Here is a 72,089-nt window from a genome sequence, read left to right on the forward strand (position 1 = left end):
CAGAAACATACACCTTGTAGAATCCCTGACAGAGGAAGAAAGATCGACATTCATCATCTTCTTTAAAGGATAGCAAATTAACTTTGCTTGGTCATATGCTGATATGCCCGGAGTAGATCCACACTTAATCATGCATCACTTGTCCATTTCTACAGGAGTTAAGCCAGTCAAGCAAAAGCTATGAAAGATGAATCCACAGGTGGCACTCATGGTCAAAACTGAACTGAAGAAACTATTAGATGTCAGATTCATCTGACCCATTGACTATGCGGAATGGATTTTCAACATCGTTCCAGTATCAAAACCAGATGGTAGTATCAGAATTTGCACTGACTTCAGAGATGTCAACAAAGCTTGTCCAAAAGACGACTTTCCTCTGCCCAGTATCGACATAATTGTAGATCTTACAATAGGTCATGCAATGCTCTCACTAATGGACGGTTTCTTAGGCTATAATCAAATCAAAATAGCTCCTGAAGATCAAGATAAAACAGTGTTCACCTGTCCTTGGGGAACGTACTATTGGAATGTTATGCCTTTTGGCTTAAAGAATGTAGGGGCCACTTATCAAAGAGCAATGACAACAATCTTCCATGACATGATGCACACATTTATGGAAGACTATGTGGATGATTTACTAGCTAAATCCTTCACTAGAGCTGAACATCTTGGCATCCTAACAAAGATTTTTGATCGATTGGAGAAATTCTAGGTCAGGCTCAACCCTAAGAAGTGTGTCTTCGGGGTTACATCAGGCAAGTTACTAGGCTACATTGTCTCAGCTAAGGGTATTGAAGTAGATCCAACAAAGGTACAAGCCATTATGGACATGCCACCACCAAAGAATATCAGTCAACTCAGATCTCTACAAGGATGACTTCAATCCATCAGGCGATTCATCGCTCAGCTAGCAGATAAAAGTCTACCATTTAACCATTTACTACACAAACATGTACCATTCAAATGGGAGGCCAAGTGTGCAGAATCTTTTTACCAAATCAAACAGTACCTGATGAATCCACCAGTTCTGGTACCACCAGTCGCAGGAAAGCCTCTTATCTTATATATCTCAACAACAGATATATCGTTGGGGGCACTATTAGCACAAGAAGATCAACAAGGGAAGGAACGTGCCATATATTATATCAGTAGGACATTGAATGGCTATTAACTCAACTATACATTCATTGAAAAGGCTTGCCTAACAGTGGTCTTCGCATCTCAGAAGTTCCGACATTATATGCTAGCACACACCATCAAGCTAGTCGCAAAAATTGATCCTCTCAAATATCTACTCAGTAAGGCAGCTCTTACAGGTTGATTGGCTAAATGGGTCATGATTCTCAGTGAATTTGACATCCAATACACAGAAAGACGAGCCATCAAGGGACAAGCAATTGCAGATCAGTTGGCTGAAGCACTGCTACTAGGCAAACACACCATGGAGATTGAATTTCCAGACAGGGACATTCTTGCTCTTTTTACTAAACAATGGACCCTTTACTTTGACGGATCCTATACACAACATGGTTCAGGTGCTGGCATTCTGTTCATCACTCCTGAAGGACACACTATACCAAGATCATATAGGCTTATGTTTCCATGCACAAATAATGTGGCTGAATATGAGGCGTTGGTTATAGGTATCAAAATGGCTGTAGAATGGAAAAACACAGAGTTAAAAGTCTATGGAGACTCACAACTAGTAGTCCATCAAATCAACAATAACTATCAGACAAAGGATGACAAGTTACTACCCTACAAGCGAATGGTGGATGACTTCAAACAGTATTTTGTGCACATCACCTTCGAACAAATACCAAGATTAAACAACAAAGCAACCAATATAATGGCTACCATCGCCTCACTACTACAAATTCCAGAACAACAAAATCGTTACGAGTTCCTGGTAGAGCAACTGTTCTCCCCCGCCTATGACCACTCTGAATCCCAGTTTATCTATGCCTTGACTGGTTCAGATTCTTCGTTATATGGACCAATATACGACTATCTCAAACACAATATTTTACCAATTGATCAATCCCGTAACCAAAAACGTAACTTTATCCAACAAGCCGCCCGTTACACCCTTACCGCTGATACTTTGTATCGTCGAGGTCTAGATGGTACTCTTCTTCGTTGCCTTGATCGTAATGATTCCGATTCTGCTTTACACGAGCTTCATGAAGGTATTTGTGGCACACATTCAAGTGGCAATACTCTTGCTAAAAAGCTTCTATGGATGGGATACTACTAGCCTACAATGGAGAAAGACTCATATCATTTCGCCAAGAAATGTCCTAAATGCCAGATCCATGGCAATCTGATACATGCACCAGCACAGGAACCTGCAGCCATTTACAACGTCTTGGCCCTTTTGTCAGTGGGGACTAGATTTAGTTGGCAAAATTCATCCTTCATCTTCAAATGGACACAAGTTCATTATAACTGCAACATAATACTTTACCAAATGGATAGAAGCAGTTCCCAAGACCACAGTGACAGGGAAACAAATTGCCTCTTTTATCCTCAATTATCTGATCTGCAGATATGGTATTCCAAGTTCAATCATCACAGATAATGGACGACCTTTCAAAAACCAAGATGTATAGGAACTATGTGAAAAATTCAAAATCCAACATCGGTTTTCTACACCATATTACCCACAGGGCAATGGTCAAGCAGAAGCATCTAACAAAACAATCTTGAAAATCCTAAAGAAAACAGTGAATGATGCAGGCAAAGATTGGCACGTACAACTCAATCCAGCACTTTGGGCATATCGGACCAGCATCCGCACACCTACAGGAGCAACACCATACTCATTGGTATATGGACTAGAGGCCATTTTACCCCTGGAGGTAGAAATCCCATCTCTCAGAGTCTCTTTAAAAGGTTTAATCTCGGATGAAGAATATCGAGTTAACCGGCTGCAAGAACTTGAACTATTAGATAAAAGATGCCAACATGCTTACACTCATCTCAAAGCATATCAACAACGCATGTGCAGAAGCTACAATAACAAGGTCATTCCCAGAAACTTCAAAGTTGGTGACCTAGTCCTCAAAGAAAATCCAAGAAAATCAGCAAGATAGAGAAAAGAAAGGGAAATTTGAACCTAATTGGTTGGGACCCTATGTCATCATATCAGTCTATGGATCAGGTGCCTATCAGTTTACAACTTCAGAAGGAGATGTGCTCGATGACCCAACTAACAACATTCATCTGAAGAAGTACTATACTTAAGTAGCCTAGTGCACGAAAAAGCCAAAAACAATAAAAAAAAATAAAATAAAAATAAAAAATCAAAAAAATCCAGAAAAAGAAAAAACAAAGTACAATAAAAACAAATGGTGAAAACCTGGTAAACAGGCGCTCTTGTGAAAGAACGGCTCCTCTATCTATCTCCATGCCATTTTATCCATACAAACACTATCGGCCATCGCCCAACACTTAGCATATATCCATTCAGAACATACTTAGCATAGTCACTATCCTAGGTTATCCATATATATCTATCCTCTTACCACATCCCACCATGGCTTGGAAATCACTGTACATGATCATATCAAGAGGCACACTCAGCTAGGGGCATTAACTTGTTCAAAAACTTGCAAACATTCAAGACATCACAACTATTGCAAAACTCAGAAGCATGACATCCAACAAACAAAACTACGGTTCATCGCAAAAACCAAAACAAAACAATTCACAAAAATACCAAGGATGGATGATTTTCTGAAGTACTAAATGTTGCATTCTTGCATAAAAATCTTGACTATTTTTGCATTTTGAAGTTTTTCAAATTTGTATTTTCTTTCTTATCTCACGAAATGCTTCAAAAGCTCGAGATCATGGGGAACTTCCAATATTTTCTTAGTCTTTTGTTTGGGAGGTGATCACTTGTACTGTGTGAATACTTGCCTCGAGACGTGATACATCAAATATCACTGAAGGCCTGATTCCACTTCATGCATACAAATGATTTAATCTTGTCTGTTTATGCAATACGCACTCAGGTCATCCTGGTTCAATTATACCTTGACGCTTGTGCTATCTTGCAAAATCAAACATCATGTAAATTTTTCTCAGGTCATCATGATTCAATTATACCATTATGCTTGTATAAATTTTCAACATATCTTGAACAAATCAATGCTCAATGATGAAGCCTACAAAGAAAGCAAATAACATATGGTTGTATCAGGATGGCAAAATGCAAAATGAGGATGCTCAAAAAATATTAGTGGCATATCATTTTACAATTAGTTGCATATCATTGTATACTTAATTGCACAACATATCATACATCTCATTTTCAAGATACATTTCATAGCATATCAGACATCTCATTATCACATCATACATCTCACAACATAGCAAAGCATACATCTTGCATCATGCATCGTACATTTAAACATTGCATCATCATAAAGTAACAAAAGAACCCACATAACATGCATCCATATAAACACATCACATGATCAAAGCAAATGGTGCCATATATATATATATATATATATATATATATATCTCAAAATGATCCAAATGTACAAAATGTGTCAAACACTGCGTCCAGTACAAAGAATACAATGCTAAAAAATACAACAGAGACCATGTCTCTCAAGTATGACTGTCCCCTGACGGAGATGGTCTCGCTCTAGATGTCCTTGCTCCTGGATCTCTAGGAGGGTCCTGTCTTGGTGGCCCCGTAACACCTCGGCTCTCAGATCATGACCCAGTATCTCGAGATCGACTAGATCTCGACTGTTCAAAGCTCTATACTTGGTGATCCCTGGGTACTGTAGCCTCATAATGCCGCTAATAGTACTCTGCCTCCTGAGCTCTCAACGCCAGCTCTCTCAGGGTGTGTCTCAGCAGACCACCTGCTGCTGCTCTCTGCATGCTAGATACCAGCTCCTCCGCTCGCCCTCTCCGCTCTATCTCGGTATCTCGCTCAGTGGTCAACTGCGCAATCTGTCGCTGATATGTCAAAACCTGTGCCTACAGCTACTGAACAATAATCTGTAGGGTCCAAATCTATGCATCCTCAATATGACTCGGGATCCGAACCCGTAGCGGTACCGGTGCTGGGGCAACCCCTCCCACTCTACCTGTCCTTGGTGCTGGAGGTGGAAGTACATCTGTCCTCCTCCTCTGCGCTGGTCGCCTAGCCTCCTCTGTACCACCCACTGCAGCGAACACCTCCCCCGCTCTCCCCTCTCCACCGGCTCTAATAGCCAATCCACCTCTCCCCCTGTCTATCATCCCCTGTCTCACCGCTCTCTCCACACCTCTATCTCCTCTCCCCCCTCTATCTCCTCTCCTCCCTCTGGCCCCTCTCCCTCTTCCTCCTCCTCCATCATCTCCATCATCTCCGTCATCTCCCCCATCTCCCTCCTCCTCATAATCATCAAAGGCTAGCCTCATCTCCTCAGGATCAGATATCCTAGCCACTGCCCGCGCAACAAACAATCTGGCAAACTCATCAGTCATGCCTGCATCTTGAATTTCTGGGGCATAATCTCATATCTGCCCTGCTAACCTCACAAACTCCTCCACCGCAACTCCACTATCAATGGTCGGCCCCCAATCAGCCTCATCCTGCCTCCGCCATGCATCTCCCTGCGGTATACCCTGTTGGCGCCCAAACTGCCTCAAAACTCGGGTCACCACAAACCTCTCTATAACAAACGGGGTCCTCCCGATCAGGTATCTAGTCATAAAAACAAAGGGCATCTCCAGCCCATCCTCAGCCCACACCTCACATCCTGTATACGGTTGCCATGTGATCGTATCAATGTCATCAAGTACCCTCCTCTAATGTTTTAGTTTGCCCAGCTTGCGCTGGACAACTAGACTCCTGTATCCGTAGGCATATGCCGCTCCTACGGGCCTGTCCCTGTCTGCTAGTGGCCTCGCTGCTAGAATATGCTCCCAGCACCATACCTGTAATAATGTCACGCCAGTTGACAAATTGCCATAACCGAGGTATACCACCTCAAGCAGGCCCCTGTATAAATGGGCTAGCATAGCTGACCCCCATGAAAACCTCCAGCCCTGTGTGACCATCTCCTCCAACACCAGTCCCTATCCCACAGAAAATCCCTTTGACCTGCGATCAGGACAAAGGAATCCACCAATGAACCTTGCTAGTACGGATGGTAGTGGTGCATAATCTAGGTCTAGAAACTCCTGCCACGGGATCTCATAGCCGTAGACTGTATCATCCTAGAAAATGCGGTGCATTGCCTTTGTCCCACCCTCCTCCGACTGCTCATACGGTAGTAGTGCACCTACTACAGGAATGCGCAGGATCCTGTAATAGTCCTCTAGTGTGACTGTCATCTCTCTAGTGGCAAAATGGAAGGTGTTCGTGTTGCTATGCCACCTCTCCGCAAGTGCTGTCAGTAGCCCCCGGTTCACAGTGAACCGAGGCATATCCAAGAGGGAAGTCAACCCACATCTCTCGATGATATCGAGATCGGCCTGTGACAACCGCAGTATTAATGTCCACGGTCTTAGAAATCTCTCCCGTGACTGAACCACACCCAATCGTTCTTGTCAAACAAGCAAAACATATCCAATATCAATTTCCACATCAAAACAACGATATCAAAATCAAACTCACATGAACAACATGAATCCATTTGCTCATCTACATCAAGTTCAAAATCCTATCATTTCATATCACCTTGTAAAACAACTCAAGTTCTCAAAAACCATATCAAAACTTGTAAAACAACTCAAGTCTCCAAAATCACATAAACTTGTAAAACAACTCAAGTTTCCCACCCATATCAGCTTGTAAAACAACTCAAGTTTCCAACCCATATCAGCTTGTAGCACAAATCAGGCTTCGCACATTGAACTTGAAACAGAACACGCAAATAAATCGTATTTTGATCAACACAACACATTGATATCTATACATAACTTGGAATATTGCAAATCAAAACAAGTTATATTGACACTCATAAAATCATGACAGCATGACACAAAAATTTTACAAATCCACTCATCATGCAAAATTTTTCCAGATGCGCTAAAACAGATACCCAATGCGCTAAAAACCCCCACGCGCTAGGCTGTTTTTCCTACGTGCTATTCTATCTACCCTATGCGCTAGACTGATTCTACGCGTTAATTTTTTCCCCCCATGTGCCACCTAACCTACTCTATGCGCTAAACTCCGTCTACGCGCTAATCTACACCTCCTAGGCGCTACCCGTTTGACCCTATATGCTAGGTTAACCCTACGCGCTAAACCCCCTTGCCCATGCGAGCCCCAGCAACCCCTATGCGCTAGGTCTACCTTACGCGCTAACCTGTTGACTTGAAGCACTACCCGACTATCGCTATGTGCTATTCTACGTCTATGCACTAACCTCTATTTCCTATGCGCTACCCTATTCATTTCGGATGCGACCTTATGAATTGACTAGATGCGCTACTTTAAACTTCGTATGCGCTAATCTATAACCTAGACGCGCTAAACCGCTAAAACTGAACTTTGAAAATAAAAAAATGACTAAAAACGACCAAATCAAAAGTCAAAAGAGGGTCAAAAATGTTGACTTACTAGTGGTCCATACGCTGCAGGTCTCTGGTACCTCCGAACGCGCTCGAAACGGTGTCTATGATACAGAATGAGCAAAGGTGAACAAAGTTTGAATCGGCAGTGACAAGTTGCAGTGGGTTAGTGTGAGAAGAGAACATGTAGAGATTAGATAAAAGTGAACCGACAAAGAAGAGAAAGAGTAAAAAAAAGAAGACTCAACCGATAAAGTTGCAGCAGAGAGTGAAGGTGAGCAAAGAACCGATAGAGAATAGAACATAGGTGAACCCATGAAGAGATTATATGCAGAGGTTACAAAACTCATTTGTAATCAGGTATTACTTTTTTATTATTTATAGACATTGTAATCATTGAGTTGGTGCTCATTGTAGGGGTTGGTGCCCTAAACTTTATAATACATACTTTATTGTAGGCTGAATTGGAGCAGCAGACTCCAACAACATTTCTCACTGAGGTTTTTCCCATGTTGGGTTTTCCTCATATATCCAGTGTTATGTGATGTGCCTTTTGTGTGTTCTTGTATTTTGGTCTTCTCCCTATCTCACTGGTATGTTCACCTTGTGTTAGATCTACTAACCGATATACACATTTAAGATCAAAAGGGTTAAGTTTGGAAACCACTGATTCACCCCCCCCTCTTAGTGGCATTTTGTATTCTACACATTTCTTCCATTCTATAAGTACAACGTGATACATTATATAGTCTTATTATAATCCATGACATAATCCTCAATTCCAACTACTACCTTCTTACAATTATAATTACATAAAATTCATCACGAGAATACCTCTTCCTATTATAAGATCCCAACTACTACATACAAGAATATTACATTACATGAATTACATCATATTCATTACATAAATCTTCTACAAGCTACATCCATAATCATCATGAAGAATAATCCACATCCATGCAGGAAGAATCCAAGAGAATATCCCAATGGATAAAAAGCACCAACCACCCGACCATGTGAAACCAAAGGAACCACCCCCTGTGCTAGGAGATGACATAAGGTCCCAACACACACTCTAAACCTAAGCTGGCACCTATAACCAGAGAGACTAATCACACAAGAACTCTCATGTAAGAACCAACACAAAACAACAAGAATAAACTCCCAGAGGCGTACAACTCAAAAAGACATAAATGCAACCAATAAGGGATAATCATTGTAGACGTATAAAAATGACCATATTCCTAAATGAATATTTTATGTTCATTTCTCTATTTAATTAAATCCAATTTAATTAATTTACCCACATTCCTCTATTTAATTAAGTAAATTACTCAATTTATTTAGATTAAATTCACTATACCCATTTAATGAATAAATCATTTTATTCAATTAAACCCCCCTATCCACTTTTAATTAAATTCAAATTTAATTAAATAGTTATCCTAAATTGAATAAATCTAATTTATTTAATTGCAACCAAATTGAATGAAATTCTTTATTTCAATTAAATCCTATTATCCCTCCATCCACTTGCAAAATCCCAAACCTCTTTCTAATCCCTTCTAGAATCTTCTAATTGCTTCTAATTAACCTAGCCCCTCCTCTAAACTTTGTCACATCCCTAAGCAAAGGGAAGTCACTTCTCAAAACCTCAAAGTCTTTGATAACCATTAAAGACTTTCAACCTTCAACCACTTAATTCCTCAAAGTCTTTGATAACCATTAAAGGCTTCCAACCTTCAACCATTTAATCCCCCAAAGTCTCCAATAACCATTAATGGTTAACTCAAACCCTCCTACATGGTTAAAGAATTTGTTTTGACTCAACCTTTACCCAACTCAAAGGTCTCATCAGGCCTTTAATGCTTTGACCATGATTATCTCTTAATCATTTGCACAAAGGTTTATCCTTGGATTAACTCTTAATCCATTAGGTAAGCCTAACTTAAGCTTAACCCTTATCTCTAAGATAACCGTGAGGTCTTCTCAGGCATTTAATGTCTCCAACCCCTTCTCTCAACCCAACCCTATGTTGACACTTGTCACCATTTCATTGGTGCCAATTACAAACATGGATCCCCAAATTTCAAACTCAACCCTTGATTAAACCATTCAATCTTGACCATCCATTGCCCTATTCTTGCTGTAAATAGAGCTCTCATTCCTCCATTTTACATCATCCTCCAAAGTTGTAGTATCACACTTATGCTCAAATACATTCAAGCTTTCTTATATCATATATGCTCATCATTTTAGCCTCTCTTTTAACTAGAAATTAGTCTAAATATGCATGTTTAGAATAATTTCTTTATCATTTTAGCTCAATCATAGACAGATATATTATGTTAGGATAGTATTTATACTAACTTTGTCATCTTATAATCTAGTTTATTGCATTTTAAGATCATGCATAGTTCAGAATCCATTTCATTCTAAAATCTATCAAGACATCCCTCGTTCTTGCATTTGCCATCCCTGAACCATTTTGCTCAGTGATCTGAGAGAAAAAATATTGGTTTGAGGGACATTGTGAGATAGAGAACCATGGGACCCACCTTGGGAAGCTGAGTAATACTTTGTAACTCTATAGATTGCACCAAGAAGTCCTGTGTGTGTGTGTGGACTAGTATTTGGCAATATTTTCACATATTGAGTTTTATCAGCCCACTTTTCCCGCATACAATCATAAATCATCAAGGGAACACATGTAGGGGTGGAGTGTCATCACATGCCATCCTGAAACATAGCAACATAAGGCACTAACCTGATGGACATGTGGAGCCATTTCAACCTATGAGAGATCAAGGGAGAATGACTTGCCATAATAATTGCCTTCTCATGCTTATCCTAAAACATCATCCCTAGGATCAAGTCATGAGGCTCACATCAATTTGTATCTTTATTAATGAGTATAACTAGCCAACCCATTAATTATTAGGTTATTACTTATTTACAAATCATGATAAACTCTCAATGTGCCCTGATGGTCTAGACTTCATGCATCCTTACAAGGAACCTTATGCAAGCCTATCTCTCGTGACCCTGATCATCACAAGGAAGACCACTCTCCCTAACATGGTCCAACAATAAATAACAAGAGGCTATAAAACATAATGAAATATGAAAATATAACATTCATATGTAGCCAAGAACATCCACACATACTTTTACAAGATACACAAGGCTACAAAAACATCAAGTATAACAATGAGCCTCTTGGCCAACAAAAGGGCAAAATAAAGTCATCAAATCTATTGTCAATCATGAAAATAAATCCACAACAAGGACAACTCACTTGCTGGTCGAAAACAACAACATATCCAACTCATCAACCATGGCATATCAACATGGAGAGGGTGCAAATACAACCACAATAATGTAGGAAGACAGATAATCATAAAACCATGTAAAAGCATCAAATCTGATCAAGAGCAGTTCTAGAAGTCATGAACAGACCTTAATCAAGCCTCTGGGACAAAAATCTAATCAGAAAAATTAATCAAAATGAGAAAAACTGTGAAAAAAACATAAATCAAACGGGGTCATGCATTCACACAATAGGTTAGCACATTTACACAATAGGTTAGTGCATATACACAATAGGTTAGCGCATATACACAATAGGTTCACACATTTACACTAACAACGCAAATACAAAAATTTCTATAGAAAACTCTTAGCAAAAATATAAAATCACATGGAAAAGTCACCCAGAAACAAGGAATAAGAGGGCACAAATGAAATAAAATATAACCAAGTATAAACCAGGATATATTAAAGTTTTCCTCACGACAAAACTCACAAAGAAAACCAAAAAACTCTACAGAACCTCCAAAACAATCCAGCAAAACACACACACAAGATAATCACACTCAGGAAGGGGATTTTTAAACACCCCAACAAACCAAATAGATTCATAGAGAGAAAATACGATCTGAGAAAAACATACAAAGTCGTGAAAGACATTCACAGGAAAACCAAAATATATTTTCCCAACAAATTGAATAAAGCTCATATAATATAAAGTTCTCTCTCCCAATATTATTTTGGAAACTATATTAAAACTATAGAATATGCAAATATTATTTCAACCCATCTTCCGCAAATAATGTGCAGACACAAAGCATACATGGAAGCTAATAAAATAAAAAATACAAAGGAACAAAGCTCCAACTTGCAACCCGTGTAATGGAATGTAGTTGTTGAAGATCTCCCCACAAAGCCAAGCCAAAATCCAACCAAGCTCCATCCAAAATCCCTGTGCAAAAAATAAAAGTTCAAGGGAAATACTCGTAGAGAAAATTTTCAGAGAATAGCCAACCCAAAAAACATCACGGAAATGAAAATAAAAACCAAACAATAACTAAAACCCTAGCCTCCATACCGACCAATCAAAATATTCAGTTTCAATATATTTTACCTCCCATTTAAAATTCAACCAATAAGAGTAAAGGGTAGGTAAGGTAAATATAAAATGTGTTTATACAACCATGTGGGAGGAATCATATTATTATTTTATTTTAAAGTGTTTATACACCCCACTTCAATAAAGGTCAAACTTTATAAATATAAATAAGCTATAGACATAAATAATCAAATGGGGAAATTAAATTAAATAAACCAAAGGCTCATAAATAAATAAAAGAACCAAATAAATATTAAATATCAAATAAACAATTAAACCATAGGCAATTAAATAAATAAATACTAATAAAGATTAAACCATAAATAATTTTTTTATTTCCATTAGTATGTTAGATGCTTAGTTTTTCTAGGGTATTTTGGTGGGAATTACACCTTCTCAAAACTTGGCTCATTTTGTGATACATTATTTGTTGGCAAGAGACATTGTACCGGTAGAAATAAGTGTTTGGGAGTTATCATTGATGGAAATGCAACTTAGAGATTTCATCGGGACTATATGGATTTGTTAGCAACAACAATGCAAGAAAATCATGGGGGCATCACTTAATGATACACCTTCTCATTGATGGCAACCTAGCTCAAAGATTTCATCTAGACTGTATGGATTTGTTGGCAACAACAATGTAGGAAAACCACATGGGAATTACACCTTCTCAAAAATTGGCTCATTTTGTGATACATTAATTGTTGGCAAGAGACACCATACCAGTAGAGATAAGTGTTTGGCAGTTGTCATTGATGGCAACCCAGCTCAGAGATTTCATTCAGACTGTATGGATTTGTTGGCAACAACAATGCAGGAAAAACACAGGGGCTTCAATTAATGAAACTAGGTTATAGCACGTGCGTTCATGGAATACTAAAGAATCCCACTATTTTCAAAAAATATTGCCCTAAACTCCTTTTTTGTCACCCCCTCCCAATACACAAGCTAAATCAAAAGCCCACCTATTTTCACCAATTTTTTTTTATATCCCGATTTAAAAATCCCCCTAGTTTCACTGATAGACAATATATTGTACCCTCATTATTGAGATATTAAACCCCCCAATATGAATGCACATGGTTTAATATTGCCTATCCAATGAATCTCCCATGAGGAAGATTGAGAGGGGGGGGATGAATCAATTTTCACCAAACTTAAACAACTCAACCTCAACTTAAGATTTGATCAAGAACAACAATAAAAAAGATAAACACCACATCAAAAACACACATAACACACAAATTTTTGACATGGAAAACTCAGTCAAGGGAAAAATCATGGTGGGAACCTACCCAAAATATGATGATACTCTAAAGTAGTATGTGTAAATATTACAATGGGGAATGCACATGCATTCAGGCACACTGCTAAGAGTTCATTGCTCAAAAACAACAAAGGAATACAACCCTGGGAAGGATCACTGCCTTACAAAGATTAGACAACAATCCAGATTACATGAACTAAAAGAATAACATCTCCAAATGCCTGATCACAGTTCTAATTAAGCACATTGTCTGCACTGCAACACTTCTTTTCTCTTCTTCACACTATCGAAAGATCAATTCTCTTGTTCGCACATACAACACTCTCAAAGAACACAGATACACATCTTACATGATTATTACTCTTATTTATACAAATCATCAACCTTAATTTCAAGGTCGACTCAACTCATAAGACCTAGTTGCAAAATTACATCACACGGTACATAAATCAATATGCGGACCAATACAATGTCAGAAAGGACATATCATGGACCAAATCAAAACTTCAAACATGCAACACCACCGAATATCTTGCCAAGATCATACATAACATGTAAGAATCATGGAGTTGACCAAAAGGTTGTATAACATGAAGAATACCACTAGACAAATAAAATATTCAATAACATGCACAATGATCAATGCAGACCAGCAACACATATAGAGCATGATCTAAAAATATCAACAAGCAACGTGAATTCCTCCACAATAACCGCAACAATTAGAATCGTCATCATCTCTCTCCTGGAGCTCAAGGACACCAACATAACTTATTGACAAACTGAATGATATGATTGTGAAGTTTCAAATCATGAACCACATAGACTGAGTACACACATGAACGTCCCAAACACTCTCCAAAATCTTCTCAACATAATGAGTCAATTCCAGAGCAATACAAATCAAAAATCATAACTGTAATACAGAACCAATAGAAAAACTAGTCATCACATCAAACCTTATAACTTGATAAAATCAACTTTCGAAGAATTGGAACTCATGCTGAAACAACTGAAGATACTAATCTCTGAATCCTTAAACCCACATCAACATATCTGCAATATACCAACCAAACCAACTCTTTGCAACACCGAAGCACAAGAACACATGAATATATTGACACCAATAACAACAACACATTACAACAAATCTAATATCCAATAATCTCCCCCTTTGGCATTGATGACAACATATGAATGTGAAAAACAATAAATGCAAAGAAAGAAATCAACTCTAGCAATCTCCCCCTAAGATCATATATACACATCTCTCTACCTTAGATAGATAAAATAGTTTTTCACATTCTTCTCTCCCCTTTTGACATCAATGCAAAAGGATCATAAGAAAAACATTATTCTCTCCCTCTTATTAAATAATCTCAAATTTGAATACCTGAACCACAACACTGGCTACTCCCTTTGAGCATCAACACCCACTCATCAATCCAGATATCAGGATAAGACTATGAAGTCCACCAGATTGATGCACCTCAATGCATCTAGTTCACCTCAAGAGGGGAAATCACTGCTAACTTCTCTCTCAGATATACAAATGTATCTGTAGTCAAAGGCTTAGTGAAAATATCTACGATATGTTCCTTTGTAGATACATACTCCAATCTGACTTCTTTCTCATTCACCTTCTCTCTCAAGAAATGAAACTTGATTGATATAAGTTTTTCTTAGAATGAAACACCGGATTCTTAAAAATACTGATAGCACTTGAGTTGTCACAATATATAACAATAGGCTCATTATAAACAACTCGAATATCCTTTAGCATCTGCTTCATCCAAAGTACTTGAGTACAATTGCTAGTAGCAACAATGTATTCAGCTTCTGCAATAGATAAAGAAATAGAATTCTACTTCTTGCTTGTACAAGAAACCAACTTCTTTCCCAAAAAGAATGCACCACCTGTAGTGATCTTTCGGTCATCAACATCACCCACCCATTCAGCATCTATATAAGCACTTAGAATAAAATTATCATTCTCCAAATACCACAAACCATAATCAACTATTCCCTTCAAATATTTGAATATCCTTTTCACACCAGTAACATGACTTTCCTTAGGACCAGCCTGGAATCTTGAAACAAGACATACAACATTCATAATGTTTGGTCTAGTTTGAGTCAAATATAGCAGTCCACCAATCATAGATCTATACAACATCTGATTAGCCTTTGGAGATTCATCATCTTTTGTCATCTTGCATCTAGTTACCAGAGGAGTTCCAACGGGTTTGGAATTACCTAACCCAAACTTCTTCACCAATTCCTTCATATATTTTGATTGAGATATAAAAATGATTTTATCAGTCTGTGTAATTTGCAATCCCAAAAATAATTTCATCTCACCTATCATAGACATTTCAAAATCTTTTTGCATATCATCAGTAAACTTCTTACTCAAATCCTCATCTCTTCCAAAAATAATGTCATCAACAAAAATTTGAACAATCAAAATGTTATAGTTATAAATATTTAAGTATAAATTACTATTAGCAGTACCTTTATAGAATCCTAACTTCATCAAATACCTATCCAATCTAGCATACCAAGCTCTAGGGGCTTGTTTAAGTCCATACAATGCTTTCTTCAATCTGCACACCATGTCTCCTTCATCTGTCAATGAAAATCCATTTGGTTGTTCAATGTAGACTTCTTCTTCCAATTCACCTTCCCAAAAGGCTGACTTCACATCCATCTGATTGCAGTGTCATAAAATCATGACCCTCACAATTTTTTACCATATTAGGGTCCTCACACATGCAAACTGAATCCCTAAGCCTGATCAGAGACCAGAGACTTGCTTGACGCTTGAGAACCGCAACTTGCTTTCCCTCTGCATTGCCAAGATTGCATCCTGTCCTGCAAAAAAGGGTAGGACAAGGGCATGGCAGCCCCATCCTCTGCCCCATTTTGGGGCAGGACCCTTTTCAAATGTGCTTTGGAGGTTGCACATTGAGTGGAAGAAAACTCCCCCAGTGTCGGCCTGCGACGAAAAATCAACAATTAAACCTAATTGACAAGTATTTAAGTGGCATTTGCCCTCTCATTTGCATAAGTTGAAAAAGTTGGATAAGTGGGATGACTGCAAAGTTTACATGAGATCAAGCATTCCTTTCCAGTATTGAGCATTCTCAAATCTCCCTTCAAGGCTAGGTGTTGCATTCAAGTCAAGGATTCAACCATTGAAGAGGAGATTCATTCCAACATTCAATTCCACATAAGAAAATCTATCTACATTCTATTTACAACCTCCCTTGAGGTGACTTACATTTTAGTCTTTCATTTACATTTACTTGTAAGTACTCTCTTTCATCATTTGGTTAATTCCAAAATTGGGGTTTGACCTAAAGGCAAACCCCCAATCCAAAGACCTTTCCCTCTCTTTTGTGTGTGTAGGTTGTAGATGCACAACTGTACTTTCGGATTCGGGATCCATTTGTAGAGTCCAAAAAACCCTTTTCATTTCATAGATTTTTAGGAGGACCGTGTACATTCTCGCCACGGTTCGAACAACTTTTTTCCAAATTCGTAGGGCAACTTCGTTTTGATAGATTATTCCCAGATCTATGTGCACAACTTCATCTTATGCTTCTATCTTGAGTTATAATCAGATCTTTGTCACTTTATACACTTGATCATAGGTACACAATTCAATCAATTATAATCTCAATCTCGGAAGAGGGGATTCACTTACCATCACTCATAATTCAATCTTTTTCTCTAGAGGTTGAATCTAGTGTATTTTCCTCCCTCTTCAAATATAATGTGGAAAATTTGTTTGAAGGGAAATCCAAAGTGAAACTTTCATCGCTCCTCGGAGGGAAGAAAAGATTTCCTCTCGATATCTCCATCATTCACCTTTTTCAAACATCACATTTTGGTGAACCCGATGTCTTACATGCTTTATTTTGAAAATCATTGCATATTTTTCATTTACAAGTTTAATTTTTCTGCAAACTTAGTGGTTAATTCATTCAAAACCCTAGTTTTTAAAATTGAAATTGAACTTGCGTTTTGTAAAAAATGCTTGTTATTGTCTTAGATCTGAAAATTGCTTTGCTTGTCAAATTCAATTTCTTCATTGCTTTGTTCAATTTGCAAATCAAATTCACAAAATTAAGAGGTTAATTGTCAAAACCCTAATTTTTAAAAATCATTTTGAAATTGTGCAAAAATTGAAATTCCATTTAATTTTCAGATTTGTGACTATTTTAAGACTTGTCTTTTGTCCTACAATTCAAAATTTCAATTTCCCTCCTTTTTCAAAATTCAAAATTTCAAAAATTAAGCGGTTAGGTCATAAAACCCTAAATTTCAAATTTCATTGGATTTTGGGAAAATTTCAATCAATTTCATTCGCATTCAGATTTCTAAACTTTCTCCAAGGTGTCCCTCCCCCTTAGGTGTGACCCTTTTCAAAATTGTAGTCGAATCCCTCTTTTTCTTCAAAACCCTAATAGGGTCCTATTTCCACACTGGAGCCTTATTTTTGCCTATCTCAAAATCGTAAAATTTGCCAATTCTTTGGGGTTAGCTTTAAAATCATCGTAATATTCATCCCTGTAAATTTCAAAAAAAGTTGGTTGGACTGTGTGCATTCCCGCCATGGTCCTCAACTTTTTTCTCGAAATTTTGGGAGACTGTTATGACTGTATTTAATAGCCTAAATCTAGAAGATTGGTTGCTTTTGTCGATTTTGGATCCCTCTAACATCGACAATACCTTCAAATTTCAAATTTTCAAATTTCAATTTTTTTTAAAAAACTAAGAGGTTAATTATAATCTGCCCTAATTTTAAAAACTTTGATTTTAAAATTAAGTGGTATTCCCTTGGCCCTAATTTTAAAATTCCAATTTCCTTTCATTTTTTAAAATTGTGTCATCCTCTTCTTCAAACAAAGTTCAAATTGTTTAATCAGTATTTTCTTAAATTTTGCATTAATCAATTTTTTAAGCTTTGTTCCAAATTTAAAATTTTAATTTCCCCTCTAGTGCATGAGTTTCACCACTATTAGTCCTATGTACACTATCCCTGCTAGACGAAGCATTAGAATTAAGGTCTCCCAAGGTTTAGTTATTGAGGAGATGGAGCATAATTTGGGTGACTTCTTTAATGAGGATAATGCTAATGCTTCCCATCCTAATCAGGTCCCTATCTATCCAATTGATGAATTCCATGATGAAGAAGAAGCTTTGACTAGAGTTTCCATAGATCAAATTTTAAAATTGGACAATCAATTTGATAACTTTCAACAATGGATGTCCCAAGAGTACCCTAATAGTGAAGCTCTTCCTCTAATTGAAGTCCTTAAACATATGATTCAAAGTGATAAGAATGGAATTGATATATTGCGTGGCATTTCTCATATTGTTGATTCTAATGTCATGCCTATCATGAGTTGTGCTGAGAGCTTAGGTTATTCATAACCTTCAAATCAAATCAATTCTTCTATTCCTTTGACCACTTCAATGGATAGTGTTCCTACTTTCACTTCAAACATGATGGCTACATCAACTCAAAATGTCATTCCTACAACCATTGGTCATGGGGGAAATCCCTCTTCTTTATTTAATCCTCCATCTTTACCTATGTATTCCATAAGTATTCTTATTATCCCTCAACCAATCAAAGTGACACAAGGGGACAACTCATTCAATAATCATCTTCCTCCTTTGAGTGTCCTATTTCCTACACAATCATCACATATGCCTACTTATCATTATGTTCCACCACCTTATTCTCAATCTATGCCTTCCTTCAATAACATTATGCCACCTTCTCAATCAACCATGTCTAACATCAATTTTTTTACCAAAACAACAATCAATAATCTAGCTCAAACCTTACAACAACAAATTGCTTCTGTGAGTCAATCCAAGTTTAGTGTGTCCACCTTTGATGTTGCGAGCCCACTTTCTCTTGATATTGTTAAAGTTGTGCCACCTAAGAATGTTGAAGTCCCTCAACTGGAACTCTATAATGGAAAAGGTGATCCTCTTATGCATGTCAAAATATTTCAAACTTTGGATACTGATTTTGCTTATGATCAAAGATTGCTTGCAAAATTGTTTACAAGAACATAAGAGATAAGGCTTTATAATTGTATTGCTCTTTTCCTTCTTATTCCATCACTTCTTTTCAAGAACTAGCAAATGATTTCATCCAACAATTTCAAAATAACATTGGTCCTAAAATCACTTTGATAGATTTAATGCATTGTAAACAAGGTGTTAAAGAAAAAGTGACTGATTTCATTGATAGATATAAGCATTTGTGTGCTCAAATTTCTTTTCATGTACCTAATAATGATATTCAATGAATTTTCATTTCTAATTTTCAAAAAGATATCAGGAAAAAGCTTCTTTTGTTTGAGTTTACTTCCTTTCCGTAGTTGTGCGCAACACTCCACAATTATCAACTAGCTGTGAGTCAAATGGAGCAATCTACTCCTATGAATCCGAGTGATAAAGGGGAGAGTGTTCAACAACTGTTTGCAAAGTTCAAACCAACAAAAAGCTTCATCAAGTTCAATGATACAATCAACAACAACAATGTGAATGCTACAACAAGTGTTCCTTCTATTTCTAAATTTTTCAAAAGAGAAAGACAATTTATTCCTTTGAATGAATCTTTACATAGTATTATGTCTCAGTTGTTGCACATAAATGTTATCAAGCTTCCTCCTATAAAACAAGTTGATCCTTCTATACTTGCATCCCCTTATTTTGATAACAATTCCTTTTGTCAATTTCATCATGAGCCTGGTCATGATACTAGGAAATGTTCTGCATTGAAAAATAAGATTCAAGATTTGATTGATAACAATACTATATCTGTGGCAGGTGTGAATGATAAGGGAGATAAATTAGTTTCTCCTCCTAATTAAAATCTTAAAATTTTTACTGATCCTTTGCCTTCTCATACCTCTAACATGATTGAGACTGAGTATACTTCTTTTTCTTTTGAGGAATTCACTTCTATGGCTTTGAACTTAGTAAATATGGTAGAAAAACAAGATACACCTAAGGATCCTAGTGTTACATTGACCCCAGTGAGACCATTAGAGAACTCGATGGCCCTTTATACATAGTTGCAAAGGTTAAGGATATCCCTTGCCGTGGTGCTCTTGTTGATCCCTCTTGTGTGGTTAACATCATCACTGAGGAGTATCTTTTCACTTTATGATTGCATAAACCAATATATGATGCCTCTAATGTAGTGGTGAAGTTATTTATGGATTCTCTTGTCATACCATTGGCTCTATCACCCTTCCTATTGAAGTTCATAATAAATCCATGGATGCTGACTTTGTTATCATACCCTCTTCCGAGCAATTCCGTGTGAATTTGGGCTATCGTTGGCTATGTTCCATGAAGGCTATTGCTTCTCCAATGCATAAGTGTTTGAAATTTCCTCACAATGGAGAAATCATAACTGTGAACCACAACTTATTTTTTCCATCCGAAAGAAGCCTTGGTGTTCCTATTGATTTCTTTTGGCCTAAGCAATTTAAATCTCTTCCATCAAGGAGCGATGCTCTTTTTCAATCTTATTAAAAATGGAAGAAATATATGATCTTATCCTTAAGTCAACCTAGATCGCCAACACTTGACATTCCTATCATACTTGAAGATGACGTTCTTCCCCTCACAGATAGAACTAATCTCCCTCATAAGGAAGATCTTCAATCTATTCCTATGGATGTGACTATGCCCTCTCCTAAGAAGAAGAACACTATTCCTCCCAAGGTTAGACCTGTACCTCCTCCTCATGATGGACCTGGTATTCTTCCTACACCTAACATTCCTCCTTTGTATGGCACAGTTCCACCTCCTTCCTTTTATCGAGAGAAGAGGCCCAGTTCTCCTCTTGTTCAACCTAAAAGATCTCAACCTAAACCTTCAAATATCAAGGAGAGAAAAATTCCTACTTTTTCAAGTGTTCCTCCTCCTTCTCAGCCTTCCACTAAGACTCAACGAAATTGTTGTGTGAGAGAATGACGACGAAGATGCCATGTTCGAGCTAGTGAAGTTGTCCCTCAAAATACTTAATGTCCTGACTCCAACATTTGACATGATTCCCTTTTCTCTTAAGCAAGATGTTCAACCTACATCTCCAAATTATAAGTTGCATAAAATATGTGATGGTTTTACTCCTATTCATGTTCTTGCTCCCCCTTCTCTAAAATTTGAAGAAGAAATCGGTGAAAATGTTATTCATGATGGTAATACAACTTCTAATGCTTCTGATAGTGAGTATGAATATGTTGATGTGGACAAGCATTTATCAACTGAATTTTCACAAACCCTAATCGTAGCTCCTAGAATCGAGTAAAGTGACTTACCACATGAGCATAGTCCTTGTTTTGATCTTGTGATAGCTCCATCTGCCGTGTTTGATGCCGCTCCTCTGGCATGTTTCTCTCCTTCACAAAATAGTGATCAACAAGATTGAGAGGCGGATGTCATGCTAGATTCACAATATTAGCACTGTAGATCTTCTCTCTCTCTCTCTCTCTCTCTCTTTCTCTTTTGTGACCATTCTTCTATGTGTATCCCTGTTCTTCTATTGTTCCCTTAGTGTCTATTTGGGGATGATGCAAAGCATTGAGATCTCTTTTGGTCTCTTTCAAGTTGACTCAAAAGACATCCTCTCTTCCCTTTTTCTAAGGTAGTGTCCTTTCTTTGGGGAATGACAATTATTATATGCACATATACATATATAATATACATGAGTTATCATACAACATACTAACCCCGAGGAAAGCGAAACTACCTCATACTTTGTGTTCATTATCATTGGGTTTATTGCTCACTTTGGGGGATAAGTCCTTGTTATAACACACTCCCTCTCTTCTCTCTCTCTCTTGGGTGTATCCTATCTTAAAGCAATCGCTCCTGATAAGGCGTGCATGATCGCTTTAACGTGGGGGCATACACTTCGCTCATACTTTCCTTTTTGATACTTAAAATTATTTAGTGAACTTGGCTTTGCTTCAAAATTTTGGTATCTTTTTCATGACTCATAGTGAGGGGAACCTTTCTACTTGTAGTCATGGTTTTCCCTTCTTGATCTTCCCTTTTACTTCATTAATCGATTTCATAATATCCTTAGTACACTGGGGGCTTGGTGCATCTTGCCTCCTCGACATGGTAGAAGTCTTTCAATCTTGTTTCCTTGTACTTTACTGACAGTATTGGTGTACACTTATACTCCCGCTAAAGTGGGGGCTAAATTTAGTGTCATAGAATCGCGACCCTCACAATTTTAGACCACATTAGGGTCCTCACACATGTGAATTGAATCCCTAAGCCTGATCAAAGACTGAAGACTTTCTCGACACCTGAGAACCGCATCTTTCTTGCCCTTTGTACTGCATAGACTACATCCCGTCCTGTAAAAAAGGGCATGACAGGGGCATGGTGCCCTTGTCCCCTACCCCATTTTGAGGCAGGACCCTTTTCAAATATGCTTTGGAGGTTGCACATTGAGCGGGAAAAAATACCCTAGTGTTGGCCTGTGACGGAAAATCAGTCAATTAAACCTAATTGACAAGTATTTAAGTGGCATTTGCCCTCTCATTTGCATAAGTTGAAAAAGTTGGATAAGTAGGATGAGCGGGAAGTTTACATGAGATCAAGAATTCAAGCGAATTCAAGCATTCAAGAATTCATTTCTAGTATTGATCATTCTCAAGTCTCCCTTCAAGGCTAGGTGTTTCATTCAAGTCAAGGATTCAACCATTAAAGAGGAGAATCATTCCAACATTCAATTCCACACAAGCAAATATATCTACATTCTATTTACAACCCCCTTTGAGGTGACTTACATTTCATTCTTTCATTTACATTTACTTGCAAGTACTCTCTTTCATCATTTGGTTAATTCCAAAACTGGGGTTTGACCAGAAGGCAAACCCCCAATCCCAACACCTTTCCCTCTCTTTTATGTGTGTAGGTTGCAGGTGCACATCTGTACTTTCATATTCGGGCTCCATTTGCAGAGGCAGAAAAAACCTTTTCGTTTTGCAGATTTTTCAGAGGACCATGTACATTCCCACCACGGTCCAAACAAATTTTTCCCAAATTCGCAAGGCGACTTCGTTTCGACAAATTATTGCCAGATCTAGGTGCATAACTTCATCTTATGCTTCTATCTTGAGTTATAATCAAATCTTTGTCAGTTTTTACACTTGATCATAGGTACACAATTCAATCAATTCTAATCTCAATCTCAGAAGAGGGGATTCACTTACCATCAGTCAGAATTCAATCTTTTTCTCTAGAGGTTGAATCTAGTGTATTTTCCTCTGTCTTCCAATGTAATGTGGAAAATGTGTTTGAAGGGAAATCCGAAGTGAAAATTTCATCTCTCCTCGAAGGGAAGAAAATATTTCCTCTAGGTATCTCCACCATTCACCTTTTTTCAACATCACATTGATATACCTTGAAATTCTTATAAGCAACATATGCAAGAAATAAGCTAACAACTTCAATTCTAGCTACCGAAGCAAAAGTTTCCTCAAAATCAATACCTTCCACTTGTGAATATCCTTTACATACTAGTCTTGCTTTGTTTCTAACAACTTCTCCATCTTCATTCAGTTATTCTTGAATACCCATTTAGTACCAATTATATTCTTTTCTTTAGGTCTTGGATCAAGTTCCCATTTATTGTTCTTCTCAATATGATTTAACTCTTCTTCCATAGATTTTACCCAATTTTCATCTTCACAAGCTTCAACAACATCTTTAGGCTCAATCTTGTAAACCAAACATGTCTCTTTAGTAGCAATTCTTCTCCTAGTCATCACACCTTTACTTTTATCACCAATAATCTGATTCTATGAATGATTTAATCTTACATACTTGGGGGTCTTTTGATTGTTCTGATTTTCAGTCTCTTGAACTTCTTCACTGCCAATAACACCTGGATTTACTAACTCTTCCGGATCACTCTATTTTATGCTCCGAGTCTACACTTGCTTTGAACTAACATCCTAATCATCATATTCCTATCCACATGCTTTGATTTGTTTCTCATGATGCTCATCAATCTTCACATTTTCACTTTCCACTATTTTCTGTCTTTTGTTGTAACACTGTCAGGCCTTGGTCTTAGTAGAATATCCCAAAAAGATTCCTTCATCACTTCTTGCATCAAATTTTCCTATATCCTCATCTCTTTTGATATAACATTTATTTCCAAAGATTCTAAAATATTTAATTGTAGGAACATGACCAAACTATAACTCATAAGGGGTCTTATCAGAATCACCTTTTATATGCACGAGGTTGAATGTGTACACAACAATGCTAACAAATTCTCTCCAATAGATATATGGAACATTTCCTTCAATCATAATAGTCCTAGTAGCATCCAAAATAGTTTCGTTCTTCCTTTCAACAACTCCATTTTGCCGAGGGGTTCGCGGAGCAGATAACTGTCTCCTAATTCCATTATCTTCATAAAAGGAATTAAACTCACCGGAAGTGAATTCTCCTCCTCTATCAAATCTTAGACACTTTAGCTTTAATTTCGTCTCTGTCTCCACTATAGCTTTGAATATTTTGAATTTCTCTAGTGCTTCAGATTTCTCCCTTAGAAAAGTGACCCACATCATTCTAGAATAGTCATGAATTAGCAACATAAAGTATCTGTCACCCTGCAAGCTTCTCACCCTAGAAGGACTACATAAATCAGTATGCACAAGATCTAATATCCCATTAGATATATACTATTTTCTCTTGAATGAAATTCTTGTTTGCTTTCCCAATTGATATTATTTACACACCGGATTAGTAGGCTTCACTATCTTGGGTAGATCTCTAACAACTTGGATAGAAATTATCTTAACCATGCATTCAAAATTAACATGACACATACTCTTATGCCACAACCAAATTTCATCAATTTGAGCAATCTAACAAATTTTCTCAGCAACATTCATATGAAAGATATTACCTTTAGTTTTAGTTCTTGATGCAATTTCTATACTGGAGCTATTCAAGATTTCACATTTCCCATTCTTGAATTGTAAATCATATCCCCTATCAACCATCTGTCCAACACTCAAAACATTATGCTTCAAACCCTCAACATATAAAACATCATCAGTATTATGCTTACCATCAAGATAAATAAAACCTCTACCATGGATTACACAAGCTTTGTTGTCTCCAAATATTACTATACTAGCATCATACTTCTCCATATTCACAAATTTACCTTTATCACATGTCATGTGATGTGAAAAACCACTGTCAATCACCCATGCATCTTTCTCTTCAATCTTAGTAGCCAAATATTTCTCTTCAATAATGCAGCTTGTAGAATCAATAGGTACCGAATCATCTTCCTTGATATAATTGAATACAAATTCATCTTCTGAATTCCCTTTCATAGACTCATCATCTGTCACACCTTCATTAGTAACATAATAACACTTCTTCTAATATCTATACTTGTGATTAGGCTTGTAAGGCTTATCATACTTTGACACTCTTTCCACTCTGTCCAAACACCTAGAAGCAAAATGTCCTATCTTATTGCATGAAAAACATTTCAAAGGTAACTGCCCTTCATACTTATTGGCTCTCTTAGGCAATGTTTTGGAAATAAGTGCTTTAAGCTCTTCCAATTCTCTAGTTGAACTCTCTCCCGGATCATACTTCTGCTTCTTGGATATAGTAGCTTTAAATACAATCTTAGTTTTGGCATGTGATTCTCCAAGTTCACTTAATTCAAAAGAAACAAGCTTACCAACCAACATGTCTCTTGTCACACTTGTCATAGTCCCGATCTCATCAATAGAAACAACTTTTTGTATGTAAGGAGGCAAGGATATCAACACTTTAGTTACAATCTCATCTTCTTCAATGATTCCACCAACACATCTGATGTTTAGTACAAGATCATTCACTTTAGTCATAAAGGATGAAATATTCTCATCTTCTCCCATTCTTAGCAACTCATACTTTCCTTTCAAGCTCTACAATTTAGCAACTTTCACTTGTTTGTCTCCTTCATACAAGGTTTATAACTTCTCCCAAATCTCATGAGAAGTCCGCAATACCATCACATTAGTCATCTTTGAATTAGTCAGGGCACTCAACAATGCTTCTTTGGCTCTTATGTTATGTTCAACATCCTTGATCTCATTTGTAGTAACATGACCATTCTGAGGAACATTATAGACATTCTTTGTGATCTTCCAATAATCTTCCCCAAGAGATTTCAAGTGACACCCCATCTGGTTCTTCCATATGGTGTAATTAGTTCCATCAAATCTCAAAATCTCCTTCTTGAAAACAAGAGTTGCCATCCTAGATCTCCTCAAGCGGTCAAGCTTCTTGCAGAGGATCTATCTCTGATACCAATTTTTGGCAAAAACAATGTAGGAAAATTGAGGGGGGGGGGGGGGGGTGAATCGATTTTCACCAAACTTAAATAAATCAACCTCAACTTAAGATTTGATCAAGATTAGCAATAACAAAGATAAACACCACATCAACACCATACATAACACACAAATTTTTGATGTGGAAAACCCGGTCAAGGGAAAAACTACGGTGGGAACCTACCCACAATATGATGATACTCTATAGTAGTATGTGTAAATATTACAATGGGAAATACACATGCATTTAGGCACACTTCCTAGAGATCAATGCTAAAAAAAAAAAAAGGGCTACAACCCTGGGAACGCTCGCTGCCTTACAAAGATTGGACAACAATCCAGATTACATGAACTGAAAGAATAGCATCTCTTAATGCTTGATCACAATTAGAATTTAGCAAGCTATCTAGACTGCAACATTTCTCTGATATTCTTCACACTACCGAAAGATCAATTTCCTTGTTCACACATACAACACTCTCAAAGAATGAAGACATGCATATTACATTATTATTACTCTTATTTATACAAATCATCAACCTTGATTTCAAGGTCGGCTCAACTCATAAGACCTAGTTGCAAAATTACATCACACAAGACATAAATCAATACACAGACCAATACAATGTCGACAAGGACATAACATGGACCCAAATAAGAAATTCAAATGTGCAACACTACCGAATATCTTGCCAAGATCATTCGTAACACACAAGAATTATCGGGTCATCCAGAAGGTCATATAACACAAAGAATACCATTGGACCAATAAAATATTCAATAACACGCACAATGATCAATATAGACCAACAACACAGATAGACAATGATCTAAAAACATCAACAAGCAACGTGAATTCCTCCACAATAACCATAACAATTAGAATCACCATCATCTCTCTTCCAGAGCTCAGGAATACTAACATAACTTACTGACAAACTAAATGATACACTTGTGAAGTTTCAAATCATGAACCACTTGGACTGAGGACACACATGAATGTCCCAAAGACTCCAAAATCCGCTCAATATAATGAGTCAATTCTGAAGCAATACAAACCACAAATCATAACTCTGTAATATAGAACCAACAGAAAAACCAGTCATCACATTGGACCTCATAACTTGATCGAATCACCTTACAAAGAATTGAAACTCATGCTGAAACAATTGAAGATGCTAATCTCATAATCCTTAAATCTGCATCAGCATATCTACAATTTACCAACCAAACCAACTCTTTGCAACACTGAAGCACAAGAAAACATGAATATGTTGACATTAATGACAACAACACATTCCAACAACTCTAATATCCAACATGATTCATCCTACTGGAAGTCCGAAGTCCAATTTTGCTTAAGTCTGGAAAGTGGAACACAGTGCTTGACATAGTAAGAATACTTTGAGTAAAACTTTATTTTGGTTTCACATATTGCTTTTCTATGATATAGGTAGTTGGCTGGATGTCTAGAGTATCCTATTCTAGGATCTTAGCCTCTGGTGTTGTCTCTTGTGCATGATTGAAGATACGGTATTTGACATTTTAGGAATAATAGTGCTCTTTGGTCAACCAATGGTATAATGTGTTATGCAGAATCATTGTGATGTTTTTGGTAATTTATTTTGTGTTCGAGGTTGTTGAGCTGACATATGGGAAACATATAATCAATTTATTTTGGTCCGCATAGTTGCTGTTGGATCGGATTGAGCCGACTTGGGTAACACATTTCATGTTGCGTGTTTTTGGGCTGACATGGAATTGACCTAAAATTGGTGATGTAGATATATATGACAAATTGACTTGATCATTTTTGATATAAATGGTTGTGTGGTGCATGTATGATAGATTGTGCATAGTTTCACATGAACAAGGTGAAGATTTGTGCTTTGGTATGTTGGAGAATATCAGAACAGAGTAGAGTAAGAATATGTGTTTTGTGCTTAATCGGAACTATTCCAAGCATTTGCAGATGCTATTTCATAGTTCATCTTCATGTATGTTACCTCTGTAACTCTTTTGTAAGGAAGTGAGCCTTCCAAGTTGTAGCCCTTGTATACGTTGAAAAGTGATGATAAACTATTGTAAAGCCATAAAGATCCAACCACAAACAATCTAAGTCCTACAATGAAAAAATTCACCAATACCAATAGAGATACCTAAGATAATGTAAATCAACAAAATAAAACAATATTACCATTCACATGTCAAGTAGGGTTTCAATCTCCATTGATCTTGTTTTATATATTTTCTCTCAGATTTTATGTGTGCACAAGATCTCAACAAAGAACAGATTGTAGTTGATAGCTTGATCACAAGAAGGATTGATTGCATAAGATCGATTAGACGCATTGATTAGCTAGCTGGATTGATTAGACACATTGATTCGCTAGCTAGATTGATTACATGCATTGATTAGGATTTATAATGAAGGAGAGTATCCTCTTATATAGAGAACACTTTAGGAAATGGAGGGATAAGACTAAAAGGTGTAAAGATAAATGGCCGGCTAGGATTAAAGGGTAGGTAGAGAAAATAATTAAATGATAAAGGGGTTAGGTAAGAGAAGAATTAAGAGATAAATGACATGTGTCATGGGTAGAAAAGGCTAATGAATTGATTAAATAAATAAACATTTATTTAATTAATAGAGGAAGTGGGATAATTAAATAAATAAAATATTTATTTAGTTTAGGAAAAAGATAATTTAAATAAATAAAAGTATTTATTTAAATGAGGAAAGGCTTATAAGAGGATTAATGAATTAATTAAATAAATAAGAATTTATTTAATTAATAGAAGACTTGGGATAAAATAATTAAATAAATAAAAATATTTATTTAATTAAGAAAGACAATTTTAGGTGTCTACATTTTGCCCCTCTTTGAGACAATGCAGCTTGTCGCATTGGCTCAAAGAAGATAAGATAAACTGATACAAAGTTTTCCCATGACGGGAATGATATGCCCCCTCAAGAGATTGGATGAAAATGTTTGAAAAGATCAAAGACAATCTCTCAATAAGAAAGAAAGGCTAGAAAGGACTGACAAGATAGGACGTCAAGGTCATGTAGGAAAAAGACTGACTAAAGAGGAATCAACAAAATTGTGTCTATGTCTTAAAAGGCTAAAATTGATAGCTATGTGATGAAGATACGCTATCAATTGGATAAGCTGCTGAGAGGATTCACTCAAACAGGTTCATTAAGGAAGACAAATTGGAAAGAAGGCTAGAATGGACAATTTTGTGATAAACATGTAGGTCCCGGAGACAAATGAGAGGGGGGGGGTGAATCAGTTGTCTAATAAATTCAAACCAAAAACTTATTAACCAACTTAATGCTTAATACCAGTAAGGCAGTTAAGTATGTCGGTAAACAGTGTTAACAGAAAATTGCAGTACCGGTAAGAATTAATGCATGAAACATAAGCACAAAGTCATCCACAACACATGACACCAATATTTGTACGTGGAAACCCTGTAAGGGGAAAAACCACGGTGGGAAACCTTACCCATAATCAGATGATACTATTGCAAATAGTAAGTGTACAAAGAGGGGTCTGCACATGCAGAAAGGCCAATAGCCTAGAGCTCACTGCTCAATCACAAATGGGAGTCACACTGACTATAGTTGGATGGTTAAATCCAATGAGAATGTACTACACAAAATATCATCTTCATATGCTGGATTCAGTACCAGTGTAATGCTGATATGCTTCTACAAAAACCTAACTTCACCTTCAAATGATGTCTTCATGTATATCCCTACTTGATCTCGCATATATCCTTCCTTAAATCTTTTTCTTCACATTCCACACTTGATCTTACAAATAAGATCTTACATTTATACCATACCCTAAGACCAATTTAAGTAGGTCGGCTCTACAAGATATTACAATAAAAATATTTTACAAATAATACAATATCCAATGCAATAACCGATTGAACATGTCGGCTTGATGCATTTACAACAATAATAAATCATCTCCATAGCGTGCCATGTTGATCTGGAAAAGATAAGCCTGCCGGTGTAACCCTAGATAACCTGGACCTATTTGCCGGTAAAAGCAAATATGCAAATAAGAATATACCAATGATTATTACTTCAAAGTAAAGTGTCTTCCATGTCATTTCAGGTACTGGTGAACATTATATCCTATCGGTTGACTATATACCGGTAACTATTTGCACAGTTTACTGTTTGCTGGTGAATGTTGCTAGATCTCCAAAGTAGGTGTATTTAACAAGTGTTGACATCAATGACAAAACCATACCAAAATACCAACAATCTCCCCCTTTGGCATTGATGGCAACACAAGATGGAAAAACCATCAAAGTGCCAAAACAGAAATGCCAAGTACAAAAACCAATTCTCCCCCTAGGAGTAATATGTGTTTATACCAATCTCTCCTCAAAAAGATAATACATTTTTCATACATCTCTCCCCAATGTTTTTCCATATATCTCTCCCCCTTTGACATCAAATGCCAAAGTCACAAAAAGTCAAGTTTATACAAAATACCAACCAATTCAATATACCAACTACTCCCCCTGGGAGGTAGCTTCCTCATCAAATACCGGAAAAAGATTTGTTCATTTAATTCTGTCGGTTGATGACAATCATCAACTGTCTAAGTCTCTACCGATGGAGGTAAGACTCCGAGCTGATCTCTGAGATACTCAAAAGTTTCCTTAGGCAAAGGTTTTGTAAAAGTATCTGCAAGCTGTTCTTTAGTATTCACATAAACCAGTTTTATCTCCTTTTCTTCAACTTTTTCCGTTAGAAAATTCAGTTTGATAGAAACATGTTTTGTTTTAGAATGTAATACTGGATTCTTAGATATATCAATTGCTGCAGTGTTATCACAATATATAGTAATAGGTTCCTTGCATTTTACCTTTATGTCTTTCAACATTTGCTTAAGCCAAAGTACCTGTGTACAATTTGTTGTTGCTGCAACATATTTTGATTCTGCTGTTGATAAAGATGTACAACTCTATTTCTTACTTAACCAAGAAACTAATCTCTTTCCAAGAAAGAATGCTCCTCCAGTGGTGCTTTTTCTATCATCCACATCTCCTACCCAATTTGCATCTGTGTATGTATATAGATCAAAATTTTCATCTTTAGGATACCATAATCCAAGATTTGCTGTGCCTTGTAAGTACCGGAAAATCCTTTTTACTGTTGATTCATGATTTTCCTTAGGATTACTCTGAAATCTAGAAACTATACATACTGCATTCATAATGCCAGGTCTGGTTTGTGTCAAATACAGTAATCCTCCTATCATAGATTTGTATCTAGTTGGATTAATAGGTGTAGATTCATCCCTTTGAGATAATTTGTCATTTGTAGTCATAGGTGTGCTTACCGGTTTAGAGTTTTCCATCCCAAATTTCTTAAGTAGTTCTTTCAAGTACTTAGATTGTCTCAAAAATATGTTTTTATCAATCTGTAAAATCTGCAATCCTAAAAAGAATTTTATTTCTCCTATCATAGACATTTCAAATTCATGCTGCATTTCAATAGAATTTTTTTTGCATAATCCATCTTCTCCTCCAAAGATTATATCATCAACAAATACTTCCATAATCAAGATGTCATCATTAGTTACTTTGTAATATAAATTTCTATCTGCATTTCCTTTAGTAAAACCAATCTTTAAAAGATACTTATCCAATCTTGCATACCAAGCTCTTGGAGCTTGTTTTAATCCATACAAAACTTTTCTTAATCGGCAAACCATATCATTGTCATCTGTCAAGGAAAATCCATCAGGTTGTTCAATATAGACTTCCTCTTCAAGATCTCCATTCAAAAATGCACATTTAATATCCATTTGATAAACTTTGTAATTCTTGTGAGCTGCAAAGGCCAAGAATAATCTAACTGCCTCAATTCTGGCTATCGGTGCAAAGGTTTCATTGTAATCAACTCCTTCTTTCTGAGAATATCCCTTACACACTAGTCTTGCTTTATTTCTGACAACCCTACCATTTTAATTGAGTTTGTTTCTAAATACCCATTTGGTTCCAATTACATTTTTATTTTTAGGCCGGGGAACTAATGTCCAAGTATTATTTTTCTCAATTTGTCCTAATTCTTCTTCCATAGCTTTAATCCAAAATTTATCTTCACATGCCTCACTGATAGATAATGGTTCAATTTGAGAAATAAGACATACCTCTTCATTTGCCAATCTTCCTCTTGTCATGACTCCTTTAAATTTGCTTCCAATTATCTGATCTTTAGAATGATTCATTCTTACATACCAGGGTGTCTTAGTCTGTTGTTGCTCTTCAATTACTGTGGAATCCTCTGATGATACCAGAGTAACTGGATCATCATTCTGTACTGGTGGATTTACTGTTGGTTCATTTGTCATAATTTTTGTTACCGGTTCAGAGTCTATATACCTTGAAGTTCCTCTGAATTGTTCATCAATCTTTACATTTGTACTCTCAACAATTTTTTGTAATCTTTTATTAAAATATCTATATGCTTTACTCTTAGATGAATAACCAAGAAATATTCCTTCATCACTTCTAGGATCAAACTCGCCAGTATACTCATCTCTTCTAATATAACATTTACTTCCAAAAATTCTAAAATACTTAAGAGTAGGAGTATTACCAAACCATAGTTCATGAGGGGTCTTACCAGTTTCACCTTTGATGTGAACTTTGTTGAATGTATAGACAACAGTGCTTACTGCCTCTCTCCAGTATACATGTGGTAGATTTGCTTCTGATAACATACTTCTTGCTGCATCCAAAATAGTTCTGTTTTTCCTTTCAACAACTCCATTCTGTTGTGGTGTCCGAGGTGCTGATAATTGTCTTTTGATTCCATTTACTTCACATAAGGTATTAAAATCTCTAGATGTGAATTCTCCTCCTTGATCTGATCTTAAACATTTAATTTTCTTACTGATTTCATTTTCAACCATTGCTTTGAATAGTTTGAACTTCCCAAATGCTTCTGATTTTTCTTTGAGAAAAGTAACCCAACACATTCTAGAATAATCATCAATAATTAGTATGAAATATCTATCACCTTGTAAGCTTTTAGTTCTAGCTGGACCACATAAATCAATGTGAATTAAATAAAGAGCATTATTGGATTTTTCTGGAATACTTTTGAAACTAGCTCTAACCTGTTTTCCAAATTGACATTCCTTGCAAATTGTATTCTAAGGTTTCACAATTTTAGGTAGATCTCTAACTGCCTTAGAAATACTGATTTTTACCATGCAATCAAAATTTACATGACATAGTCTTTTATGCCATAGCCAACTTTCATCTATATGTGCAATTAAGCATGCCTTTTCACTGTTATTCAAATGAAAGATATTACCTCTAGTCTGATTACCGGTTGCAATTTCCAAATCAGTTCTATTCATGATTTTGCATTTTCCATTTTCAAATTGTAACTGAAAACCTTTCTCAACTAATTGACCAACACTTAAAAGATTATGTTTTAATCCTTCAACATAGTAGACATTGTTAGTGTTATGTTTACCATCAAGAGATATTGAACCCTTACCTTTGATTGAACAGGCTTTGTCATCTCCGAATGTTACTAAACCTCCATTGTATTCTTGAAAGTTCAAGAATTTACCTTTGTCTCCAGTCATGTGATGTGAGCATCCTGAGTCAATAATCCATTCATCCTTTGATTCAACTTTAGCTGCTAGGGCTTGTTCTACTGGTTGAGCAATAGGTACCGGTTGATCTTCTATTATAGCAACAAAGATCCATCCATTGTCTGCTGGATCCTCATCAGAATCATCAGTCACACCTTCATCAGCAATGTAACAAGATTTATCTTTGTTTTTCTCTTAGTCTAGCATGTCTTTCAGGGCATTTTGAAGCCATATGACCAATCTTATTGCAATTGAAACATTTAAAGGGTGCTTTACCTTCATACTTACTTCCAATTGGACCTTTTGGTATTTTTCTTGCAAATAGTGCTTCAAGTTCTTCAAGCTCTTCGTTCTCCTTCCTGGTTTCTTCAAGTTCTCTTGCATAAAAGGCTCTCCAGTCTGATTTGTCAAAAGATGGAGCAGATGATGTTGATGCTTTGAAGGCCAAATCAGTTTTTATAGTAGCAACAAGACCAAATTCCTCAATTTCAAAAGCTGAAAGTTTTCCAATCAATGTATCCCTAGTTACTGATGTATTAGGCATTGTTCTCAACTCATTTATAGCAACAACCTTCATTTTATATGCCGGTGGCAAACCTCTTAAGATTTTTGAAACAATCTCATCTTCACTCAAGGTTCCTCCACAACATTTGATACCCAAAACAATTTCATTTACTCTTTCCATAAAAGCAGAAATCCTTTCATCTTCTTCCATTTTCAGATGTTCATACCTGACTCGGAAGCTTTCAAGTTTTGCAATTTTGACTGTGGAATCCCCTTCATTCAGTGTTTCCAAATGATCCCAAATAGCTTTTGCAGTGGATCTATCTGATAATCCCATGATTTGTTGATCTGATAATGCGCTCAAAAGTGCTTCTCTTGCTTTGCAATCATTTTCTTCATCTTTAGCTAAAGTAATGGGAGCAGTCTGACCAGCTACAACAGCAGTATAACCATTCTTAGTAACCTACCAGATGTCTTTACCAATGCAATTCAAATGTGTCTCCATTCTGATTTTCCATATCCCATAGTTGGTTCCATCTAGTTTAGGACTATCTTTTCTGAAATAATTAGTAGACATTGGATCTCCTCAAGTTGTTAAACTTCTGCAAAAAGAGCACTAGGCTCTGATACCAATTGTAGGTCCCGGAGACAATTGAGAGTGGGGGGTGAATCAGTTGTCTAATAAATTCAAACCAAAAACTTATTAACCAACTCAATGCTTAATACCGGTAAAATAGTTAAGTATGCTGGTAAACAGTGTTAATAGAAAATTGCAGTACCGGTAAGAATTAATGCATGAAACATAAGCACAAAGTCATCCACAACACATGACACCAATATTTGTACGTGGAAACCCTGTAAGGGAAAAAATCACGGTGGGAAACCTTACCCATAATCAGATGATACTACTGTAGATAGTAAGTGTACAAAGAGGGGTGTACACATGCAGAAAGGCCAACAGCCTAGAGCTCACTGCTCAATCACAAATGGGAGTCACACTGACTATAGTTGGATGGTTAAATCCAATGAGAATGTACTGCACAAAATATCATCTTCATATGCTGGATTCAGTACCACTGTAATGCTGATATGCTTCTACAAAAACCTAACTTCACCTTCAAATGATGTCTTCGTGTATATCCCTACTTGATCTCGCATATATCCTTCCTTAAATTTTTTTTTTCACATTCCACACCTGATCTTACAAATAAGATCTTACATTTATACCATACCCTAAGACCAATTTTAGTAGGTCGGCTCTACAAGATATTATAATAAAAATATTTTACAAATAATACAATATCCGATGCAATAACCGATTGAACATGTTGGCTTGATGCATTTACAACAATAATAAATCATCTCCATAGCGTGCCATGTTGATATGGAAAAGATAAGCCTGCTGGTGCAACCCTAGATAACCTGGACCTATTTGCCGGTAAAAGAAAATATGCAAATAAGAATATACCAATGATTATTACTTCAAAGTAAAGTGTCCACATGATGTCTTCGACATTACGAAGTGTCTTCCATGTCATTTCAGGTACCGGTGAACATTATATCCTGTTGGTTGACTATATACCAATAACTGTTTGCCGGTAAATGTTGTTGGATCTCCAAAGTAGGTGTATTTAGCAAGTGTTGACATCAATGACAAAACCATGACCAAAATACCAACAAAACATAGGTTGCCAATTGGATAAGCTGTTGAGAGGATTCACTCAACAGGTGCCCTAAAATAGGTAGGTTTGCTAAGCTGAGTATAGGATAAGTCATTGAATAGATAAAATCCGGCGAGTTATCTAGCAAGATAGGATCAAGTGTAATGTGACAAAAATATACAGTAGGATGCAGTGCCATGTGATAGACATAAGCACTAGGATAGAGCCTGATGAGAAACACCATGTGATGGACATAGGTACCACTAGGCTAGCATAGGATAAGATAAGAAGAACTATGTGATGCACATGAGTACTGCTAGGATTGACATGATTTATTTGATTGGATGCAGGAATACTTACTCCAGATTGAATCTAGAGAGTGATTCCCTATGACACAACGGTTATGAACAAATTTGACTGCTGAGGACCACCCCGCAATCAAGGCGATGGGATTGAGACACATTATGTATATGCATGCGATTTGGGCAAAAACAAGACTATTAACTACTTTGGTGAAAAGATGCTCTCGCAGGGTCTGCAGGAGGGGACAAACAAGATGATGCAGGGGCTAGTCCTTCGGGAGCTCAAATTCCTTCAAGGCCAGCTGGATCTGAGGGAGGGTCTTCATCATAGCTCTCTTGGATCCCATTTTGTATCAGTTTTTGTATGATGATGTAGACACCTTTGGGTGATTTTGTAGCCATATGAGATTTTGACATCATTGTATCATGACACTTATTATTATTTTTCCATATATACATATATATATATATATATATGAGATAATCCATTCCTTGTGGAAACTATATGCATGTGTTCCTATGTGATGTTGTATATGCTTTATGATGATGTGATATGATTCTTATGATCTTATATGATGATGCATGTTACATGTTTTATTACAAATGTAATGATGCTTAATGCAATGGATATGTACATGATGGAATGCAATATATATATTTGTATGATGTGTATGATGCAAATATAAAATGCAAATGGATGTCTGATTATGATTTATTTACATGATGAGATGCATGATACATATATTATTGTTTTTTTTTGTCTTTTTATGTTTTATATGAGAATGCAAATGCTAATCAATGATACATGCAGGATGTGATGAAATTGTAATATCTATATGTATGCATGAAATGTTAATATGTGGTAATGCAGGTGCAAACTACATGAAATGCAGATATTTTTGATGTGTCATTATACTCATTCATGTGATAGCGGGCTACACAGACTCAGAAAGGACAATGGAGGTCAATCAAGAAAGGGGGATGGAAAGTAGAAGATATGGAAGTGAAAGAGCTTCTTGTTCTATTATCATCATTGAGCTTTATTATGGAAAATAGGTTATGACAATCGAGGTATAGGTTTGACCCAGAAAGTCATTGTACCCATTTGCATGAAGATCAGATCGTCACAAACAAGGAATGCCCTAGTTCACACTAGACTCACAGTATCCTCGTATCCTTGGACAAGTCATAGCATTACTAAGAGACAATCCACAGACAACAAAACAATAGGTGAACATATCTCATCCTCACCTTTCTAGTCAAATACATCCTGGAGATATAATATCTAATTAGAGACATCCCAGAAAAGCTAAAAGACATGTCACCAAAAGATAAAATCAAATGAAAACCAAGACTTGACACCAACACACAATGAAATATTCAAGTTATTTGTGTTTCTTGCCACATATGTTAACATGTTTGATTTGTTCACAATGTTGTAATCTTGATAAAGGACAGTTAGTACTGAAAACCATGTTGCTGCCAAGTCTGCTGAAAATTTTGATTTGTTGAAAGCTCCACTACTGCTTGCATCTCATCTAAAACTGAGTGAATCCATGAAACTGATACTTTATTGCAAAGAAGATCATAACTTTATTGTGGATTTTTCATGAAAAGGAGGAATGAAAAGACGATTCTCCTCAAAACATGCAATGGTTAGAGTACAACTTCCATCACTAGATTTAGGATTTTGCCCCAGTTATAGATTGGACCTGATTTATTATGGAAGGAAAGGGTGAAAAGAGAGGTTTATTATGAATGGATAACCAATCTTAGGTAGATCAATAACAAGCCATGATGAGGATGGGTAAATTTATTATGGATGGGATGCCAAAAATTTGGTTTTCACCACGGTACTTTCTCAGGGTGCCACCAAAGTGGTTTTCACAGTTGGATGGATTTATTTCTTTTTAATTTTTTTGATTTTTTTGATTTTTTTGTGTCACAAGGTGTCTATTTGCTAGGTTTTCACCAAGTAATGATTTTTATTTTTTAATTTTTTTTTCTATTTTTGATAATGGGATATTCTAAAAAAACTGTGTCTAAAACTTGCGAAGGTGCATGCTATTGATAGAATCCTCCAAAGGTTCTCCATTTGTTGTTGAGAGATGATATTCAGCCGATCCATAGAATATTGTGATGATGTAAGGACCAAGCCAATTTGGTTTGAACTTGCCTTTATTCTCTCTATTCTGCTGATTTTTAGGATTTTCTTTGAGAGCTACATCACCCACCTCAAATGTGTGAGGCTTTACCTTATGATTGTAGCTTCAACATTCCTTGACTGAATGATGTGTTTCTCTCTTGATTTTCTTCCTTGATGAAGGAATTAAGGTGAAATTACTAATGTGTGAACTACGTAGGCCCATATACATGTCACCTAAAGAAGTTTGGGCATCCTTGATAACAAAGTCCTCAAGGAAGTTCTATTAAAGGTCCATTTATGTGATGTATCACCAAAAGAGGATTAATGTGTGGAACAAGTGGATGAGGAATGAAGGCTTATGATTGCGAAAATAAGTGAAAGTAGGATAGCATGATGGAGACTTAGGATCAACATGTATTTATTTTGAATTGAAATTTTAGAAATTTTGCCCCCAGTTATTTTGATATTAGGGGAGATCAACTCTTGTTCTTTTTTCTTCATAGGATTTTTATCCTTGAATTTGATTTTTGTAGAGTCCAATAGCTTTTGATTTTGATTTAGACTAAAGGACTTTTCTTTATTTTTGACTTCTAGATTTTTCTTTTCAAAGCTTGATTTTTGATCCCCAATAAGTAAGGGATTTTTTGATTCTTGTTGATCCAAGTCTAGGAGAGGAGTGGAAATGGAATGAGTGGATGAAATGGTAAGGCTATAGGAGTTCTCGAGAGGGTTGGTGATATATTCAATAGATTCTTTTTTGGAACCACTCTTAGGACTATTGATATCAAGAGCTGCTTGCACCACTAGAGGAGATTTGCATTCAAACTTAGTAGCCACAACACTAGGTGGTTCACACCCAATTCCTTGATATTGCAAATTGTTTGTAGGTGGTTCCTATCAATTAAATGTCGTAGGATATAGTGGGATTTGATCAACATGAAAGATATACTCACCACATCCCATGTCTTTAACCTTGAATTTTTCTTTAAGCTCTTCTTGTTTTGATGTGGAAGGTTTTAATGATTCTGTATCAACATATGTTGATGAAGGAATAACCTGTTGATTGATTGGGACTATTGTTTTTGATCTTGGTTGCAAGTTGTTGCAATATATGAATGGATTTGGATCACCTTTGACTGTCACTTCAACTCCATTATAAGGGAATTTGATACATTGATGATACTACTCTCATATCATGAATCCATGGACGCCCCAAAAGTATGTTGTATATGAGATCTAAATCAACTTGACAAACTACATCCTTCATGATTGACTCAATTCTCAGAGGTAAGGTGAATGTTCCTTTGGAGGAGAGTTCTTCATCATCATATGCTTTAATAGTGATCTTGTTCTTTGAATTTGCAGTTTGTTCAGAATATCGCAATTGTTTAATAGTGTTCAATGTATAAATATTCAGACCAACTCCTCCATCTATCAAGACTCATTTGATATGATTTTTGTGGAGAAAAGCTTCGATGTAAAGGGGTGCATTGCGTGGTTGGCATATGGAGACATCATCAGCTTCTGTGAATGTAAGGAAATGTGGAGTGGAAAGGTATCTCACCATGGCTTGAAAATAGTCCATATTCAGATCAGTGGGTATGGAGGTTTCTCTCAATGCTTTGTCAAGAATGGCCTTATGTGAAGAGGATATACACAAAATCTCAAGGATGGAAATGAGGGCGGGTGTCTTCCCTAATTGATCTACAAGGTCATATTCATTCTTGGTAGATGATGAGGCTATGGTCTTGGGTGAGCACCTTACAAGGTGACTTTACCTCGATGGGTTATGACATTACATTTAGAGGTGTCATCTTTAGAGGATGAGGAAGATGGTCCAATGCCTTTTAAAACAACCTTACTCCTTTAGGTAGAACCTTCGGGATTTTTGTCCTTTATTATAATGGTAGAAATATAATTGTCCACTGAAATATGGTTAGCGGTAGAATCATAATCATAGGACATCTTAGCATACTTGTCTTGATTATCTATTGTGGCTTTTCCTTTATCATGTTTATGGAATGGCTCCTTAAACATCACATGTTCTTCATTGGAGGTATGGCCATCAACTTCTATGTCACCCTTGTCAATGAGATCTTGTATAAAATCCTTCAATCTGTGACAATTGCCAGTTGTGTGTCCTTTTCTCTTGTGATACTCATAATACTCATCATCATTCCACCACACAGGTTTTACTTTTGGTTCATAAGGTGGATTATCTGGTAGTGTTATGAGCTTGTTTGCAACCAATTTCTTGAATATTGTCTCAAGTGGCTCTCCCAATGGAGTGTATTTTCTTTGAGGCTTTGATGGTCTTTGAGTGTTCATTTGATTGCTTGTATTGGATGAACTTGCACCAGGGAAAGTCATTTTTGGTTTTCCAACATTTGCATCTACTACCCCATCATTAACCGTGTTCTTATTCTTGTTCCAAAAGCGGGGTTTGTCTTTCCCATTTGATTTTTCTTTGGTCTCTTTGAATATATTAATGAAAGCTTGTTCAATAAGGACTTTCTTTGTTGCCAATCCTTTGTCAATGACCTCTTTGAAGGTAGACACACAAGATTTTATTAGCTCATATCCAATATTCTTGTTGAGGCTTTTAGTGAACATTTCTACCATTTGTTTTTGTGGGATATCACAAGAGCATCTACTAGAAAGACCTCTCCATCATTGTAAAAATGAAGCAAAAGATTCCCCATTTTTCTGCTTAGTATTGCACAAGGTAGTTACCAGCACATCTGTTTCAATGTCATATGAGAAGTGTTGTATGAAAGCCTCTGCTAGATCACTCCATGATTTGATTCCAAGTGTAAGTTTGGAGAACCATTCCATAGCTTGTCCATCGAAACTTTGTGGGAACAATCTCATCAAGTATGTTTCTTCTCTTGATACCTCAATGCAAGCTGTGAAAAATTCTCTTATGTGTGCCTTAGGATCCCCTTTGCCTCTATACTTGTCAAATTTTGGAGTCACAAAATATGGCGGAAATGGAGGCATTGGAATGCTTCTATCAAATGGGTAAGGACATATATCTTTCTTTGTGTACTATTACTTTGGTGTATTCATGTCTTCCATTTGCTTTTACAAATCCTTGATTTGTTGTTGCAAGTCATTCTTGGGTGGTGTATTTTCTCTTTGAGCTAGTCCCATTCCTGAGCCACTAGGCGGAGGAGGAGGGATATGATGCATATATGGATGGTATTGATCATAGATGTGTTCATATGGAGGAAGGACATGATTATAGTTTGGATATGGACCACTTGGTATAGTGTTGTAATTAGGAGCACTAAGTCTAGGTCGATACATGTCATGACCATGAGGATGGGAGGTATCATAAGAGTGATCTTGAGTATTGCCCCCAAATCTGACATAGGGTTTCCTCATGTCATGATTTTGAATATTTTCTTGGATGTAATTGTATGCATTGGTATGATATTGGGTATCACCATGAGCATGTGTAGTGGTAGTTCTTCTCCATGGGAAAGGATGACTGCAAGGTTGTTCATGAGAGTTCCTAGTAAAATTGGCATGAGCATAGGTATCAAGAACTTCTAGTTTCTGAAATAAGGATGAAGGTGACTCTAGTACGAAATTCTCTCTCTTATTACTACCATTAGGTCCTCTAGGATTTGTGTTTTTTTGATTTCCTTGATTTGGGTCCTCTTATATAATTTGTGACACATCAAAATCATGAGGTAGCTTCATCCCACTTTGTGCCATGACTTGAAAAAAGTATTGTCTATCTCTTCTCATTATTTCCTCAACCAATCTATTGAACCTTGGATCTATGATATTCTCTACGGAAGTGATAAATGCATTTTCATTATCATTGTTGTTCTCATTATCATTATCTAGTATATTACTATGACTATTAAATGGGTTGTAAAATTTGTCTCCATCAAAATCATGGGTACTCATGTTGAGAGACCTTAGAGCTTCTTCGACTTCTCTTTTAGACCTTTGGGAATTGATTTCAACCATGAACTTAACCTTGGATAAAATGAAAGATGGAAGAAAATATGAAGACTATGGAAGACCAAGAAAGCATATGAGATGGAATGAATCTAGGGTTGTCTTGCAATGTCCAAAATGTAGGTTCAACATATGTGTGATCTAAAGCAAGGCGTGGCTTCCAAAGAGATGATAGATCTCTTGATGTGGTAAGTTGACCTTGACCAAAGATAACCAAATGGGACCCTAAGATGATAGATTTGATGCAGGAACCACTTAGTGATATTTTGTAGTAAGTTTGCAAGATATGATGAGTTTCCTTCATATGCATTAAGTAGTTTAAAGGGCATATTGACAAAGTTAAAAATTGTAGAACATTGATTCAACCCCCCTCTTAGTGTTCCTTGATTCCACCAATTGCTATCAAAGCCTAGTTCCTCAAAGGAAGCCTAACAACTTGAGGAAGATCCTAGAAGGTGAATCAATGGGTTTCGGTAGTCTTAGAAAGCAGTTGGTTGTTGCTCTTGAAGATCTTGATCATGCACAAGATGAGAACCAGAAAGTAAAATAAAATCTCAAAGATGGTGAAGAATACATTGAAACATTGAAGGATTAGTTGAACAAATCAATGGAAAAGAGAAAAGAACTAGTTGATCAACTTAAGAGAAAGAAAGTCAAAGAATTGATGAAGAAGCCTTGAGGTAAAAGACAAAAGAATGTGAGACTTGCAAGAGCTAATACAGTTCAAAAGAATGAAATGGAAGCTATAGTGATGAGTTTAACAAAAGAGATTGAAGATATGAATGAGAATGAAGAAAATATTTCTCAGTCCTTGAAAGACAAATCTAAAGAATATTGTAGACTTGAGAGTGAGAATGGACAACTGAAGCTTGACTGACAAGATTGTAGATAACATGAGGAAGAGCTTGAAAGAAAGATCATGCTTATTAGACACGATCTTGATGTTGAAAGTGAGTACAAAGAGAAATTATAGAAAACTTCAGCTAAGCTTGATGAGATGCCTACCAGTCAAAAGAATCCTAATGATACTCAAGGTCTCAGATATGAGAAAGGAGAAAGCTTAGGATCTGGTCAAAGAAATCCTAAGACTCAATAGTAGAAGAACAAATCAAGAAGGCCTCTGATAAGACAACCCAATGCTCATAAATTCAATGGTAAGTATTTTGTTTGCAATAAATTTGGTCATATGACTAGTCAATGTAGAAACAAGATGATCAATAATGGTCCATCTTTTACTGGTCAATGTTTCAAATGCAACAAATATGGTCATAAGGCAAATGTATGCAGAACTGTGATGAATAATTTTTCAGAATAGGAGAAATGGCAGATGTTATGCATTCGGTATGTTTGGACATATTTCTAATCAATGTAGATCAAGGACAAATCAAGGCAATTTCGAGCCTAATCAGAGGAACAATGTGAAATGCTATACATGCAACCAATTTGGTCACATTACTAGGTTTTGCAGAAGCAAGAATGTGAATAAGAGAGCTCCAAAAGACAAGAACAAGAATGCAAAATAAAATGAGAAGGGAAAAACAAATGTTGAAGAGATCAAAGATCAAATGCAGAAGACATGGGTAAGAAAGATTGACTCAAATGCAGGAAATGGATCCACACCGAATTTAGGCACTGCAAATTCCTCTAGAATCTAGATCATAGCCTCTGGCTTAAGGGGATTTTTTCATGCCAATTCGATTCTCTTTGCCAGATGTTGGTGTCAGATGATCGACAGTATGTTGGAAGCTATAATTTGATAATGCAGATATTCATGATGTATTTTTGGAAGAATTGAGTTGAATTGATTGTCCACAAAAGAGAACTCTATGAATGCAGGGTATTCAGAAGAGTTAGGGATAAGAGCATTTATTATACCTTAAAGGTTAGGTATGCGGTGAATAAAAGGCAACTTAAACTTTGATTTCTCACTTTGCATTCAAAGAGAGAGAGAAGAAGAGCATGATGAAGAAGATTTTGTAGATATTTTAGAGCAAAAGAGAGTTTTTGCATCCGAGTGAAGATTAAGAGGTATTTCCTTGAGTTAGAACCCTTTTTTAGTTTGAACCCTAAAATTTTTGATATGGCATCATTTGGTGTTGCGAATCTAGTAGTTGTAGATGTAACTAAGAGGGAAAGGCCAAATTTCAAGAAACACCCCTTCAAGTCGATGGAAGATGATCCGAATGGTACATTTTCATCGGTCCCATATGGAATTCTATACATAGATGACATTAGGGTTTACATCCATTTCAATATTGAGGAATTCAGTAGGGCACAAATTATGAAACTTTACTCAGAGCACATGATTGATAACATAGGAATCTTGAAACCAGAATTCAAATGCTTGAGGAGAAGGTTTTCTTGTAGTTTGTTAGTTTCCTCGATTTTGACGAACCTGAATGAGTTAGATATGTTTTGAGCAAGGTGCATGACAAGTTCACGTGTCTTGATAAGCTACATAAGATTATAAAGATAGAAATCAAGGTGGTGACAAGTTTGAATGCAACCGACGAGGTGCCCAGCCTAAGAAATGTGAAGAACCAGATAGTGACAGAGACAACTGGTTCACAATTTGAAAAGAGATCAATGACAATTACTGATATAATTAAATATGATGTCAAATTTGCATCGATGGTGACAAGATACAAGGTTTATCACTCCAACAGGGAAAATTCAGTATCCGATACGACAATCTATGTTGCCTACAAAAATTTGAAAGAGAATAAGTTATATGATCTATGTGAGGTGCTCCGAAGTGAGCTCATGAGCAATCTGAAGAAAATCAAGATAAAAAGAATTAAGGAAACACTTCAGGGTCTAGGGGATGCACAAACACAAAAAGGCATTATGTGGGGATACTTCAAAACATTTTAAATCATAATGCAAAACAGGGAAAGGATTCCTAAAGAGTGTGGAAAAATATGAAGACACTATCTATTTCATGGTTGAAACTGACCAATGCCTTATGGAAGACATGGAGATGAGGACATCATGGATTATGCCCATGGGGTATGAGATCGAAGGTGTTGGCATTATGTGAATCGGTATGAGGACATAATGATATTGTATGTTGTCATTGATGTCAATATGTGATATGATGTGAACCGGCATATGTGATATGTGAGAAGAGAGAACCGACATATGTGTGAACAGGTATATATGCCAAAGTGAAGCGGTATATTTGTTCAAGGTGAACCAGCATGTCAAGATGAACCGGCATGTAGTTATGGGAACCGACACATGGAAGCATTGTATGACTACCAGTTGGTAGGTAGTTTCCACTTCAGGATTTCCAGTTGAAGTACCTCAAGCCTGTGTGACTCAATCAGTGATCTTTGTGTGATGAGTTAGCAGTATTATGGAGAACAGATTGTGTTGCCACGTAAGCCTTGTGCGCGTGAAGGATCTTGCATGAAGAAGACTATCCCTATCCACCTTGGGAATGTGCGAAGTTTGTCAAAATGGTGATAATGCATGATGGGTTATCAGCCGCCATGAAATCATTGGATAATGGACGATGGAGAATGTCTTGAGATCGATTCAAGATTGTTGTATTTAATGTAGTATGATTCAACGGTCAGGATTGAACCGTTTGAATTGCTTAACTTAACATGTTTAGGGTTTAGGGTTTTTGCTACCGACCTATCTGTTTCCTATAAGGTCGATGTTGTGTTTCTTTCTAAAGTTGTTGGCAAAAGTTGTATGTGTGTATCCAAGGGAAGTGATACGTGATTCTTGCCAAACCAAAGGAGAGAAGAGATACCTGCAAAGTGAATGTGCAGAAGGTGAAGAGGAGCCAAAATGGATCTGCATTAGCATTAAGTGCGGTTACCAGATCATTGTAATTGCTATTGATCTTTAACCACTTCAACAGTTGTGAAATCCCTTAACAGGGTAGCCTTAACCGGCTTGATACAAATCCTTTAACAGGGTAACTCAAAGTTATTGAGTTCTAGGAAGCTATAGAGCTCTGGAGATCCTTTAGCTATTGAGTTCTTGAAATCCTCTAACAAGGTAACCCTAACCAGGTTTAACCCTTAACCGGGTATTATAGCCATCCCTTAACCGGGTGATCCCTAACAGGATCAGTTCCTAGCAGAACCTATTGTAATGTCTTTAACCGGACAAGGCTCCTAACAAAGCGGACTTCTAAAGAGTTCAAAAAGCAGCTTGTGGGTATTCATCCCCACCGTGGTTTTTCCCAGTTGGGTTTCCACGTGAAAAATATGTGTGTCATGTGTGATGCTTTGTTATTACCTGTTAAGCATATGATGGTTCTGTGTTTTATGCCTATCTATAAAACATATTGAACTAACTATTGTGAAGATCTGATGATAGTTTACCTGTTCATGCATGAGGGTGTAATGGTACTATAGTATTGAGCTAAGAGGAAAGCTAAGTGAGTAACCAGTTTATGATTGTTTTAGTTGTTCTGAAACTTACCGGTTGCACTCTGTTTCAACCAGTGTCACTGCTTGCCAGTCATTTGGAGTATTTGCTATCAAACCGGTTTTGGACTGTATTTTGTCTGTACTGATTCACCCCCCCCCTCTCAGTACCGGTTTGGTACTATTCATTCATCATTGAGTTATCAATTGGTATCAAAGCGCTCTAGGTCCTCTGTGTTGTAAGCTTAACTGCTTGAGGTAATGATCCCAGTCAAATGATGAAGAGGGAAGGTCCAAAGTTTAACAGGGAAAATTTCGGTATATGGAAAGATAGGATGAAGATATTCATCAGAAGCATGGGTGCTCAACACTGGAGTTATGTTGAGAATGTCTATGTTGTCCCTACCGGTACTCTCATCGATGACCAAAAGAGAGAGATACAAGAAAATGGGCAAGTCATGGAAGCCCTTATTAGTAGTCTATCTGACATTGAGTTTATTGATGTTTAGGACAAGGTAAATCCAAAAGAGTTATGGGATGCTCTTGAAAATATCTATGGTGGTGATGAACATGTAAAATAGGCTAAGAAAGAAAGCCTGAGAGGGAAGTTTGAAGATATGCGGATGGTTGAAGGTGAGACCATCCAACAGTATGGAATAAGAATCAAAACAGTTGTTGGAGAAATCAAGAGTGCAGGTGGTAAAATAGAAGATTCCACTATGGTAAGCAAAGTCCTGAGATCCCTATTGCCGGTCTATGCAATAAGGGTTGCTGCTATTCAGGAGCTGAGATCAATAGACAAGACTAAGATATCCTTGGACTCCATCATAGCCAAGTTGACAGCCTATGAGCTAAATAGTTTTGATGGCAGTGTTCAAAAGACTGAATCAGCTTTTAAAGCCTCTGCTATACCACCCAGAAAAGGAAAAGAAGCTAGCACCAGTGGTGAGCCTAGATAGAGCAGAGAAATGATGATGAGGAGATTTTGATGGCATTTGAAGCTCTCCTTGCCAAGAAGATTCATAAAGGAACCAGTAAATACAAAGGTAAGCTACCTTTGAAATGCTTTACTTGTAACTGGATAGGACATATTGCTATAAATTTTCCTAATGGCGATAACAAGGACAAACCAGAAAGGTTCAGGAAATTCAAAGGAGGAAACTAGAGAAACTATTTTTTGGCAGTTGATGAAGGTGTCACAGATGAAGAATTAGAGGATGAAGAAAATGAAGATATTGTGTTTGTTGCTGTCAAAGAAGATGTGTCAGACAAGAAGGCTCTTGTCTCCCGGTTTGATAATTCCAATGAGTGGATCATTGACAATGGTTGTTCTTGCCATATGACTGGTGACCTAAGTAAGTTTCTATCCTTGGAGGAGTATGATGGAGGTGTGGTTCACTTTGGCAATGATGCACCATGCATGGTCAAAGGCAGAGGGTCCATCTCTCTGAATGGAAAGAGCAGTGCTGACAATGTGTACTGGGTTGATGGTCTTAGACACAACCTTCTAAGTGTTGCCCAGCTAAATGACAGTGGCCTCACTCTGGAATTCAAGAATGGAGTTTGCAGAATCAAAGGAAAATATGGTGAATTGGTGGCCACCGACATGCAAACCAAAGGTAACCTATTTCATCTAAATGCAAATATAAGTACATGTCTTATGACTAATTTTGATGATAGCTGGATATGGCATAAGAGACTCTGCCATGTAAACTTTGATAACATTGTGAAGGCTAGTAAGATCAAGGCAGTTAGAGGGTTGCCGGTGCTAAGCAAACCGGATAATAGCTTGTGCAGAGAGTGTCAATTGGGGAAAATGTCTTCCTCAACCTTTAAAGGTAAATCTTTCATTGCGGACAACTTGCTTGATCTTGTGCATATTGATTTGTGTGGTCCTATGAAAACTAGAAGTGTATAGGGTGATAGGTACTTCATGATTCTCACTAATGACTGCTCAAGAATGATGTGGGTCACATTCTCGAAAGACAAGTCTGAAGCCTTTGTGAAGTTCAAATTTTTCAGAGCATTAGTGGAGAAGGAAAACGGTAAAAGGATCAAGTTTCTCAGAACTGATCAAGGAGGGGAATTCACTTCTGGTGAATTCAACAAGTATTGTGAAGAATTTGGCATCAAGAGGCAACTGTTTGCCCCCTGGAATCCACAATAGAATGGCCTAGCAGAGAGGAATAATTGGACTGTGGTTGAAGCAGCTAGAACCATGTTGATTCAAGGAAAGGTAGCTCACACCTTTTGGAGAGAAGCGGTGAGCACTGCAGTCTACACAATGAACCAGGTACTCATCAAGAAAGGTAAGGACAAAACTCCTTATGAGTATTGGACCGGTAAGACACCTATGGTTAGCTACTTTAGGGTATTTGGTAGCAAATGTTACATCAAGAGGAGTGAACATCAGGGCAAATTTGAAGCTAAATGCGATGAGAAAATATTCCTAGGATATTCCACCAAGAGTAAAGCTCTCAAGTGTTACAACAATAGGACTCAGAGAATTATGGAAAGTATCAATGTAAGAGTTGATGAATCCTCTGAGAAAACTAAGGAAACCGACAATGAGCAAGCTGTAAATGAATTGGTTGCAACCTTTTGGGAACTGGTTGTGAGTCAACCAAGTACCAATAACAGTATTCCTGAACCAGTGAATGCTGATACTGATGAAGATGTGGATGAAGAGGAAAAGCAAGAAGAACTAGTCAAGACCATTCCTCGGTATGTCAAGCTGAATCATGATCCTAAGCAGATCATAGGAGATAAGGATGCAGGAATCCTTACAAGAAGAAAGAATAGAGAAAACTCATGTATGATCTCTGAATTTGAGCCTAAATCATTCAAAGAGGCTCATAAAGATGAAGACTGGATCAAGGCAATGGAAGAGGAACTTGACCAGATAGAGAAAAATGGTATATGGTCCTTGGTACCCAGACCAGAGCATAAAAATATCATTGGCACCAAATGGGTGTTCAGAAACAAGCTGAATAAGGATGGCACAGTGATTAGGAATAAAGCTAGATTGGTGTGCAAAGGATATGCTCAATAAGAAGGAGAAGACTATGGAGAAACCTTTGCTCCTGTAGCTAGATTGGAAGGAGTTTGTATGCTTCTTGCATATGCAGCTTTTAAAGGCTTCAAAGTATATCGAATGGATGTAAAATCTGCATTCCTAAATGGTGTACTTGAAGAGGAGGTGTATATTGAGCAACCGGATGGGTTTTCCCTATCTGAAGACAGTGACATGGTATGTAGGCTACATAAAGCCTTATATGGTCTAAAGCAAGCACCTAGGGCATGGTATGAGTGCCTAAATTCCCATCTTGTGAAGATTGGATTTGAGAGAACAAGTGAAGATAGCAATATCTACTTGAAGTCTGAAGGAGATCAGATCCTGATCTGTGAGGTTTTTGTTGATGACATCATCTTTGGTGGAGATGACAAGATGAGTCATGAGTTTGCTGATGAGATGAAGAAAGAGTTTGAGATGTCACTCATAGGGGAGATTAAGTTCTTCGTTGGATTACAGATCTAGCAGATGAAAGATGGAATCTTTATCACTTAGTCCAAATATGTCAAAGAGGTGTTGAAGACCTTTGGCATGGAAGATAGAAAACCGGTTGGTACACCGATGGTGACCGGTTGCAAATTGTCAAAAGAGGATGATTCCGCACTGGTTGATGAGAAGGAATACCGATCAATGATTGGTAAGTTGCATTATGTAGTGCATAGCAAACCGAATATTGCACATGCAGTTGGCCTTATTGCAAGGTTCCAGAAAAGTCCAAGAGAATCCCACTTGGTTGCAGTCAAGCGGATTCTTAGGTATCTGAAGGGAACAGTTGACTATGGATTGTGGTACCCATACAGCAATGATTTCATTCTGAAAGTATTCACAGATGCTGATTGGGCAGGTAATGTGGATGACTGGAAAAGCACAACTGGTGGTGTATTCTTTCTCGGTGGCAGACTGGTCTCATGGATGAGTAAAAAGTAGAGTTGTATCTCTCAGTCTATAGTGAAAGCAAAGTATGTTGTAGCTTTCATGAACTGCACTCAAACAATCTGGATGAAGCATGTTTTAAATGGCTTCAAAATCCCTGTATCTGAACCGGTAAGTATATTCTGTGATAACATAAGTGCTATCAATATTTCAAAGAATCCGGTTTTACATTCTAGAACCAAGCATTTTGAGCTTAAGTATCATTTCTTGAGGGAAAAGGTTCAGAATAAAGAGATTGCACTAGAACATGTTTCCAGTAAGGAGCAATTAGCAGACATATTCACCAAGCCTCTCCCAAAGACTACATTTGTGCATTTAAGAGGTGAACTAAAAGTATTTGTTCCACATCAGTTAGGTATTGCATAGTCAATTTTTTGTTGATTGATGTGTTGAAGGATGCTACTCCTTAGGGGGAGCAGCATAATGGAATAGGGATGCTTGTGCCTCCACTTTGGCATTGTTGTCAAAGGGGGAGAAGGAGTGAAGCGGAAAAGATATCTGCAGAAAATGTGAAGCGGAGAGATATCTTTGTATATTGCCATCAATGCCAAAGGGGGAGATTGTTGGCATTATGTGAATTGGTATGAGGACATAATGATATTGTATGTTGTCATTGATGTCAATATGTGATATGATGTGAACCGGCATATGTGATATGTGAGAAGAGAGAACCGACATATGTGTGAACCGACATATATACCAAAGTGAAGCGGTATATTTGTTCAAGGTGAACCGACATGTAGTTATGGGAACCAACACATGGAAGCATTGTATGACTACCGGTTGGTAGGTAGTTTCCACTTCAGGATTTCCGGTTGAAGTACCTCAAGCCTGTGTGACTCAATCGGTGATCTTTGTGTGATGAGTTAGCAATATTACGGAGAACATATCATGTTGCCACGTAAGCCCTATGCATGTGAAGGATCTTGCATGAAGAAGACTATCCCTATCCACCTTGGGAATGTGCGAAGTTTGTCAAAACGGTGATAACGCATGATGGGTTATCAGCCGCCATGAAATCGGTGGATAATGGACGATGGAGAATGTCTTGAGATCAATTCAAGATTGTTGCATTTAATGCAGTTTGATTCAATGGTCAGGATTGAACCATTTGAGTTGCTTAACTTAACAGGTTTAGGGTTTACAGTTTTTGCTACCGACCTATCTGTTTCCGATAAGGTCGATGTTGTGTTTCTTTTTAAAGTTTTGGCAAAAGTTGTATGTGTGTATCCAAGGGAAGTGATATGTGATTCTTGCCAAACCAAAGGAGAGAAGAGATACCTACAAAGTGAATGTGCAGAAGGTGAAGAGGAGCCAAAACGGATTTGCATTAGCATTGAGTGCTGTTACCAGATCATTGTAATTCCTGTTGATCTTTAACCACTTCAACAGTTGTGAAATCCCTTAACAGGGTAGCCTTAACTGGCTTGATACAAATCCTTTAATAGGGTAACTCGAAGTTATTGAGTTCTGGGAAGCTATAGAGCTCTAGAGATCCTTTAGCTATTGAGTTCTTGAAATCCTCTAACAAGGTAACCCTAACCAGGTTTAACCCTTAACTGGGTATTATAGCCATCCCTTAATCGGGTGATCCCTAATAGGATCGGTTCCTAGCAGAACCTATTGTAATATCTTTAACCGGACAAGGCTCCTAATAGAGCGGACTTCTAAAGAGTTCAAAAAGCAGCTTGTGGGTATTCATCCCCACCATGGTTTTTCCCAGTTGGGTTTCCATGTGAAAAATATGTGTGTCATGTGTGATGCTTTGTTATTACCTGTTAAGCATATGATGGTTCTGTGTTTTATGCCTGTCTATAAAACATATTGAACTAACTATTGTGAAGATCTGATGATAGTTTACCTGTTCATGCATGAGGGTGTAATGGTACTATAGTATTGAGCTAAGAGGAAATCTAAGTGAGTAACCGGTTTATGATTGTTTTAGTTGTTCTGGGTCTTACCAGTTGCACTCTGTTTCAATCAGTGTCACTGCTTGCCAGTCATTTGGAGTATTTGCTGTCAAACCAGTTTTGGACTGTATTTTGTCTGTACTGATTCACCCCCCCCCCTCTCAGTACTGGTTTGGTACTATTCATTCATCATTGAGTTATTAGAAGGACACATTCTTGACATGTATGCTCAACACTTATTAAGAAAACTGGTGGATCCTACTGAAGGAAGGTTTGGGACATACAAGGAAAAGAGCTTGAGTTTGCATAGTTAGTTCAAGAAAATTGAGATATAGAAGAAAGTAAGGAATGAGGTGGAGTAGCTGGTAGAGAATATGGGGATCATAAAGGAAGCAGTCCGAAGGGCCAAAGAAAAGAACATCTTGAAGGAAGAAGATATGGTCAAAAATCAAAGAAGGCCAAACCGGAAGCTCCCTTCCCTAAGCCAAAGAAGCCTAAGAGCTCTACACCCTCCTTTAGTGCTCAAATACTTAAATGTATATAGTAAGGCTCTAATTGAATTAATGATAGTCATACCCAAGAGCCTGTATGAAATTTTTGATGCTAGAAGGCAAACAACAAGTAAGGAAGATGAAAGAATAAAAGAATATGTATTGGTCAACTTATACTTAGTTATCTCTAAAGAGGAGATAAATAGATCACTAGAATTAGCGAAGAGTGAGTTCAAAAGTAAACTTAGAGTTCACAAAATCATATTTGGAAAAATTGATGAAGTTGTAAAGGAAACATAAAATATTTTGGAATTTTTTTTGTCAAATAACCGGTATAAAGTCAATCACCCAAGTGATCCTAATCTGGAAGCCGAGCATAACAAGGATGACACTTCTATTTCGGATGTTCAGAATGTTGTGTAGGAAGGAGTTGGAGCTGAAGATATAGCAGACAAAGGTGGAGACAATGCAGGAAGAGATGATGCAGGTAAGGACACAAGGGTCAACCCTCCAGTTTAGGAAGTAGATGCAGGTGAGGGAACTCAGAACCCTTCGGTGGTAACTATTAAATTGGAGAAGGAAGAAGAGAAAATAGAAAGAAGGGTTGAATAAATTTTGGTGGCAAGAGACTCTGATAAATCAGTGAAGGGGAAGCAGATCATGAGCTACATAGACTTTTCCCAAGGCCCCATCAATCTTGACTCTTTATCCCCTATCCAAGCACTTAAACTGGCTGCACTCGCTCAAGCCAAAGCAAGTGAAAATTTATTGAAATTTCAGACGAAGGACAATGAGGTGATAACATTGGCAACAAGTGTCATTGAGAAACTTTGCCATCCTTTAAACAAGACTCATCCAACACTCCCTTCGGAAAGCTAAAATTTTTTGCTTGAATTAGTTGATTCTCATTTTGAATCCTTGGAGAAAGATGATGAAGTAAAAGTTCAAAGTCATTTTAATGCTAAGAGATTGAGGACAGTTTTGAGAATGATTGAAGGAGATAGAGATAGTTTGTTAACCAGTGTCAAAGGTATTCAAGAAGTATTGGATGAAGGAGGAAAAATCTACAAATCATGCCTCTTATTTCCTAAGTTCACTTTTGAGGTTGACAAGAAGATTAAAAAGTATGAAGATCAGTTGGCTAGTCTATCTCAGTCTTATGATCCTCAAACCATTTTTGCAAGCAATGGAGAAAACAGGGTGCTATCTCTCCTTGATAGAATTAAGAGTCTACGTCAGGAGAAGGACAAAATTATTGGAAGAGTGGGAGAGCTAAGGAATCTAGTTACTCCATGGTTAGACACCCTACTTAGTAATATGCAAGATGCCCAAATGACATTGAATAAGAGTGCCCCTATAGATCTTAGGGCAGTAGATATGCAAGCATATCTATTCAACGCCCTCATATCTATTTTGGAGATTTTGAATAAGGGATGGGATGACTACTTATAGTCATTGAAGACTATTTTTGCTGATATCTTCAAATTTTTGTAAGTTGTACCTTTATATATAGAGCTTTGTGGAAATTTTGACATGCAGATACCTGCCTTTGCCATTGATGTCAAAGGGGGAGAGTAGAGTAGTGAAAAATGTTGATCTTAGGGGGATTCATGTTTCTTTTGGAAACCGGAAGTCATATTTTTGGTTGTAGAGTGTACAATATTTCAGTTTTGATTCGACAGTTATTTTTCACCAAGTGTTGCCATCAATGCCAAAGGAGGATATTGTTTGCAAGAGACACCATACCGGTAGAGATAAGTGTTTGGGAGTTGTCATTGATGGGAACCCAACTCAAATATTTCATCTAGCTTGTATGGATTCATCCTACCGAAAGTCTAAAGTCCAATTTTGCTTGTCTGGAAAGTGGAACACAATGCTTGATAGAGTAAGAATACTTTGGGTAAAACTTCATTTTGATTGCACATCTTGCTTTGCGGTGATACAGGTAGTTGGTTGGATGTCTAGAGCAGCCTATTCTAGGATCTTAGCCTCTGATGTTGTCTTTCGTGCATGATTGAAGATCCAGTAATCGACATTTCAGGAAGAACAATGCTATTTGGTCAACCAGTGGTATAACGTGTTATGCGGAATCGTTGGGATGATTTTGGTAATTGATTTTGTGTTTGAGGTTGTTGAGTCAACATATGGGAAGCATATAATCAATTTGTTTTGGTCTACACAGTTTCTCTTGGATTGGATTGAGCCGACTTGGGTAACACGTTTCATGTTGCATGTTATGCAGTTTTTGCGCCGACATGGAATTGACCTAAAATTGGTGATGCAGATATATATGGAAAATTTAATTGATCATTTTTTATATCAATGGTTATGTGTGGTGCATGTATGATTGATTATGCACAGTTTCGCATGTGCAAGGTGAATATTTGTGCTTTGGTATGTTACATAATATCAGAATAGAGCAGAGTAAGAATATGTGTTTTGTGCCTAACCAGAACTATTCTAGGCATTTGCAGATGCTATTTTATAGTTCATCTTCATGTATGTTACTTTTTTAACTCTTTTGTAAGGTAGTGAGCCTTCCGGGTTGTAGCCCTTATTGTAAACTTTGAGTAGTGAGCTCTAGGTAGTGTGTCTGAATGCATCTGCATTCCCTTATGTAATATTTTTATACTTCTATCAGAGTATACTAATATTGTGGGTTTGAATCCCACCATAGTTTTTCCCTTAATTGGGTTTCCACATAAAAATCTTGGTATTATGGTTTTAATGATCTTTTCTTTATGTTTCTACACTTTAATTACCTTCAAATGCATTAAGTGGTTTAAAGGACTGTTATCTTGTCATTCGTCCCTTATAAGAAGAGTGAGTCGCCTTGCAAAATTTTTAGTTGAGTCCTTGTCTTGTTAAAAATTTATTGGTTCAATCCCTAATCCGCTTGTAAATCATTTCTAAATCCTTAGCATTAAGTTTCAATGGTCTGTTGAACCTCATGAACCTCATGAACCCCTTGAACCATCTTGAATGGAGTTCATAGTGTTCATTTAGGTACCGCAGGTACTAAGTTGTGTCTAAGACATTTTTGGGCTAACATTCATATAAAGTGTTTTGTAGCAACTCTATTTCATGATCGCGGATGATGTTTCATATACTCTTTCTCCAGACTGTGAACCGTTTGAACCTAGTTCAAACAGTTCAGTGATGTTCAAAGTGTTCGATGAAATTCAAGGTTCAAGTTCTGCAAGTCTGATTTTATGATAGTCATATAGACCCACACATAGTAGCTCATATCTTTTTACTCAGGAATTATTTTTGAAATTGCTCCAATCAAAATGGAGAAAACTAGGTTTCAACCAACATATCCAAAATTGAGAATGATCGCACGGTGCAAACAAAAGTTATGGGCCCCGCACCGAGACATATTTTGACTATCACAAATATTTTTAGTCTGCCTAGCATAATGAATATTTTTATTTTGAGTTAAAATATTCAAGTGCCACCTATCCAAATATTATTATAAACTTTAGAGAATTATATTTCTAATGTTTATAAGTATTTTATATTATAAAAAAGAGTAATGGGCAAATTGAAAAGCGTAAGTGGAAAGGTTTTTCAAGATTCGGTTATAAAACTGAATAATGGTCTCATGTAGCTATTTATGGTGAAAGAATTGGGGGAGGAAGGTTCTTCTTCTTTTTCTTTTCTTCTAGTAGCCTGTGGGGGAGGGAGAGTAGATTTTTATTTGTAAGGGAGGAGTTGAAGCTTTTCTAAGCAATGCTTTGTATAGAAAATATCAATCTTTGAGTTGATTTCCAGTCATGAATAGAATGTAGATGATATCTTCAATCTTTGTGTTGCTGATATTCTTCTCATGGCTGTAGCTAGACTTTGAGCCTTTGCAGTTGTTTATTAATGTCTTTTCTGTTATAATCAATTGTGTATGTGGATTTATTACAAGTCTGTGTGCTTGAAAGTAAGCCATATTGGAGCAACGACTTTCTCTGTTAGTTTTTAGTCCAAATGCTATCCATAAGTGCAGAAAATTAAACTTTGATTTAATGATCTTCACTTATATCTATTTTGTAAGTCTTTGGCATTCATTTTCATGGCTATGGATGAATGTTATTTTCCTTTATTGCTTTCTGGTTAAAAGCATATCAACAATTTAATTCCTTGTAAATCTTCTAAGAGGGAGTTGTACCTCTCAATTCAGAGGAAGATTATCACTTCAATGATAATATATCCAACTGTTAGTACTTTTTGTCCTTCATTCTGGGCATTTTGAGTTTATTTGTATAGTTATCTTTGAAGGACAAATCTGTTCACTAACAGATTTTTGACGACTCCGCTAGGGATTCGAAATCAAAGACAAGTGCATTTTGTTTCCTCATATTTTTAGATTTATCTCTATGCAAGAGATTGGCGACTCTGTATATAAACATCATGCTCAAGGCAAGAGCAATGAGAAAAGGGAAAAGACCAGATCCTTCGATCTTGGAAATTGTTGCAATAGATGATAAAGTACTCCATGACTTCTTGGAGCATTACAAAGAAAGTATTTCTCGTGCTGTTAGAAATAATATAAGTGTGGAAGATGATCATGCATCCAATCTTCTATGGAGAAGCCTTTGCATCAGATTTCACAAATTCAAAGAACTGAAAGAAAAGATGAGAGTTTTGCAAGTTTATGCAAAGAAAATATTGTAGCTGAAAGAAGAATTAAAATTTGATGATGATGAGGCTCCAGTCATCTCAGTTTCATCTCACTCTTACAATTACCTTGTCTTGAATGAGCGAGAAGTTCAGCAAGAAACAGTTCAGTCTCATGAAAGTCAAACAATGGTAAGTGAGAATAATCAAGACAACATTGGAGAAGCTGTGGGCTTGAATTAAATAGGTTTTTTGAGGTTTTTCTCTTACCCGGAAATGGAAAATTTCAGTTTTGATAGTATGGAAAGTTATCTTGGTCCAAAAAGTATAAAGGATGAAAAGTTTCAGATTTATATGCAACCAGAGTATGAAGCTTTCAAACTTATACATGAAATTGATGAAAATGATTCTTTATGTTTAAAAGCTTGTTATGAGTCCTTCATAGAATCATTTCATTTTGACAGTAAAGCAATATTATGTCTTCCTAATGAAGAGTTGCAGTCCCAAGAATTGTTGATCGGTTTGGATAGTACTTCTTTTTGTGAAGAAGAGATCATAGAGCAGTTCTTGTCATCCATTGAAGAAGGGGATTTCAAGGAGAAGGATTCAAGTATTAATTCATTTCATGCATTAAGTTTGGATAGGGAATTTGCAGATTGAATTTCAGTAAAAGATGTTGAAGTTGTTTCAGCTAAGTTGGATCCCATGCATGATGAAGTGTCTCTCTATTCTGAGATTAGTTCAAATGCTGAAAATTATTTTAAGAATGATGGTCTTAATAGTGGTGATTGTGAGAATGATGCAGCCTTTTCCCTAGGAATTTCTGAGCATTACTTTTTTCAACCAGAAATAGAACATTATTTGAGAAGTACTATGCAGATGTTTCTAGAAAATTCAGAAGTTCATGATGAAACATGGCTTTTTGGGCATGAATGTGTATTCACAAAGTTTCTGCATATTGTTAGTTTGGTGTTCAGCATTGAAGAAGTTACCAGAAGAGCATGGTTTTGGGTTGCTTCATTTGAACACAAACCATTTTTCAGAAAAGGCTCCTTCTTCTCCCAACTGGTGGATGGTTTTGTGTAAGAAGTTCTTGGCTCTAGTTCTCATGGTGGGATTTTCCTAGCTGTATATTTTTGTAAATAATATTTTTTTTGGTGTGATCTAGGTGTAGTTTGTCTTAATTTTCAGCCTTGGTTTAGTGTGGGTTTTGGCTTGTTAGTTTTTCCTTGTTGCCTTCCCCCTCTGCAAGAAGCTCTATGTGCTTTGTTTTTCTTGACTCTGTTTCCCAATGGTTAGGCACTGATCTTTTCCAAAGACATTCTAGATTCTCCTAGTCCTTTACAGTCCCGGTCCCCAGTCAGAGCCAATGTTATCTTGTCATTCGTCCCTTATAACAAGAGTGAGTCGCCTTGCAAAATTTTCAGTTGAGTCCTTGTCTTGTTAAAAATTTGTTGGTTCAATCCCTAATCCACCTGTAAATCATTTCTAAATCCTTAGCATTAAGTTTCAATGGTCTGTTGAACCTCATGAACCCCTTGAACCATCTTGAACAGAGTTCATAGTGTTCATTTAGGTACCGCAGGTGCTAAGTTGTGTCTAAGACATTTTCGGGCTACCATTCATATCAAGTGTTTTGTAGCAACTCTATTTCACGATCGCGGATGATGTTTCATATACTCTTTCTCCAGACTGTGAACCGTTTGAACCTAGTTCAAATAGTTCAGTGATGTTCAAAGTGTTCGATGAAATTCAAGGTTCAAGTTCTGCAAGTCTGATTTTATGACAATCATATAGACTCGCACACAGTAGCTCATATCTTTTTACTCAGGAATTATTTTTGAAATCGCTCCAGTCAGAATGGAGAAAACTAGGTTTTAACCAACATATCCAGAATTGAGAATGATTGAATGGTGCAAACAGAAGTTATGGGCCCCACACCGAGATAGATTTTGACTATCACAAATATTTTCAGTCCGCCCACCATAATGAATATTTTTATTTTGAGCTAAAATATTCAAGTGCCACCTATCCAAATATTATTATAAACTTTAGAGAATTATATTTCTAATTTTTATAAGTATTTTATTTTATAAAAAAAGAGTAATGGGGAAAGTGAAAAGCGTAAGTGAAAAGGTTTTTCAAGATTCGATTATAAAACCGAATAATGGTCTCATGTAGCTATTTATGGTGAAAGAATTGGGGGAGGAAGGGTTCTTCTTCTTTTTCTTTTCTTCCAGCAGCCTGTGGGGGAGGGAGAGTAGATTTTTATTTGTAAGGGAGGAGTTGAAGCTTTTCTAAGCAATGATTTGTACAGAAAATATCAATCTTTGAGTTGATTTCCAGACATGAATAGAATGCAGATGATATCTTCAATCTTTGTGTTGCTGATATTCTTCTGATGGTTGTAGCTGGACTTTGAGCCTTTGCAGTTGTTTATTAATGTCTTTTCTATTATAATCAATTGTGTATGTGGATTTATTGCAAGTCTGTGTGCTTGAAAGTAAGCCATATTGGAGCAACGACTTTCTCTATTAGTTTTTAGTCCAAATGCTATCCATAAGTGCAGAAAATTAAACTTTGATTTAATGATCTTCATTTATATCTGTTTTGTAAGTCTTTGGCATTCATTTTCATGGCTATGGATGAATTTTATTTTCCTTTATTGCTTTCTGGATAAAAGCATATCAACAATTTAATTCCTTGTAAATCTTCTAAGAGGGAGCTGTACCTCTCAATTCAGAGGAAGATTATCACTTCAATGATAATCTATCCAACTGTTAGTACTTTTTGTCCTTCATTCTGGGCATTTTGAGTTTATTTGTATAGTTATCTTTGAAGGATAAATCTGTTCACTAACAAGGATAGATTGACAAAGTTAAAAATTGTAGAATATTGATTTACCCCCCCTCTCAGTGTTCCTTGATTCCAACAATATTAATGTCTGGCTAAATAGGTTGAGTTGATAGAAGTGGTTGATCCTTAGGAGAATGTGAAGTATGAGGGGTTTGCACATGAGTTTGTTGGAAATATTCACTAAGGTTTGGAACAAAGGGATTGTGAGGAGCTCCATGGGTGTCAATAGAAGAGCTAGGTTTTTCTTTAATTTCTTCCTCATTGACCCTTCTAGCAGAGCTATGAGTAAATCTTGAGGTTTTGGGATTATCAGTTTCTACCTTCCTCTTTTTATTTGATGTATCCCCTTCTATGAGCTTAGGTACCGCAATTGCCCTTTTTGTCTTCTTTTGTGAGGATTCACCTTTTTCTATTTTCACCCTATTTGTCATGGGCCCCTTTTTATTTTTTTGACAGGTGGAGACATAAATTCCAACCATTTCTCCTTTCCAGATTGTTTTTCAAGAAGTAATGTTTGACAATTTGGTGAATCAAACTATGATACTTAATTTGACTTCCCTTCTCTTTTAACCTAGATATCATGGAAGAAATTTATAAAAATAAGAAAGCAAGAAGATTGACCTGGCCTGTGGCCTAGTGTATGTATATATCAAATGAATCAATATCCGTATACCTGGTCCAAATATAATACCATATTGTCCTTCATAGGTGAATAACTTCATCAACCAAAGTTGTTTTTTTCCATGACTCGTCCAAACTGCTTCTATTAGCACCTTTTGTGCTACCCTTGTGGATTTGTAACTGGGCCAAGATTCATTTCCTTCATAAAATGCAATAATTACTTCATCAAAATTGATGTGGCCCGTGTTCATCAATTTCCCTTTAGAAGGAATTCTCGATACTTTACTAATGACTTGAGGCGTCACTTCTATTACCTCCCACCAACTCGGGTAATATTTACATGAAAATTTTCCACAAATTCTTCTACTATTCTAAGCTCAAATCCCTGATACATTTTGATGAAATTTAACCAAACCACCTACTCCAACAATCTCTCTATCTGTGGGTCTAAACTAAAATTTTCCGACTTTGTTATTCTCTTATTCCTCATTTTTAGCTTAACTTAGAGAGCTATACATTTTGCACTACAACTATGAGCTCAATTTACAAAATAAGTAATGAAATAATTTCCATTTAAAGATAAAAGATTTATCTTAGATGACAATTAATTACACTCACATTTCCTCATTAATTTCATAGTCATTCCACACAATCCGACCTCCATCACTTGTACTTTGTTTCTTGATTCATTGAGCTAGCAAGGGTCATAGCATGTGTACTTTATCACCATAATCATTACTTTTAAAATTTGAAATGACATATGAAGTTAGCCAAATTTCTCCCTTATTTCTCCATTTAATACTTATAACTTATAATATTATTGTTTAATAATGGGTTGGCAGAGATTTTTACACAAGCAAAATTTATCACTTTCTACTTTATATCTATAAAATTAGAAAATAATATTTCAAATATAATACTTGCAACAAATGTATACCTTTTACTTATTTAATGTATATTTGTTAGGAGTTCCACAATTAACTGATTAATTGTTGTCAATCAGGAGCTATCATCCAGAACTGACCATTTTGCCAAAAAGACAAAGCAACATATTGATCAAGAGCCATCTAGAGCATATGTATCAACTTATCAATAATAAACCAACAAGCATATGAGACAATTTTTTCTTGCAAATGAGATTTCTGCTTCATGAACGATCAAGAGCTATAGGAATATAAATCCGACAAAATGACTTATTTCTAAATAATTGAGAGCCATCAGGAGCAAACTGTAGTTGATTTGGAAAAAGTCACCATTTCTGGTTTTCAACTTTTTCCTTAGGTATGATTCACCATTCCTGGTTTGCAATTCACTCCTGGGGTAGACCGCCATTTCTGATTTTCATTCGCCCCCCACCCCTATTTTCTTTTTGGGAGATAAACCGCCATTGTTGGTTTTCAATTTACCTCCTTTATTTTGTCTTCTTGCTAGAATCATTCAGAATTGAATTTCACCACATAAATGATGTCTTTCATGATGAAATGTTCAATTCTGGACTACAACTTTGAAAATAATTCTTCTTTAGATGCAAGTTTATGATATAACTTCAGATGATGAACATTAACCAACATAGTCCTTCTTTCTCCATCAATAGGAACTAGTTAAACTACACCATTGTCAAAAACTTCATCAATCTCATATGGTCCCAACCATCTTGTATGAAATTTTCCTTTGAATTCTTGAAACTGAGAATCAAATAATAGTGCCCAATCTCCTTTCTTAATTTTTTTGGAAACAATATGCTTGTCATGCCATATCTTACTTTGATTATGAATTATTTATGTATGTTGTAAAGCTTCCATCCTCATTTCATCTAGTTTGTTCAACTGCAAAATTCTTGTCTTTTCTACTTCAGATAGATTAATTCCAACTTCCAATGCTATTTAGATTAATTTTATCTAGTTGGATTCCTACCTAGAAGAGGCCCATGTGATCATTTGGTTGAATTTTTCTTTGATTTAATGTAATAAGGTCTTGTTAGACCATTTTTTGTTGTTTGGAATATAGGTTGGGTCATTAGACCATTGAGAATATCATAATGTAAACAATGGCAATTGTTGTCAAGCCACTTTGTCTTTTCAATGTTGTCATGAATGGCACATTGTTGTTTTATTAGTGGTAACTCAAAAAGTGGTTGGTGACCATTGGGAGGTTGGAAAAAATTATAAATAATTTTTTTTCATTTACCAAAGGGTTGTTTGATGCTATTGTTGAAGATCAAGCAATAAAAAGATACTATGTTTTGTCTCTGTTGCAGAAAATTGCATGGCCTCGTACGAAGGATCCATGATTTGGAACTAGTTGTGGTGGATGGAGAAGTGAATCAATTTTCATTTTTTTTTTGGTCCCATTGATTTTCATTAATATTTGAGCATTTTATTGTCATTTTTTTGAAGACTAATCTAAAACCCTTGGTTTTGAGGGTTTGACTAAAAAAATATGAAATAGGACCATTCCACCAATGGAAAAAATCTATAAATCAGTAGAATGGAAGTAGATAGGATGTATTTTATGTTTTTTAAGTTTCCAAGAGTAGGGGAAGGTGATAAGTGCAAATTTGGTGATGCCATAGCCTAATTTATTCATGTATTAGGCTTAAACAACATAGGTAGAAAGAGGGTTTTGTAAAAGTGTGTTGTGGGAATTGTTCTAGTTGGCGAAATTTGTGGATTCAAAAAAACTGTAGGAGACATCTTTAGGGCCCTATAATGAAAATTTTAAAGTTGGAGTCAAGTAAAACCATAGGTGCTTTGTAAAACAGGCCTAATTAGTCTTAGTTGCAACACTACTAGTCAAAAGTTGAGGCCTTGGTTACAAAACAACCCTAGCCACAAATTGGATATGTTATAATGTGGCCAAAAGGGTATCCTAAAATACCATCATAATTATTTGAAGTAGTCCATACATGAAGTTATTCCCTAAAATCCCCTTTTGGAGGGCTGCTAGAAATTAGGCCTAGTTGTGAACAAACCACCATTGAATTATGCCAAAGGTCTTGTGTCAGTATTTGGTACAGATATTCAAGTTGTTATAAGACATAATGGGAATCTATATCAGTTGTTTTCTTTGGGTTGAGGCCTTTTCTAAAAGATATGTTAAATAGGCTATGTTTAGAGCACAACAAGGGGAATTGAAGACTTTGTAAGGAAACCACCAAGTCAGGGTATCAAAGTTGTGAAAATTGTTCAGTTGTGACTAGTTTGGAAGCATCCACTCCTACTCTGCATCAATTGGTATCAAAGCATAGGTCTAATTAATGGAAACCAAGTCTGGGTGTTTCTGTTGAAGATAGGGAAAAATTCCTCCAACAGGAAATGCCATTGCAAGGGAAGTAAGTGAATTGAAGCAGAAGCATGATAAGGAGATGAAATATTTATAAGAGAGGTTGGTTGAAAGTCTTGAAGCCCTAGAATCCAATCAGAGAAGAGATGAGGTCATGGGAGATGTAAGTGACCAAGGGGAAGAGGAAGTTTCCCAAAAAGGGTCTGAGGAAAAGATGGACCGACCTTAAGAACCGAGGATGGCAAGGCTCCTGAAAGCAGTCAAAGGAGATAGTTACAAGACCAAAGTGGATTTTCCCATGTATGGAGGAAAGTTAGATGGAGAGGAGATCCTATATTGGATAGGAGCATTGGATAACCATTTTGAGTGTGAAGATGCACAAGAAGATCAAAAGGTGAAGGTGGCAAAATCAAAGTTGAAAGGACATGCTTTGCTTTGGTGGGATTTTGTGCAGATTGAAATGAGGAAGAAAGGAAAGTACAAGATAACCTCATGGGATAGGATGGTGGCAAAACTCAAAGGGAAGTCCCTACCAAGTGATTACAACATTTAGTTGTTCAAAAGGCTTCAAAATATCAGGTAAAAGGAGATGGATGTGCAAGCATACACAAAGGAATTCTATAAGTTGAGTATAAGGACAAGACATGAAGAGGGTGAAGAAGAGATGGTGGAAAGGTATCACAATGTTCTGAGGTACAATATCCAAGATGAGTTGAGTCTCACCACACCAAGGATGGTAGATGAGTGCTACAAACTAGCAATCAAATTTGAGGACAATCTAAAGAGGAAACAAGATAAATAAAATAGGGGTAGAGGTAATAATTCCAGAGGTAGAGGCACTTTTGGGGGAAGAGGACAATCCTCCCAGCCACAAGAAGAGGCAAGTAGAAGACAGGAACAAAGCACAAGTCAAAGAGGAAACTTTAGAGGAAGGACGCCAAATGGTAGGGGTAAATTTGGTGGACAAGGGACAAGATCAAATAATTTCTCAGGCATATGCTATCAATGTAACCAATTTGGTCATCGAGCATGGAATTGCCTAGAGAAACAACCATCTACATCACAAGGGGGAGAAAGGATAACTCAAATTGTGCAAGGGGACGATTGTGAAAGTGCGAACTCTCCTTCACAATATGTTGATCCATAAGTTGGAGAATCATTGATGATAAGGAGAAATCTCATTAAGGTACCAGTAGTGAAAGAACCTCCACAAAGGAATCTCTCTTTAGAACCACATGTATGTCTCAAAGCAAGGTCTGCAAGGTTGTTGTTGTCTCGGGTAGTACAGATAATTTGGTTTCTCATGAGATGGTAGAGAAGCTGAAAATAAAAGAAGTCCACATGTCACTCCCTACAAAGTCTCCTAGCTGAGTAAGGGACAACAGGTCCTTGTAGATGAACATGATTGGGTGGATTTTCAAATTGGAGGATACAAAGACAAAGTCCTATATGACATAATGTTCATAGATGTATGACACTTACTTTTAGGGAGACCCTAGAAACATGGTAGGAAGGCTAGGCATGATGGGAGAAAGAACATTTATGTGATAGAAAAGGATGGGATTTCATTTACCCTCAACCCTTTAGAAGATGAGGAAAATACTACACATGAGGGCCCTAGTTTGATGATGGTAGGATAAAAGGAGTTCTTGTGAACCATGAAGGAAGAAGGAGAGGGTTATGCCATTTTAATAAAACCCAAATCTATTTTGACAATAACAAAGGTTGATGATGTGCCTAGTGGGGTCCAAGCCTTGTTAAACAAATACAAAGGCATTTTAGTAGATGAGCTACCTAGCTCATGACCACCTATGAGAGATGTGAGCCATCATATAGATCTTATAACTGGTGCAACCTTTCCCAACAAAGTTGTATACATGATGAGTCCTCAATAGAATGAAGAGATAAGAAGACATATCCAAGAGCTGCTAGATAAAGGTCTAATAAGGGAGAGTTTAAGCCCATGTACTATCCCCACCATTTTGGTAGCTAAAAAGGGAGGAGATTGGAGAATGTGTATCGACTCAAGGGCAATAAATGAGATTACAATAAGGTACCAGTTTCCTATTCCTATAATGGAGGACTTGATGGATTGTCTAGGAGGGGCATGCTACTTTTCAAAAATAGACCTCAAAAGTGGCTACCATCAGATTAGGATCAGAGAGGGAGATGAATGGGAAACTCCTTTCAAGACAAATGAAGGATTGTATCAATGGCTTGTCATGCCATCTAGGCTCTCAAATGCACCAAGTACCTTTATGAGACTAATGAATGAAGTCTTGAAGCCCTTCATAGGTAAGTTTGTGGTTGTTTACTTGGATGATATACTTGTTTCCAATAGGACTAAAGAGGAACACTTGCAACATTTGGACTTGGTCTTGAAGAATTTGAATGAAGAAAAGTTGATGATAAACCTCAAGAAGTGTGAGTTCATGAAGGAGGAACTAGTGTACCTTGGTTTTGTGATCTCTAAGGGCTCTTTAGAGATGGACCCCAACAAAGTAGAAGCAATTCTTAATTGACCTACACCAAAATTAGAAGGGGAGGTAAGAATTTTTCATTGATTGGCTAGTTTCTATAGGAAATTTATAAAGAATTTCAGTCATATCTACTCTCCAATAATTTATACCATCAAGGGGTATAAGATGAAGAAGTTTATGTGGACTGATGAGGAAGAAAAAATATTTCAATATCTAAAAACCAGAGTGACACAACAACCCATCTTAGCATTACCTGATTTCAACAAAATCTTCACCATAGAGTGTGATGCAAGTGGGTATGCAATTGGGGTAGTCTTGAGCCAAGAGGGCAGACTGATGGTATGATGAAAGAATAAGTATCTGGTAGAATATTGAGAGGGGGAGGGGGTGAATTAGTATAATGAAAAACTGATACAAAGTTCTCAATCTCAAACTTAGTCACACAAAGTAAACATATCTCAGTCAAGATCAATATTTATAAGAATACTTGACATCAACTGGTTTAATTATTATAACAACTTAATAGTAAACAACTTCAATCTTGTAAATATCAACAATGCTTAATCATAACTCAACATATTCAACTTTCAATGCTTCTACTTATCATGCCTTATCAGAAGTTAACCAAATCAACAAATAAGATCATAACCAGAAAAGCATTCACCACTTGACACAAACGTTTATACATGGAAAACCCAAATAGGTAAAAACCACGGTGATATGAGACTCACAAGGATAGCTATCTGAACTCTTTTGAAGTTTGCCCTATTAGGAGCCAAGCCTGTTAAAGCTTTACAATAAGTCATGTTAAGAACTAATTCTGGTTAGGAATCAACCGGTTAGGGGATTTAAAAATATGCCTTGATGAAAAGCACAATACCCTGTTAGGAGTAACCTCGCTAGACGATTTAAGAATCCAAGCTAATAGACCACCTTGTTAAAGGATTTAAGAATCCAAGATAATAGACCACCTTGTTAGAGGATTTAAGAATCCAAGATAATAGACCACCTTGTTAGAGGATTTAAGAATCCAAGATAATAGACCACCTTGTTAGAGCTTACTCGGTTAAGGAATTTCACTACTGCTGTAATTGTTAGAAAATAATAGGTTTTCTTGATCTGTCTGAGTAGCACTACATTTGCTTGATCAGATCCTTCTAAGCTTCAATCTGCCTTCACTCAAAGTGTAGATCCATTCACCAGTTAGGCAACTACACACTCAACAGGTTTCAATCAATCTTGTCAACAACCTTTACAAACAACTTCATCAACCTTAAATACAAATTAGTTAGGTCGGTAACACAACAAAAACCTAATTCTCATCATCGAGATTACAAACAAGTTGGTACAAACTTGACCGTTAGAAATCATGACAATCTCTTCACACTCTTCAAGAAAATTCCAACCGCTCCATGATCACTGCTTCATCAGACTTTGTAACTCATCATGCACCATGCATTAGATGCAATCCACTTTGCTCCTTCCCTAGACAAAAAACAAATGCGCCAAAACAATTTGAACTTAACCTCATACAATTATCACACATGTCTTCATCATTACCACTTATCAGATAATAAAACATCAAAATTGATCGGTTAGGGTTTAACAACTGATAGGGTTTACCGATTACATTGCATAGAAAGGTTTAACCCTTTACACTGGTTCACTAGTTCAACTCACAAACTTTGCATACCAGTTTACAACATCTTCCACAAAGCTCTTCTTACCGGTTACTAGCCAATATAAAAAACAACAATATCAACAATAATAAGGAATACCATTACCAGTTCAATTGACATCAATGACAACATATCATTAATGCAATCTATATGCAAAATTCCAACAAACTCAAAATGCCAACACAAACCTGTAGCATTTTTCAGTGAGAAACTTGATGAAGCAATGAAGAAGTATTCTTCTTATGCTTTGGAAATGTATGCAATAGTCCAAGCCTTGAAAGAGTGGAGACACTATCTCCTTCCCAAAGAATTCATTGTTTTCACTAACAATCATGCTTTGTAGTTTCTTAACAGTCACTTAGACAAGTTGAGTCACAGACATGTGAAGTTGGTGGAGCACATGTCGGCCATTTGGAGGAATTGATTATGTGTTGCATTGATGTTTTGTCATTGATGTCAACACTAGCTATTTGGATGCATTACTGACACCCTTCTGGTCTCGGTAGGTTGAGTCATTTCTGGCTGGTTTGGATCTGGTATGATCCGGTAGGCTTCAGTATGGTTTGGTTATGGAATTGGCTTATTCATGATACTCATGTTCATATTCAGAAAGTTGGTTTCGACCTGGTGATCAAATGCTATCCTATTTTCTTGGAAGCTTAGCTTGTGGTTCTGGCGAGGGTTTCACCGACAGAGCTTTTGATGAAGATCTTTGATGATATGCATAAGTGATGTTTGTGTAGATTCTCGTAGAGACTCAGGATATTGTTGGTGATCATGTTTGAGACTTGGCAGATGGAGATCATTTCTTTAGCGTGTGGAGCTATATTGGGTCCTGGTTGATCTAGGTTATGGATTGGCTTAATGTAACGTGTGGATTGGGCCTCTCGATGTGTTTCCGAGATGTCTTATGTGTTAAATATTATTTGGTTGGTCTAAGGCTGACATGTTTTGTAATTATGTAGTTGGTTTATTGTCTGGTGGCCGACCTGATTGTTTATGGTCGAGGGTTTGTATATATATGATGTAAGATTTGATTGTAGATCATGTGTGAGGATATGTAATGTGCGAATAATGTAATATCATTTAGGTAGAGGATTTGGTTGATCATTGAAGATCGAATTGGGTTTATGTAAGAGGATTTAGTCCTCCGGTATTGAGCTTAACCGAAACTATACTTAGGCATAGGAGATGATATCTTTGCAATTCAAACACTTCTTCTGGATTGTAGTCTGGATTTCTATGTAGTCAGTGAGGCTCCTTTTGTGATGAACAATGTACTCTAGGTTGTTGGCCTTCTTGCAAGAGAAGGCCCCTCAATTGTAATTCACATACTTATTGCAGAAGTATTATTTGACTGTGGGTAGGCTTCCCATCATGGTTTTTCCGTTTACCGGGTTTTCCACGTATAAATATTGGTGTCATCTGGATGGTATTTATTCTGTGATTGTTGTTTATACTCAATTGGTTTAACCTCTATTCCAATATTTGGTTTAAGCATTTCGGTTTAATGTTTTGGGTTCCGATATTAAAGTTTTAATAGCTTAAGGTTTCGGTAATCTATGACAACTGATTCACCCCCCTCTCAGTTGTCTTCCGGTTATTTGAACTGTCTAACAATTGGTATCGGACCTTTGGTCCTCTCTGTAGAAATCTTAACCACTTGAGGAAGATCCTATAGCATCTAACAGTTCAAGTTCATCTGGAGCTATCTTTTGGAGGGATATCCCTAGGCCTGCTGGAACAAATTACACAATATGGAAGATTTGGATGGAGACTCATCTGAGATGTCTTGGCAAGGAGATTTGGGAGATCACATAGAATGGTGTTACACCTCATAATCCGACATATGGAAATCCTCCTCTGGAAAACCTAGATAAGGAGCTTGAGAATGATTGTAGAGCAAGAGAAGCCCTCTTATGTGCACTTTCTGATCAGCAAATAATGGGATTGATTGACAAATCATCTGGAAAGGCTGTATGGGATAAGTTGGAGACTGTTAATGAAGGTGAACCTATAGTTAATATTGCTAAACTTGATGGTTACCAGGTGATATATGAAAACCTGAAGATGGAAGAAGATGAAAGGATTACTGCATTCATGGAAAAAGTAAATGAGATTGTTATGGGAATTCAATGTTGTGGTGGAACTCTGAGCGAAGATACTTTGGTTGGGAAATTATCTGATTTTGAGCTTGAGGAATTTGGACCTTCTGGAGCTATGAAGACTGAACCTTCTTTTCATGCATGTGTATCAGCAACCGGTAAGCAAGATTGAAAAGCTTTGTATGCAAAATAATTGGATGATATGAAGAGAGAAGATGATGAGTTTGAAAAACTTGAAGCCCTATTTTCTAGAAGAGTACCTAAAGGACCGGTAGGAAGTAAGTATGAAGGAAAAGAACCTTTTAAATGTTTTGCATGTAATAAGATTGGTCATTTTGCATCTAGATTTCTTGAAAGGAATTCAAGATTTGAAGAAAGAGTTAGAAGATCTTTTAATCCTAACCCTGGATATAAGAACAAGTATAAGTATAGGAAAAATAGAGAAAAATCATGCTACATAGTGGATGAGGAAGGCATTATTGATTCTGATGATGAACGGACAGAAGACTCTGCTAGTGGTTCCGGCAATGGGAAGGAATGGGTGTTCCTGGCTATGAAGGAAGATGTTCCAGCACTGGAAGAGAATGTACCTGAAGAGAAGGCACTTGCTGCTAAAATTGAAGACAAGGATGAATGGATAATTGATAGTGGTTTTCACATCATATGACTGGAGATAAAGGGAAGTTTCTATCTTTGCAAGAATTTGATGGTGGTCTGGTTAGATTTGGAGATGACAAAGCATGTATGATAAAAGGAAAAGGAACTATATCATTGGATGGTAAGAACAATACTAACAA

Source organism: Cryptomeria japonica, chromosome 8 (assembly GCF_030272615.1).
Source record: "Cryptomeria japonica chromosome 8, Sugi_1.0, whole genome shotgun sequence".
NCBI lineage: Eukaryota > Viridiplantae > Streptophyta > Pinopsida > Cupressales > Cupressaceae > Cryptomeria > Cryptomeria japonica.